The sequence below is a fragment of the Lontra canadensis genome, unplaced genomic scaffold, assembly GCF_010015895.1.
Source record: "Lontra canadensis isolate GAN:19392208 unplaced genomic scaffold, GSC_riverotter_1.0 scaffold3, whole genome shotgun sequence".
NCBI lineage: Eukaryota > Metazoa > Chordata > Mammalia > Carnivora > Mustelidae > Lontra > Lontra canadensis.
The window spans coordinates 37041330-37112125 of NW_022630997.1; the positions used below are offsets into that span (position 1 = coordinate 37041330).

The 70796-nt window shown below is 51.3% G+C and overlaps 1 protein-coding gene across 2 annotated transcripts; it reads right to left on the minus strand.

Annotated features, from left to right (window-relative positions):
• Positions 1-9240: 9240 nt before the first annotated feature.
• ANXA11 (annexin A11) lies at positions 9241-46277 on the minus strand. Of its 2 annotated transcripts, XM_032838849.1 has the most exons (16): positions 46085-46277; positions 44909-45003; positions 26187-26252; positions 24253-24365; positions 22930-23325; positions 21556-21643; positions 21219-21313; positions 20378-20491; positions 18311-18401; positions 17839-17918; positions 17663-17719; positions 15246-15339; positions 13315-13410; positions 12293-12351; positions 11973-12095; positions 9241-10073 (listed from the first exon to the last, which is right to left on the minus strand). In XM_032838849.1, the coding sequence occupies exons 3-16, from the start codon at positions 26239-26241 to the stop codon at positions 10014-10016; spliced, it is 1521 nt and encodes a 506-aa protein (XP_032694740.1). In that variant the 5' UTR covers positions 26242-26252; positions 44909-45003; positions 46085-46277; the 3' UTR covers positions 9241-10013. The 2 variants fall into 2 exon arrangements, with proteins under 2 accessions (XP_032694740.1, XP_032694731.1); XM_032838840.1 differs by lacking the exon at positions 44909-45003 and having other exon boundaries at positions 26187-26249.
• Positions 46278-70796: the final 24519 nt, after the last annotated feature.

Below are 70796 nucleotides of genomic sequence, written 5' to 3' on the forward strand. Positions count from 1 at the left end.
GCTGGGTATCTTTCATTTCAGCTTGAAGGACTTTCTTTATTTAGTGTTTCTTATAGGGCAGATCTACTAGTAGCAAACCATTTACCTTTTTTATCCAGGAATGTCCTCATGTCTCCTTCATCTTTCAAGAATATTTTTCCAGATGTAGGATTCTGGTTGACACTATTTTTTTTCTTTCAGCAAAATGAATATGTCATCCCACTGCCTTCTGTCCTGTGTGGTTTCTGACAAGAAGTCAGAATGTTAATTTTATTGAAGAATCTTTATATGTGACAAGTTAGTTCTCTATTGCTTTTAGAATTCTTTGTCTTTTGACAATTGATTCATGGATGTGTAGGTTAATTTCTTCCATCAAATTTTAAGTTTTCAGCCACTGTTCCTTCTGATATTTCTGCTTTCTCTCTTCTGACTCCCATTACATGCATGTTGGCATACTTACTGGTGTCTCACGGGTCTCTTAAGTTCTGTTAATTGTGCTTCATTGTTTTTCTTTTGCTTCTCAGATTGGGAAATCTCAACTGGTCTATCTTGAACTTTGTTGATGTTTTCTGCCTTCTCCAATTTCCTCTTAAACCCCTCTAGTGAATTTTTCATTTTACTTTTCAACTCCAGAATTTTCTATCTGGTTCTTTTTTTACAGTAACAGAAATTTTATCTCTTCTGTTCTTATAGATTTCTTTTGTGGAATTACAAAAAGGAGCTAAATGGAAATTTGCATTTTAAACACAGTTAATTTAAAAAGTCTTCATTTGGTAAGCCCAATATCTGGGTTTTCCTGTTTCTATTCATAGATATTTTTTTGTGTTCCTGTGTATGAGTCATACTTTCTTGTTTGCATGCCTCATAATTTTTTTTTGAAGTCTGCTCTGAGCTCTTTTTTTTTTTTAATTTTTAAAAATTTTTATTAACATATAATGTAGTATTAGCCCCAGGGGACAGGTCTGTGGGTTGCCAGGTTTACACACTTCACAGCACTCACCATAGCACATACTCTCCCCAATGTCCATAACTCCACCACCCTCTCCCTACTGCCCTCCCCCCAGCAACCCTCAGTTTGTTTTGTGAGATTAAGAGTCTCTTATGTTTTGTCTCCCTCCCTATCCCATCTTGTTTCATTTATTCTTTTCCTACCCCGAAACCCCCCACTTTGCATCTCCCCCTCCTCATATCAGGGAGATCATATGATAGTTGTGTTTCTCTGATTGACTTATTTCATTAAGCATAATACCCTCTAGTTCCATCCACGTTGTCGCAAATGGCAAGATTTCATTTCTTTTGATGGCTGCATAGTATTCCATTGTGTATATATACCACATCTTCTTTATCCATTCATCTGTTGATGGACATCTTGGTTCTTTCCATAGTTTGGCTATTGTCGACATTGCTGCTATAAACATTCGGGTGCACGTGCCCCTTCAGATCACTACATTTGTATCTTTAGGGTAAATGCCCAGTAGTGCAATTGCTGGGTTGTAGGATAACTCTATTTTCAACTGAGCAGATTTGGAGTGGAGTCTTTTGGTTTTTCCACATATAGTATCATATCATCTGCAAAGAGTGATAGTTTGACTTCTTCTTTGAGGATACGGATGCCTTTAATTTCTTTTTGTTGTCTGATTGCTGATGCTAGGACTGCCTTTGCTGTGTCCCATAGATTTTGAACTGTTGTGTTTTCATTATCATTTGTTTCCATGAATTTTTTTCATTTCTTCTTTAATTTCCTGGTTGACCCATTCATTCTTTAGAAGGATGCTCTTTAGTCTCCATGTATTTGGGTTCTTTTCATATTTCCTCTTGTGACTGAATTCTAGCTTCAGAGCATTGTGATCTGAAAATATGCAGGGAATGATCCCAATCTTTTGATACCAGTTGAGACCTGATTTATGACTCAGGGTGTGGTCTATTCTGGAGAATGTTCCATGTGCACTAGAGAAGAATGTGTATTCTGTTGCTTTGGGATGAATGTTCTGAATATATCTGTGATATATCCATCTGGTCCAGTGTGTCATTTAAGGCCTTTATTTCCTTGTTAATCTTTTGCTTGGATGATCTGTCCATTTCAGTGAGGGGAGTGTTAATGTCCCCTACTATTATTGTATTATTGTGGGTTAGTTTTCTTGATTTTGTTATTAATAGATTCATATAGTTGACTGCTCCCATTTTAGGGGCATAGATATTTAAAATTGTTAGATCTTCTTATTGGACAGACGCCTTGAGTATGATATAGTGTCCTTCCCCATCTCTTATTATAGTCTTTGGCTTAAAATCCAATTGATCTGATAGAAGGATTGCCACTCCAGCTTTCTTTTGATGTCTATTAGCATGGTAAATTGTTTTCCACCCCCCCCCCCTTTAAATCTGAAGGTGTCTTTAGGTCTAAAATGAGTTTCTTGTAGACAGCATATTGATGGGTTTTGGTTTTTTATCCTTTCTGGTACCCTGTGCCTTTTGATTGGGGCATTTAGCTCATTTACATTCAGGGTAACTATTGAAAGATATGAATTTAATGCCATTATATTGCCAGTAAGGTGACTGTTACTGTATATTGTCTCTGTCCCTTTCTGATCTACTACTTTAAGGCACTCTCTTTGCTTAGAGGACCCCTTTCAATATTTCCTGTAGAGCTGGTTTGGTGTTTACAAATTCTTTTAGTTTTTGTTTGTCCTGGAAGCTTTTTATCTCTCCTTCTATTTTCAATGATAGCCTAGCTGGATATAGTATTCTTGGCTGCATGTTTTTCTCATTTAGTGCTCTGAATGTATCATGCCAGTTCTTTCTGGCCTGCCAGGTCTCTGTGGGTAATTCTGGTGCCAGTCTAATATTTTTACCATTGTATGTTACAGACTTCTTGTCCCGGGATGCTTTCAGGATTTTGTCATTGAGACTTGTAAATTTTACTATTAGATGATGGGTGTGGACCTATTGTTACTGATTTTGATTGGGGGGGGGGTTCTCTGTGCCTCCTGGATTTTGATGCTTGTTCCCTTTGCCATATCAGGGCAATTCTCTACAATAATTCTCTCCAATATACCTTCTGCCCCCCTCTCTCTTTCTTCTTCTGGAATCCCAATTATTCTAATGTTGTTTCCTTTTATGGTATCACTTATCTCTCAAATTCTCCCCTCATGATCCAGTAGTTGTTTGTCTCTCCTTTGCTCAGCTTCTTTATTCTCTGTCATTTGTTCTTCTATATCACTAATTCTCTCTTCTGCTTCATTTATCCTAGCAGTAAGAGCCTCCATTTTTTATTGCACCACATTAATAGCTTTTTAAATTTCAATTTGGTTAGATTTTAGTTATTTCTCCCAAAAGGGCTTTTATTTCTCCAGACAGGGTTTCTCTAATATCTTCCATGCCCTTTTCGAGCCTGGCTAGCACCTTGAGGATTGTCATTCTGAACTCTAGATCTGACATATTACCAATGTCCATTATTGATGAAGTCCCTAGCCTTTGGTACTGTCTCTTGTCCTTTTTATTGTGGCAGGTTTTGCCGCCTTGTCATTTTATCCACATAAGAATATATGAAGGAGTGAATAAAATACTAAAAGGGTGGCAAAGACCCCAGGAGAATGTGCTTTAACCACATCAGAAGAGACCACAAATCATGGGGGAAAGAAAGGGAGTAAAAAGAAGTTCAGAAAAAAATTAAAAAAAAAAAAGAAAAAGAAAAATATAAATATTAGACTGGGGAATAGAACAGGTCACCCACTTAGTTTTGGGAGTATTTTGGTCTCTTAGAAGAAACTACCTCCCAAAATTTTAAAGAATGAAAAACATACATAAGGGTAAACACAATGAAGGGATGAAATATGACTATGAAGATGAAAAAAAAATTTTTAATTTCTAAAAAAGGAGTTGTTAAGTTGGTTGGGAGAATAAAGAAAAAGAAAGTGGATTGAATTTGCTCAGGCTGGAGACTAAAACAAAGCCCTGTGCTAGAGCCAGGGTATATTTTGATCTATTAAAAGAAGTTGTATCCCAAATTTTTTTAGTTGTATCCCAAAACCTACATGTATACAAAAAGTAAAGTTAGATACAATGAAGGATAAAATATGACTATGATAATGAAGGTTCAAAAAAGATTTTTTTTTTAATGAAAGGTATTGTTAAGATAAACTAGTTAAAAAACATTAAAACAGGAAAGGTTAAAAGTAAAAAAAAAATTTAAAAAAAATTTAGCAGAAGACAAAAATAAAATAAAAAAAAATTAACTTTGCAAGACCAGAGAATCATGGGGAGAAAGCCATGAAGTCCATGCTTTGCTTTCTCCTCCTCTGGAATTCCGCTGTTCTCCTTGGTACATGAACTTGGTCTTGGTTGGATTTCTTGCTGATCTTCTCGGGGAGGGGGGGCCTGTTGTAGTGATTTTCAAGTGTCTTTGCCCGAGGCAAAATTGCACCGCCCTTGCCAGGGGACGGGCTAAGTAGTCCGCTTGGGATGCTTTCAGGAGCTTTTGTTCCCTGAACGCTTTCCATAGAGTTCGGGAGGATGGGAATGAAAATGGCGGCCTCCCAGTCTCGGCCCGGAGGAGCCAAGAGTTCAGGGCCCCACTTCTCAGTGTGCCCTCAGAGAAAAGCACTCAGTCACTCCCATCTCCCTGGCTTCTGGCTGCGCTCCGAGCTCACCCAGCCTGTGACCAAGTGTCTCTGTCTCTGGCACACAGCCCTGCCTAGAGTCTCCAAACCTCACACATCCCTGTGCAATTCCAGGGGAGTCCCCCAGATCTTGTGGGGTCTCTGCTCACAGAGCAGTAGCCTGTGCCACGGATCACAATTTAAGATAACCCCAAGTTGAGCGCTCACTCCTCGGCTCCATATCTGTACCCAGCTTCCCCGCTCTAATACTTGTGAGCTCTGTGACTCTCAGACACCCCTGATCCTTCTGTGACCCCGCGGGACCTGAGACCATGCTGTCCCCGCGTGGGCTTCACCCCAGCTTAGCCTCTGGAGTGATGTCCCTCAGTGGAGCAGACTTTTAAAAGTTCTGATTTTGTGCTGGGTTGCTCTGCTGCTTGCCGGGAGCCGGCCCCTCCCCCTACAGTCTATCTTCCCATCGCTTTGGATTCACTTCTCCACCGGTCCTACCTTTCCAAACGTGGTCGATTTTCTGTTTCTAGAATTGCTGCTCTTCTTCTCTTTGAACTCCTGTTGGATTTGTAGGTGTTCAGAATGGTTTGATAAGCTATCTAGCTAATCTCCTGCTGCCCGATGTCTCTCAGCTGCTACTTCTCTGCCATCTTGACTCCTCCCCACATGCCTCATAATTCTTGTTGAAAACTGGCCACTTTGTACATTATAAATGTGACAATTCTGGAAACCAGAGTCTTCTCCTTCCTCGGAATTTATTGTTGCTGCTTGCTGTATTAGTTGTACTTTAGTGAGTTTTCTAAGTTTTATTTTTTTTTAATTATTATTTTTTGGATTAGTTTTTTGAAGTTTATAGTCTTTGTGAGGTGTGGCCATTGAAGTCTCTATGTTCAGTTAGCTTAGTGGTCACTAGTGATTCAACAAATTTCCTTAAGAACCTGGAACCAACTCCCCCCCCACCCCAAAATCTCCAGCCTTTGCTGATGTGTTGTGTGTGTGTTGGAGCCAAGCAGTCTCTGACTCTGCCTTAGCCTTCACTTCCCAGTCATGTGGAGCCAGAAGGTCAGCCAGAGGTGAGCACTCAGAGCCTTCTCAGGTTTTTTCTAAGCATGCACTCAACCCTGGACATGCGTGTGGTGGCCTTCTAGATCGCCAGGATTTGTGGGACCTCTCCAAAACCATTATTCCCCAAAGTATCTTATTGCCAGCCTCTCTTCCCTAAACTTTTCAATTTATCTCCGGCTTGCTCCAACTGTTATCCCCTTCTCCAGGCATCAGTGGCTAATGTATTTGCCTTCAAATGTCCACCAAGGCTGCGACCTCCATCTGAGCAGAGTTCCAAATTTGGTGAAATGAATGCAAGTCATCTGAGCCAGTCTTTTGGGGAGCTACCAGACGGATCAAAATATCCAAAGTTCTTGAGAACAAGATCCATTTTATTCCCTCCAGTGCTAAGAACCCATGCAGGGACTGTGGGATGTTCATGAGGCTGCTGCTGAGCTGGGGGGATAAGGGGGATGGGGCTGGGGTGTGCGAAAAAGCAACAAAACCCTCTCACGGATACTTTTTTTCTCAAGCATTTGTCTGGTTGCTGCAGACTTTCCATTAGTTTTTGGAGTTTGGATAAAGTTGATTCTGACAGTTCTCGCCATCTTTGTTGTTGCTTTTGTGTAGGAGGTACACTTTTGGAGGTCCCTACTCCACCATTTTTGCTGACTACATTCAAGTTCAAGAAGCTCTGATCTAGTCTTTTCATTTTTCAAAGGGACAACAAAGGCCCAAAGAGGGGACACTTTCAGGATCACAGAGCACACCAGTGGCTGACCTGAGATCAGGACAGGAGCTTGACTCCCAGACTAGTGCTCTTTCTGCTTCAGGACAATGTCAACTCTTACTGTTGGAAGGAACCAGGTTCAGAGTGGGTACCAGAGTTGGGCCAAGGAGAGCTTTCCAAGGAGGGCGGGCTGAGGGCAGGAGTCCCTTGTAGAGCTGAGGGCTTTGCTGACTCCATCTTTAACTGAGAGGGTCTCTGTAAGGGGCCAGGTAGAGGACTGAGTAATGACGTCCCGGTCTCTTAGAGGAACACAGCCAGAGAGAGCTCTCAGGTTCGACGGGGTGAAAATATAAGCTATTATTGGGCTGGGAAAGACATCTGTGATGATTTAGCTTGGTTTCTGTTCCCAAGTCCGACTCCCACTTCCATCAGCCAGAGCAGGAAGGAACTGGCAGCAAACAGAAGGGGCTATGTCCTAAGCTAGAGCTCTAACTCTTTACCAAAGCGAGAGGAGGGACGTGGCAGGGTCACCCAGCTGTTGCTCTGACCATGGGCATTTGCAGAGGTTCAGCTTTCAAATCCCTCTCTCCAAGCCGGGAGCAGACTTGTCCCATCTTCCACCAACTGACCAAATTCCAGGCACAGCCTGCCTCCACCTCACCTGCTGCCCTTCGTGTGAATGAACACCCCTATCTCAGAAGTCCTGTGTCAGCCCAGGAGCACAGAGATCAGCATCAGAATGACCAGGCAAGCAGGCCGCAGAAGCAGTTTCCCGGCCCTCAGGCCTGCTCTGCCCTGGGCAGCTGGGGCCCAGGGACCTGCATCGTAATAAGCTCCCCCGACAAGCCTCATGCACATGAGGGTCTGTGACCCACTACCTGAGGACCACTTTCCCACCCACAATGTAAGCACCCCATACAGCCCAATATTCAGCGAGGATGGTTTCTTTAATTTTGTACCCAAGACAAGTGACTCATCTGCCTCATCCTAGTCCCGGTCCTGCCCCCAACACACTGTTCCATCCAATGCCCCACAGCTGCTGAGAATTCACTCAGGGCTGAATTCCCCTGGTATCTCATCCTCTAGTTCTTCTGGAAGTGATATTAGATGTGTAGCAAGAACTGGTCTTGACTAACACCCCAGGACGTAAAACAGTTAACACCACCACCACCACCACCCAGTGCAGTCCTCTCCCAGAAAGATGTCCTGTAAGGCTGAAGGTCTCCCTCCCCATCTTTTTCGTCCTGAGCATAACCAACAGAGTTAATAACCTCCCATTGACCTTAGAAGGCAGTAAATGCCTTTGGCCCTGGAGAGAACTCAGACTTCATGCTGTCCTCTAGCCTATCCTTATTATGGGTTGGGTCCCATGGGCATGACCAAGAGGGTAGACTGGGGGACAGGAAGGTAAAGAGAAAGCAAGACCTGGGCCAGGGTGAGCACAGATGGTCCCCAGGTGTGTGGGCCGGGGTCTTCAACTCCAAGCCCTACTGGGGCCAAAGAGCTAACACGCAACAGGGACTGGCGGGGCCTGTGGCAAAACAGAACATATGCTTCAAGGGGGCAGCTGCGACCTGGCTCCAGCAGCTCCTGGTCTGCAGGGTTGCCAGAATTTAGTTTTTAAAGAAAAGCCAGAATTTCAGATTTAAAAAAAAAAAAAAAAATGTAACATCTCTCAATACCTACATGTTGGCAATAAATTGAAATGCCTGAAAAGACTCTTTGGCGACCAAAGTAAATGCACAGTCAGAAACTGCCTGCTGGACACCAGGGTGCAACCTCTGGTAAGACGAGGTGAAGGAATGCCACAGAACATCTCCCTGGAGGGGGGCTGAATGTAGGCCCCGGCATAGCTCGGGAGGCAGCCGGGGTCCGCCCGAGTTTGTGGCAAGTTGTGTCACGCCAATCGGTTCGTGCCACCAGGCACCCAAGAGCAAGAGGCCTGCCCTAGGGGAGGAGCACCTCAGCCAAGTACGCTGGGTGTTGTTTGAGAGGCTGCAGGCATGGAGGCAGGGGGACCTGAAGTGAAGAGCAGGGCCTACCACTGAATCCGGTGCTCATGGCAACTTCTCTGGCTCAGGCAGGTGGGTCTAGGTGGGGCAGGCTAGGGTCTAGCTCCCGGCTGCCCTGTGCTCCTTGGGCCATCCTCTCCTCTCACTATGACCAGGGGAGAGTGAGGGGGGCACTGCAGGCAGACACCTACTCTGGGGACAGGCCATTCCTTGGGGCCCCTGCCAGGGCCCAGCTGGCTCAATCTCCCACCTCGGTCCCTGAATTCTCTTCTTTCTAAACTCCCAACAAAGGAGGTCAGAAAGGGAGTGAGTGGAGAACCCTGGCCAGCGAGGCAAGCTCCAGGCTTCTGGACAGAACAATGATGTCTGGAAATTCTGCCCCTTGTGGACTCATCCTCTCCTACCCACCACCAACCAAGGGGCCAAAGGCCCACCAGGACCACAGTCAGGAGCACCTTTTGAGACCAAAGGGTCCCTGAGGGGAGGCACCAGTCTTGTGCTTCTCTGGGTTGTCCCCACCCTCCTCTCCAGCACCCAGCCAAGAGGTCTAGCCCAGGAGTCATGCGTGTGCCCTCCTGCCCGTGCCTCTCTAGGACCCGGATGAGGGACCGCACTCTTCCTACCTTGTCCTCGGTGGATTACACCGCACCCACGTCTGACCAAAATCCACACACCCCTAGCATCTGGGCCCCGAGCAGGGATTTCAGTAACCTCCCTTCTCATTACTTACAACCCGGGCCTCCGTAAATTACCTATGCTCACAGTTTCCTGAGCACAAGTTTCTACTTAAAGTCGTATAAATTTTCACTGGCTATTAAGGCCAGAACTCTGAGCTACAGGCAGAATCATGAGGCAGAAGACGACAAGCTGGCACCAGGGAAACATTTCCAAAATGTTCCAGAGCTGGCTGACTTTAATTTAGAAAGTTTTTGGCTATTAACATTCAGGTTTAAGGCACATTCCAAATTACAAGAAACCCTGTCACTGGCCGGGAACTGGCTTTGTTCTCCTGGTTTTGCATGGAAGGAGGAACAGATGACTTTCTGGCCTTTTTCTTCTTCTTTTTTTCTCTTTCCTAAGAAAACTCTAAGGAGTGAGTTTGGCAATAACAAAGCTGGTGACACATTCTCACCAGACGCTAAAATTACTGTTAAAGGTCTTCCCTTTTACTCCTTGCTGTGGACACAGCACTCCCCGCAGACTTTCACCCAAAATGTGTATGCAGCAGAGACTTGTATGCATCTGTCTGGCAAGGACTATTAAAAAAAAAAAGGTGTCTCCAAATAAAAACATAAAATTACATGACTAATAGAAAGCCGAGAGTCTCAGCCACAAGCCAAAGGACTGACTGCGCGGGTCAAGAAATAAAACGTCTACTTTCGCAGCAAGCGGCCGTGAGGGCTGGGGAGGAAAAGGCGCCCTGAGAGAGGGACCCAGGTCCTACAGCACGAGCATGATACAAGGAGCAGGAGAGGAGGGCAGAGGTGGAGGACGGGCCAAGGATCTAACGATGGACGGGCTGCCCTGGGACACCTGGGGGGCTCTTTTGTGGATTTGTTAGAAACAGATGGACATTCTTTTGACCTTTTCCTGGCATCGCTATCGCTGGAGGTGGACAGAGTGGGAGCCACTGGTTACAGCTCAGTCATTGCCTCCACAGATCTTCAGCAGAATCTTCTGGTAATCCCCCGAAGTGTCCCCCTGGTCACAGAAACAAGGACAACATTCGCGAGCTGTGGCCAGTTCTGGCCTCCTAGCTCCTGATTTTCTTCTGCCCCAAGTGCTGCTGCAGGGACTCCCCCTGCCCCCTCGCCCACACACACCCCGCCCGCGGCCTGTGCTGGGCTCAGGGTGGGAGCGGCCTTGCGGCTGCCTAAACCTAGCGCAGAGCACAGGATTTGGCCTCCCCAAGTGCCTGCTGAGAAGACAGGTGCACTCACCCCGATGATCCAAGTCAGAATTTGAAAAATAAACATGCAAACTTTAAAACAGCCCACCCAAACCCCTCACTCGGGGCTAACTCATGGTGACCTTTTCCCAGCATCTTCACTGCACTGGACTGAGGCTGTATGTGACGCGGCACTTACTACATGTGCCCTGGAGCGTGATGTAGTGCACACCACTGTCCCCTGGGCGTCCCAGCTCCTACCGACCTCTCTTCCACCTCACACTGCTGCACTCCCATTAGAAGAGCGCAGAACGCACTTAGCTAACCTCTTTTCAAAAAATTATTTTAAATATTAATTTTATTCATTTTTTTATTTACTTATATCCAGCCCCCAGGACAGTGAGAAAATGAGCATCTGTCGCGTAAGTCACTCGGTCTGTGGTACTCTGTTTCAGCTACCCGAGAAAACACACACAGGCATGCGGCGAGGAAGCCTCCTGGTCTTATGAGGCCCCCACCTCTCCCCTCAGCTTGCAGTACCCCAGGTGGCCCCACTGACCGGCCCCCCCGCCAGCTCTCAAGTCAGACAGGCTCTTCACCCCATGACGCGCACGCACCCCACTCCTGTCAGCTCCTGGCTCACCTGAGTCATCCCTTACCACCCCATGAGCACCCCTCCACACACACCGACAGTAAGAAAGTAAGCTCCGTGCCCAACATGGGGCTTATACTCATGACCCTAAGATCAAGAGTTACACACTCTACTGACTGGGCCAGCCAGGCACCCCGCACTTGGCTATCGTCTGATCATTTCCTTCCATCACATCCCTCCCCAGAGGCGAGGCCTCTGGCTCCTTCCAGGAGCCCACGGGCTCACGGGAGCCACTTTGTGCATAATTAAGGATCCTCTGCTTTCCAAAGCAGCAGGTTATAGACAGAAAAAGGGAGATGAGCTGTTCTCGGTGACAGGCCCAACATCAGATCTGAGGGAGCCTGAAGTCACAAGCTGGTTGTGGTGGCTCTGGATTCAAGAACTTAATGGTCAGAAGGAATTTACTGTCAGGCTGGCCCCGGCGCATGGTTACAAAAGCGTTAACACATGTCACACCAGGTGCCTCACAGTGCCGCCTCATTCAGACTCCCTGAACTGCTATTCCTGTCTTGGGGATGATGGAATTAGGGTTCGGGAAGGATGGTCAGGTCACACAGCAAGTGAGAAGAGCCAGACTGGACCCCATGCCGCATGACCCCAGAGCCCTAGCGCTCTCATGCTCCCAGGGCTGTCTCTGCTGTGTGACCAGGTGACAGAAGGACTTGTCGCCTCGGGATGGGAGTCCTCACCAATGGGTCCCAGACTCAGGGTGACCGAGTACCAATGTGGGGAGGCCCGGCATTTTCTCCAAGGCTGGTGTAGGGACTCCCCCTCCCTTCCATTTACTGAGCAGCAGGGGTGGGGGTGCTGGGGAGGTAGGGCAGGGGCGCCAGTGGGGTTAACACCCAGCCTGCCCTCAGGAGCTTCTAAGAGTCTCGGGGCAACTGGATAAACCAGGAGAGTTTGAACAGAGGAAGCGCAAAGCCCAAAGGCAGGATGCCTGCGCACACCAGGGGCCAAGGCGGGCGGCCAGGGTTCCGAGCAGGCAGGTACATGGGGACAAGGGGGAGGCCAGGGAGGTCCCCAGGAGGCAGCCCGCTCGTCCCCACGAGGGCCATACCGAGATGTCGTGGTACAGCGACTTGCCGTACAGCCGCTTATACTCCATTCTGATGTCCAGGAGGTCGATCTCACTGCGAGACACCATGATGCGAATCAGGGTCCGGTCCTTTGTTCCCACTCCCTGAAGAGAGTCCACCAAGGGCATAAGCAATGAGCCTCCTTATGTCCCACCTTCCTGCCCGTGGGCCCTCTGTCCTCTTGGCTGAGGGGTGGCTCTCCTCGTGCCTTCTGCCCCGAGCAAGGTCCTGGTCATGGAGACGGGGTGAGACACCCCCCTCCTTTCCTCTGCCCAGACCCCTGCACGTGGGAGACACGTACCCTCATGGCCTTGTTGAGCCTTTCAGCAAAGAAGGCTGGAGTATTCTTGAGACATTTCACTAGAACAGAGAAACAGAACGTCACTCCATCTGCAGAAACTCTCCATCCAAGGCGCCAGGGAGAGAACGAGTGTCCTTGTGTGAGGCCGCGGGGGACACCTTCACCTTCCGCTCCTCGTTCTCCTCCAGGCTCAGTTGTCTGTGCTCCTGGTTCTGGCTCTTTGGAATAGAAACATAGAGCCCAGACCCGAACCTCTACCTCCTTCCAGGCAACAGTGTGGTGAAAGGAGCCATGTAGGGATACTGGCATGTGAGGCAACCTAGGGGCTGGGACCCTCACGGAGGAAGGAGGGCTGAATGGCACAAATGTCTCCGGCCACGATCCCTGTGTCACAGGGGACACACAAGGAAATGGGGAGGACTCGCCATCTGCCCCGGCCAGAAGGCTCCAAGGAAAGCACAGCTAAAGATGGGCAGATTGTGGCCGCCCCACAGGGCCTGGAGAGGCTGCGAGGCCTGGGCAGGTGGGAGGCCATGGAGCGGGTTGGACCCCGCGGCACCGGGCGTGGGCACGGCAAGGGGCACTCCGCGGTTCCGGGAGCCAAGCCAGCTTTCCTGAGCCAGTGCCTGTTCTGCTGTTGCAAGTAGAAATCTTTCCACGTGTTTCCATCACAAACATCTGACAACTGCCTGCAGGGATGTATTTTTAGAGGCAACTTGGCAGGATGTGAGTCATCTTCCTCCGGGAGAGCAGCTGGCTGCCATCCCACTGGTGCCCACACGGCAGCTCCCTTCCCCAGAGCTGCGCCTGAAATATAAACAGGACCGTCCGGGGCCGCGGGAGGTACCGCCATGCCGGGAGCCGGGAAGCAGGCTGCTTTCCCACCGCTTCGGCCCAGGATTGAGCAATTGTGGATCATGTGCTCGCTCGCCTTGCAGCCAGAGAAGGGGGGAGCGCCCTGCAACAGACAACGCACACCAGCCCCAGGGGGGCCGGCGGCAAGGCAGGCCCGGGACACCTACCCACGGCCAGCATGCCCTGCTCCAGGTCCCCAGACATCTCCCGACAGATGCTCTTCTCGATGTCTCGGCCAGTCATCCGCTGATACTCATTGAAGACTAGTGCAAAGAGAGAAGGGACGAGTTACAGACTGAATTCTGTCCCCACAAAGTCATGGGGTGACGTCCTAACCCCCACACTACAACTCAGAATGTACCTACAGCCTTTAAAGAGGTGGTTAAGTTAAAATGAGGCCCTTAGCATGGGCCCTAATCCAATCTGACCAGTGTCCTTAGAAGAAGAGACCTGGACACACAAGGAAACATCAGGGATGCAAACACGGGGGAGAGCGCGTTTCAGAACACGGCAAGATGCCAGCCATCTGCAGGCCAAGGAGAGGCCTCAGAAGAAACCAACCCCCCCTCCCAACACCTTGGTCTTGGATTTCCAGCCCCCAGGACAGTAGAAAATGAGCATCTCTCGCATAAGTCACTCAGTCTGTGGTACTTTGTTTCGGCTATCCAAGAACACACACACAGGCATGCGGTGAGGAAGCCTCCTGGCCTTATGAGACCCACCTCTCCCCTCAGCTTGCAGTACCCCAGGTGGCCCCACTGACCGGCCCCCCCGCCAGCTCTCAATTCAGACAGGCTCTTCACCCCATGACACGCACGCACCCCACTCCTGTCAGTTCCTGGCTCACCTGAGTCATCCCTTACCAACCCATGAGCACCCCTCCACACACACCGACAGAAATTTCGCTCTCTTCTCAAATCCCTTCACTTCCCGTCCATGCCCACATGCCTTCCCCATCATTCCATGTATCTGTTTTAGCTCTCAGTCGGACTATGAGCTAACACCCGTCTGGCCCCCAGAGACTACCCAAGGACAAGTTAAGCACCCATGGCAGTGGGACTCCAGGCTCCTAAAGAGGCAGGTATGGCCCAGTGGAGACCCGTGTGCTAACTCTAGCTCTGGCCTTAGTCTGTGCACAGAACAGGGGGCTGGGTGTTCACTTGGGCCCCCACCAGGCTATGTGTGGCTGTCATTCTCAGTCCCACCACCCCTGCCCCAGGGCCTCTGCACATGCGGCTCTGTCATGTTTTTAACTCAAATGTCATGACTTCAGCAAGGACCACCCCAAGCACCACCCCTGACCCCCACACCACTCCCTATCTCTGTTTCCAACTTTATTGTCTGTCACTGAAGGATTTACCAGCTGGCACAGATTCTACTTCCTTTTTGTCTCCTGCCTGTCTCCCAGAACAAGAATGTCAGCCTGAGGACAGCAGCGATTCCAGAATATGGTTCCCTGCTGCTTCCCCACACCCACTCTAGGACCTGGCCTGTGGCAAGAGCTTGGTTTATAGGTTCCAAACGAATGAGTAAACAATGTACTTTTGTACAATGCACGATCAATTGTTATGCTGATTTCTGTATGCCACGCTTTGGAAAGCGTTGCATCAGGTGCCCTTAAAGACTCTTCTCAACTCTATTTTCCACATTCTGGTATATAAAGACACCAGCCAGCAGGAGACTGCACTTCTCTCACCTCTTCCTCTGCTTCCCTCCAGAACCAAAAGTGCATGGAAGTCTGGAAACCCACTGATAAGACCTTTCATGTCACCACCAGGGGGCTCTTTTTTAACTAAGATTTTTTATTTACATCTGACAGAGAGAGAGAGGAACACAAGCAGGGAGAATGGGAGAGGGAGAAGCAGGCCTTCCGCCAAGCAGGGAGCCCGATGCAGGACTCGATCCCAGGACCCTGGGGTCATGACCTGAGCCAAAGGCAGCAGCTTAATGACTGAGCCACCCAGCGCCCACCAGGGGGCTCTTTTAAGGAGGAGTAAGCCCCATGCAGTGGGCCTGCCAAGTGTTCCCGCTAGCTGTTTCCCCTTTATACCTTGTCTGCCCTCATCTATCTGGCCCTTGGGACCTGGGACTGCCTTACCTGCCACCAGGTGGGCCCGGCTCCGGGAGCACAGAATTGCATTGAACTTGGACTCATCTGTTCCCAGGCGGTTCTCCCCGGCTGCATACAGTTCCTGCACAGAGGGAAAGGCAGGCAGGCATGCAATGCAGGCCTCACCCCAGAGACCAGGCCCAGGTTACCTAGGGCAGCCGTGCAGGCCCACCAGGGAAGGAAATGGATGCAGGGCTCTGGCTGTGCTCCATGCAAGGTGCAGAACTAGACCCCATTCACACATCATCTCGCCAGGCAACACAGGCTTCTGAGGTGGGAGTTGGGGGGAGGACACTCAGGACCAGGAGAACCGAGGCTGGCTGAGGCCGGGACAGGCAAGGGACAGCTTTAACCCCCAGCAAAGGAGCAGCAACACAAGAGGGACAACAGAACGAGGGCTGGGCTGGAGTCCTAGCTCTGCTGCCGACTTGCTGGGGGGCTCTGGTGTGCCAGCAACCCTCCTGGAGCCTCACTTTCTCACCTCTGAAATGCAAAGGTCAGATTAGATTCAGGATCACGAACTTGAAAGCCCAAACGTTGTCTGGGTAACTTAAATGAGGGAAACAGGCCAGTTGTAAGGCCAGTGGGTGGGGTGGGGACGAAGGCTAAGCATGCAGAAGGCTGATTGTTTCCTAGCACCTGCTGGAGACTTTTTTTGTTGTTAAGAATGTATTTGTTTATTTATTTGACAGACAGAGATCACAAGTAGGCAGAGAGGCAGGCAGAGATTAAGAGAGAGAGAGAGAGGAGGAAGCAGGCTCTGAGCAGAAAGCCCGATGTGGTACTCGATCCCAGGACCCTGAGATCATGACCTGAGCCAAAGGCAGAGGCTTTAACCTGCTGAGCCACTGAGGCGCTTCTGCTGGAGACTTTATTATAATAGAGAAGCACATACCCACAGTTGCCAGAAATCCAGATTTCTATACAAAATTCCCAATCTTTATAAGAAGTTTCCCTATCTATAAGAGGAACAATGAATAATATGACAATGAATAGAATGCAATTGTGGGTGTGGGTCTGCATGTGGCAGCCACTTTCCCTGTGTGTCCCTGTGTGTCCCTGTGTGTCCCTGGGTGTCCCTGTGTATACCATAATGTTTGCAAACGGGCAGAATCTGCACTTGCCTGTTACATTTTTGCAAGTTTGCACCCCAAATATTTGTCAATTCACAACCCCTCATGCCAGATGGGCCAGAAGTGCTCTAGAGGCCTCAGGTAGTGGCTCTGGGAACTCAAGGCACCAATGGCCAGGGGAGGAGGGGCTCAGAGATCCCACAAGTCAAGGTGAGGCAGGAAAAGGTCCGTAACTAAGAAGACAGAGAAGTGGGCACAAAACCTTGAAAGTGAGGCAGCTTCTGTGTTGGCCAAGGAATGGCCAGGCCTATCTAGCAGACAGGAAAGCAGAAAGAGGAAAATTCCCACTGGGGCAAGGGCTAGAGCTGAGAGCCTGGAGATGCCCAGCCCTGAGTCCAGATATGTGAGCGCATGTCTCAAGCTAGGGGAGATATTAAGGCAGACCCTGAAGGAGGGCATCTGGGGTGAGGCCAGGACACATGGAACAAGCCAGGAATCTGGGCCCTTGTCCAGTCCCTGCTTCCAGGTTCCTCCAGGCACAAGGGTCAGCCTCTCTGAGCCTCGGTTTCCCCATGTGGAAAGGAAATGGGCCAGACTGGAGAGCAGCTGTTTTCCAGCCCTAAAAAGAGAGCCCTCCACAAAGGTCCTCTTCAGCCTGACAGACAGCAGAGATAAGGAGACCACTGGCAACTCCTGGTGAATGCTGGGCTGGGGTTGGCAAGGGTGACAAAGGGGGAGAGAGGGCTGGCCAGCTCCATCCCACCAGAAGCTGTGACTCTCCTCTAGCCACAGCTGCTGCGGTCCGATTCATCAGTGGGAAACCCAAGCTCCTCTAGAGAGACACTCACACGACCTGACAGAGGGGACGGGAGAGACCTTTGCCTTTAAGCTGCGGTCATGACCAGCTGCAGACACTGGCAGAATTCTAAGGCTGCACAACTAATGAGACAGCTGGTTCCTAGGCTCTGACCTTCCAAAGCATAAGAGGCAAGTGTAAAGTCTGCCCGTCTGCAAACACGATGACGTGCAACCGAACATAGGAAGAGGACCAGGTCACAGGAAACCCCCCACGCCCACCATGACCTCCCAACTCCTGTCACAGCTGTCTCCCAGGTTCACGCTGAGGTGGGTCTCAGAAGCCAGCGGAGGCTAGGGGACACCCAAGGTCTCACGGGTGATATGCAGCGGAGCCCACCTGAGACTCACAGCGTCTGGGACCTGCTCCTGATCAGCTGCTCTTTCCACCCCAGAGCCCCTCCCTCGGGGAGCAAGAAAGCAGGGGTGCGCCCTGATGCCGGGAGGCCAGCTGGGGCACCAGGCCATGACACCCACCTGGGCATCTCTCTGGACCACCGTCATGTCCACGTTGGTGCTTTCATCCCGGTTTCCCTGAAAGGAAGCAGGAGGCATGGTCAAGGCTTCTCCTTGCAGTTGCGTGCCTCCCCCGTCCCTGAGCCTTTTCCGCCTCTCTCTGCTCTGAGCCCCAAGCTCTGTCGTGGGAAAGGCACCTGAGACAGAGAGATGAGGAGCCGCTGGAAGTGCCCGGACGTGTCGCTTCGGATGGCCTCCTCCAGGGTCTTTTTGAATTCTGAAAGGGAGACACAGGGAAGGCACGCCCTGCAGCCAATCAGCAGCAGACTCTGGCAAGAGGAGGGCCCAGGAGTCCTGGGTGCGATGAGGTCCACACCACCCTCCAAGGGACAAGGGGACTGTGACCTCCAGGCTGACCCCGCCTCTGTCCGGCTCAGCCCAAACCACACCCAAAAGGTTCTCCCACTAGCCCTCTGTTACCTTAGCTACCTGCCCCCTGTGCAAACAGCAGGCAGGGCTGGGTCTCGGATCAAAGCCCCACGTGTTGGGGGTGGCAGAAGATGAGGTGATAAGAAGGCCAGGAAGGTCTAAGAGGCCGAGGGAGAGGGTGTAGCCAAGGCCCAGAAAGCAGGAGTCTGTGGAGGACTGAGGGGCGGGCACCAGCCTAACCTGTTTTGTAGGCTCTGCTTAATTCCCGGATGTGCTCGTTGCTGCGGGAGGCGAAGATCTCAATCAGGCAGGCTTCATCAGTGCCAGCCCCCTGAGGTGGCAGAGACACAAACCACAAGCTTGTTCGAGCTCCCTCACTGGCATGCGGGGAAGACAGCAGGTGCCCTATGCCCCACAGCACAAACCCCAACAGCCACTGCCACCAGCACCGGCCCACACCCCCGGTGGGGCTGCTGCTGCTGTCGGGCCTGAGGCAGCCAAGCTCCCCGCCACTGCCCCAGACCCACAAAAATACCAGAGTATGACAGGGACATGGTGATGCCCAGAGGTCACGTGAAGGACCACGCTCATTCCCCCCACAAGGAAACGGAGTATCAGAAAGGTGGAGTGACTTATCCAAAGCCACACGATAAATGGTGGGTTGAAATGTGGACCCAGATCTGTCTGATTCCAAGTTCAGCTCATGAATGAGACAAGAAAGAAGTGAAAAATGGGTATAAAGCCAGAGCAGACGCGTGGACAGAGGAGAGTCCTGGACTGGACTGTGGAGCATCTGAAGACAGCTAGAAGAGGCAGCCCCAACGAGGCCGAGAGAGAGGAGCACGTAAGGAGTGGGGAGAAGGCAGAGGACATAGGAAGCCTGGCTGCTGGGCGGGCTTGGATAATAAGCCTGCGGCTCATTAGCTGTGTGACGTTGGGCGCCTTTCACCACCTCTCTGTGCCTTAGGTTCCTTGTGCATTAAATGGGAGCAGCTAACACCTACCTCCTGCCGAGCTCTGAGGATTAAATGTTAGGCATGAGAAGCACTTAGAACAGTGCCAGTCACGTAGGAAGCAGAGTACGGGGGCAGCTATTTTCAGGATGAGCACAACTGTTCCATGCCTCAGAGCTTGCAAAGAGCTTCTGCTGGCCGCCGTGCTCAGCGCTCACCACACGCCGCAAGAGTGAGCGTCTGCAGTCCCATTTTACACATGCTTAAGGGCACACCGCTCATCAGTGACAGGTGACCCCAGCCCTGTGTGGTTTCCCATACTCCACAACTACCACCACCCCATGAAGCCAGCTAGAGGCGGTGGCTGGGCCCAGCACAGGTCTGGGGGCCGCTCCCTGGGTGCTGTCCCCACCTGCCTCCTGACCCCTCCCTAGAAGAGGGCATGTCTGAGGATCTCAGCAGGCGCCTCCCCCCCTGCCACTCCCCCCCGCCAGGCTCCATACTGAATTCTCTGCCTCTCCTCTGGGAGGCAGGAAGAGTCATGGTACCTATCAAGCCTCTGAAAAATGATGGATTCCTTCAGGAACACCTGCTCAGTTCACAGGGATTTGCCCCTCCTGTGGGAGTTGCCCCTGCCCCATCCACAGGATACCTGCTGTGGGGCTTAGGAGCCACAGGACTGTATGGCCACAAGGGACTGGCCTGGGGGGCAGACAGTAAACCCTAAGCAGGCCCGTCAGAGTCGGCCTCTAGTGGAATTTGGACTGAGGGATAGCTTGTTGTTTCTGTGGCTGAATCAGAAAGATTCAGAGAGTTAAACAGAGTGGGGTCCCTAGGGATCCTCTGCCCCCAGCAGATGGAAGAACGAAGCAGGCAGGAAGCAGCAGAGACAAGAGAAATCCTGCTTGGGTCCCTGCCCTTGCTCAAGCTGCCCTTACCTCTATCCTCATAACCAATTCTGTACCTCCGTCTCCCTTAAACCCCTCGAGAGTGTCTCTGCTGTTTGCTAAGGCAGAGTCCTAAATGAAGGAGGATGGTCCTACCTACGGCCTCATATGCCTGCTCCCATCTCTGTGTCACCACCAGCTCGACCACCCAGCTGCTACTGTGCTTCTGAGATGGGCAGACACAGATGCTCCCTGATGATGAATGACACCTGTGTTGCCTCTTAGGGAAGTCACCGGAAGTCACTCTTTCTACAGCACTTGGATTCCAACCTGAGAGGCTCCAGGAACCTCACCGACAACAGCAGTTAATAAACGGGCTCAGCCCCACTGTGCAGTCCAGGCCTTTCCCTGGCCTGTGTGTCCACGTAAGCAAATAAACACACACATAAACACAAACATGTACATACCTTGATGGCTTCCTTTATCTCATAGACATCGAAGAGAACCGGGGTCTTCATGAGAGCCAGGATTGTCTTCTCAAAGTTTCCTGACAGTTCAGACTTCAGATCTTTGATCAAATCCTGATCGAATATTCAAAGAGACAAACAAACGTATTTTGAAGAATCCACAGGCAGTGACTAATAGGGACAGTATCGCAGATCTGAGGCCCAGCAGCGCCTGCCTCAGCCAGGGCCTAGCAGAACAGCCCAGCCTCAGCCAGCCCGGACCTGCAGAGCTGGAGCCTGCAATTCAATCCGCTTCCCCGGGGACTCATTCAGGCTGGAGAAACACTGGGCTAGATAGAACACCAGACCCAGTGTTTACCTAAGGTTCAAAAGCCCAGAAGTTCAAAATATGTTCCCATGCATTTGTGCTGAACTGCAAGCCTTTTCCTTCAAAGCTCCCCTCCCAGTTACACCTCCCAGGGTAGTCATGAAGAGGACTGGGATTAGCAGCCTGGTCCCCAGGAGGAAAATCCAGCCCAGTGGGAACCGAAGGGAAATACTGTCCATGGTCTCCATGAGTCATGGCAGAGCCAGGGCCAGAACCCAGATCTCTCTCATCAAACCTCAGTGCCCTGTGGACTTCTGGATTTCCCTCAGAGCATTCTTCTGTTTTACAAAGATGCCATAACCCGAGAGGGCCCTGCTAGGTGGGAAGCAGAAAATGCCCTAATGGGCCTTACTGCCCACCCAGTGGACCTAGGCTCACCTGGGACCTAAGAAAAGCAGGGGTGAGTGGGGCTGTGCTAAAGGATATGCCTCAGTTCAGTGGGGACCTGCCCCCCAATGCCTTCTCCCTACTCACCTTCCCATAAGCGGTCTTGAAGGACAGGAGGATCTGCTGGCGCTGTTTGTTGGAGCGACTTCCCAGGCAGTCGATGATGGCCTGCTCATCGGTCCCTAGGACAAGAAGAGGCGGATGTGGGCAGGGCCGGGGTCGTGGGCATGCTCTGCAGCTGGAAGCATCCCTGGCCAAGGCCCTCCCGTTCTCCTGGGCATCCCCACCACACCCCCACATCGACCTCCTCTTCCACCACCACCACTGGGACTGGGTTAGCGCCTCCCAGCATCCCCACATTACCCCAGAGCCACCTGGCGAGTCAGGGGGGCCGTCAGGACCCGAGCCACCCGGGGTCACTCACCAAAGCCTTTCATAGCTTTCCGCAGGACCTCAGCATCTCGCAAGGGGTCAAAGCCGGGAGCATCTGTGATGATGCCTCGGTTCCCAAACTGCTCGGACAAACAGACTCACAGAAGATGTTGTATCCCCCAAATGCAAGACTTCCCTGCCCAGACTCTGAAAGTGACCTTTCTGGGTACCTGAAGGAGCCTGCAGTCAGTCACTAAGGGAGCCTCCTGTGACCATTAGATACCCTCCGGTTTGGGGACTGAGACTTCCGCCTGGCTCCCGTGCTAGAGGCCCGTCTCTAGCCGAGTCCTGATGCTGAATATCTGCCCTATGCCCAGGTCCTCTGGCTTCCCAATGGGGCAGGTGGTGCCTGCGAACCTCCCTGCCACAGCACATGGGAGCACATTTCAGGGCCCTCCTGCCATGGTCTGGGTAGGCCACGGAGCAGCTCGGTGCAAATAGGGAAAAGGTATTCCCTCCAGAAACGCCGGCGTCTGGCCTTTACCACGGTACCCGCCGCCTCACTACGTCCTGGACTCTGCTGTTCCGGGCGCTGTTCTCCAGGCTCTCAGCCCCGCTTGCCTGCCGGACTCCTTCCTGACACTGACGGCTGCCCTCCCCAGCAAACACATTCTCCTGCCTAAGTGGTCTCCTGGTGGCTTGCCTTCTGGGCCTAGTGCACCACTGGTTTTAACAGGTTAAAAAGAGAAGCTTGGAGAAGGGATGAGGGGGAGGGCAGAGGAAGATGGAGAGCAGGGCAGGGGTAGGGGGGTGGGGGCAGGGAGGAGAGGGACCCTCTGTCTAATAATAGTAGTCGAGCACATACCACTAGCCCCGTGCTTGGCTGGTTTGGCCATGTAACCATGACAATGAATTCTAGGCACTGCAAACACGAAATGCTCTCCAAAATGAGCCCAGAGCAAGCCCTGAGAACTGCCAGCAAGCTTCCCCAGCCAAAGGAGGTTTTAAGAACCCTCTGAGACCAGCCTGAGAGGCACCTCGGGAGACTGAAGACTAAGCCCCACTGGGCACATGGCTTGAGGCCCGGGGCCCAGGCAGTTCCTACAAAGCACTGAGCCCAGGCAGTAAATGACACAGGAGGAATGATGAGTACCCTGGGACGTTCAGCTCCAACTCGCACATGGAACATCTAACCAAACTTCGAGAAATAGGGCAGCTCCCTAAGGTCTTTAAGAATATAAACTGGTGGTGGGGGGAGGTGTGAGAAAGCAATAGTCTGGTAAAACAAGAAGTTATAGATGGAGGACAGAGCCCTTCTCCATGGGCTGTGCCCTCCCTGGCCCTGCTGTTAGAAGACACTGGGCCACAAGTTTCAGGCCTCTGGGGCCCAAGCCTGGACAAAGGGTGACCCAGGGCGGGCACTCACCTGGGACGGAGGCACAGCGGGGGTGACCATGCTCCCAGACCCCAGGTATCCTGGGTAGCTTGGCACTGGCTGCTGCTGCTGCCCAGAAGGTGGCATGGGCGGCTGCCCAGGGTAGGTCATCGGCGGCTGTCCGGGGTAGGGCCCCGGGGGCTGCTGGCCAGGGGGCGGCATGGGCTGGCCTGGCACAGGGGCCCCTGGGTAGGGCGGATAGGAAGGCATCCCGGAGGGCGGGTTTCCTCCAGGGGGCGGATACATTCCATACGGAGGAACAGCCTGCTGGGCGGAAGGTGGCTGCCCAAAACCCCCCGGGGGGATGGGAGGATAACCACCCCCAGGGGCCCCAGGGTACAGGTTTGGCACGTTGGCTCCTCCGAATGTCCCAGACATGTTGGATGCCTGAAAGTCCACAAAGCAAGCCTAAGATGAACGCCCCCACCCCATGGCCCCGCCGCTCACCCAGGAGCATGGCCACAGCCTGTCCATCCGTCCTTCCCTGATCTGAGCCCTCCAACACTGAGAGCTCAGAGGCCAACACCCCTGGCTTCTCGGCAAGGCCCAGCCTGACCACCCAGCTTGAAAACTACTGCCCCCTTCCCCTGTACCTGTACTCCTGAGCCCTGCATCTGCTCTTATGCCCAAGGCACCCGTATCTGCTCTAACGCCCCACAGTTTACTTATGGCGACTGGCTGTCTCCCCAAGAGCTTCAGGGCTCAGATTTTTGTTTGTTGTATCCACATACTCCTGGTGCCTAGAGTAAGCCAGGCACAAATGAGACTTGCACACGGGCTGTATGGTTGACACTGAGCAAGCATTTGTTTTTAGATTATAAAAATATATTTTTATAAGCCAATTAACAAATAAAAGTAGCCTATGCTACCAGGCACCCGGGCCTGAGCAGAACATTTATCCACATGTAGACACACACACATGCGCGCGCACATGCACGTGTACACTGGCACACGCATACCTACGCTCTCCTCCCTCCTGACCCTACACAGTGCTCCTACAAAAGTGTTCCATACATACTCTGTGAAGGCACTGCCCCATCCACTTCAGGGAGGAAAGAGACCCAAGAGACCAGGCAACCCAGTGCAGGCCCCTTCCCCCCAGTTTACAGATGGGACATCGTGAGCAGGGAGAGGCCCGACGAAAACCCTTCGTTCTAAGATGCAATCCAATACTTGGTGCCCACAGGCAGGCACACACACAGACACCTCTGAAGGCACACAAGCCAGCAGCCTTTTTCCCTCTGGCCATGCAGGTATTACCCCCTCCCCCGCCCCACATCCCAGGGGCAGCCCCAGCAGGAGGGCTGGACTCACCATTCCCGAGAGGTAGTCCTGGTTGAACTGCCCTGCGTAGTTGGCCATGTTATCCAGCCCGATCGGGGGCATGCTGGGCGGGGGGTAGCCAGCACCTCCCCAGGCACCGCCACCTGGAAGCAACACCAAGCCCTTCAGCAGCCTGGCAGCACCCCCAGCAGGGAAAGGCAGGGCAGCAAGCTCTCCAGTCGTCAGAAGGGGAGGCCAAAGCAAGGCCTCTAGGACAGCACTACAGACCCCACAGAAAACACTCAAGCAAGAAAGCGGAATGAAGCCCGCCGCCAGAAGAAAAGAAAAGAGGGAACATGCCCCTCCTTCCAGGGAGGAAGGTCGGGATCAGCAAACCCTCCCAAGACCTCTATGGGACTAAAAAGGTAGGAGGACCAAGGACAGAACTGCCCTCCTGGGCTCACCATCACGGAAAGGGAATACAGACATAAAAACAGGTCATTTGGGGTCACTGTGCTCAGCCCGTGACAGCGGTGAGCTCAGCGAGCACCGAGAACCCACGATGAAGGGAAAGCATGGCAGGGAAGGGTGGGTGTCCTGCCGACTGGGTTGCTGGCAGTGACAAGTCTGTGAAAGAAGGGAGAGCAGGACGACAGGGTGGAAGCAGACAGGGCTGGGTCACACAACAGACACCATCCTTACAAGGAGGGGTGGGCAGTTGGGGAATAGCAGTAAAAAGTCCTGAACCCAGAGGGACCCAGTGTGTGCCTTGGGGCGAGGCGCTCAGCCCCTCTAGCTCAGCTTCCTCAGCTGACACGCAGGGATGATAATTAGTTTGCCTCAAACTGCCCAGATGAGGATGGAGACCTGATGCTTGTGCGGGGCTCCCATGCCACGGCCGGCCATTGTCGTGTGGCTCCCTGGCTTGTTAGATGCCTTACTGACCACGGCAGTGAACAGGCCCCGAGGGCCTCGAGTTCAGCTTTTCTAGGGCTCCAGGCCCCTGAGGATGGAGCCTGCCAGGAATCCCCGGCCTGCCCTCTCTTCGCCACTCGGCGTGGCGGGGGTGGCGGCATAGGACACCACGGCAGCATCGCTAGTGGCCGAGGACCAAACTTGAGGCCAGCGCCGGCACCCTTGGGCCGTGCCTTGTTCAGAGGGAAACGGCCCTGCTCAACCCAGTACGCCACGTGATGGTGGCCACGCCACCTCCCCGCTCCAGACTTGTTCTCCGCCTGCTGAAAGGGCAGAGTGGGCACAGATGGCCGGCAGGGTCATGGGTGCTCGGACTCCAGGGCCTCTGCTCTGGGGTAATGAACCTGCCCGCTGGTGTTGTGGGGTGAGGGCAGCTCAGGTTACCAGCCTGGAACGATGCCCTCATCTCCTCCCCTACCACGGGGACCCAGTGTCATTTCAGGAGGAACCTGGGAGGGGCCAGGGCCAGAGGAGCTGATTTTTGAGTATGAAGAGACATGCTTTGGTGGGGCCGGGCTCTGGCGGCCTGACGGCGGGTGCAGCCCCAGTGCAATCCGCCCGTAGCTTCTGGGGCTGCAGCACAGACAGCTGACCCATAGCAACAGCCTCCACTTCCTCCCCTGGCCAAAGGACCCTGCGGTTGATCACAGGGTGCCAGGGGCTTTACCTGTCTCACTAGTCTCAGGTGCAATCCAGGGAGAGAGAGATACGTGAAACCATTTGCGAAGGAGAGAAAAAGGGTTCTAGAGAGAAGCAGAGATCTGCCTTTTGCTACCAGCTGATAAAGCAAGAAACTGGGTCTTGGCCTCGTCCTGGCTTTCCAGAAGTGTTTCAAGTCCAGGCCTTTCTGGGTCCTTGGGTCCAGGATTTTCTCCACCCCCTCCCCATCCTGGCTGCGCCCTTGGGTTAGAAAGGAGATGACTGGAAAGCACTGTTCCCCTCTCCCTGTCCGCTCCTGCACACTGAGCAGAGAGGGCATTCCCTCCCCTGCCCGCCCCAGACCTTCCTACCTGGTGCAGCTGGGGGGTAGCCGCCCGTGGGCGGGGGATAACCTGGGTAGCTCATGGTTCAATCTGCAATGCAAGAGGGAAGCATGTTCAGGTTCTGTGGGGAGCTCCCACCAGTCTTGCCGAATCCCCCAACAGCCACAGGCCAGGCCCCTGCATGAGCAGGCCAGCCCAATGTACCTTCCACTGCTGGGCACCCAGCTAGAAACGGCGACTAGGGGCAGACTCGCGCCCGTGCCCACACGCAGCACCGCAGGGCTGGCTCACCACACGTGAGTGGCTGCGATTCCACAGACCCCTTTCCCGCCACGCTTCACTCCCAGCTCTGCTGACCTGCGTGTGGAGCTGCTCTCTAACCCCAGAGACGAGCACACACTGTCTCATTCTCAGGGGCCTGCTCTATTGGTCTTTATTTTCCTGTCTCTTCATCACCATCCAGTCAGAGCCCTGTCCCCTGGGCCCGGCCTAGAGACCCCAAGCTGTCCACGGTGGCCTCCAACGTGGATCTGCCCCAAGCTACAGTTCCTCCCTCTCTGACCTCTGGTTCATCAGGCACGGGAGTGTGGCAGCTCATTCCTAGAGACAAGAGACCTCAGGAGGGCACATGTGATCCGTATCTGGAACGAGGGCAAGTGAGGCAGTGGGAGCTCAGAAAGGTAAGTCACTTGCAGATCAGGAGTAGGGAAGGAGAAAGTCCTGGAACCCAGGGCTCTTGCCTGCTAGTGCTGGGTGGGACAGCTGCTCTCACAAAGTCCCTCTGTATATGGATCCCTCTGCCATGCCCCATGCCAGCTAAACTGCCCAGGAGGGGCACAGCCACTCAGACTGTCATGCAATCTACTTCCTGTTGCTGGTCAGTGGTTCAGTGGCTGCTGCAGTCCACAGCGGTGTCCAGGGATGGGTAAGGGTGTCAGGGGACCTGCAGGCCCCCTCAACCATTACTCCTGCTGACCCCAGGTGACCTGCTCCCCCCTGAACACTGGGCCCCAACCTAGCTCTCAAACTGCAATGTATGCATCAGAACCACCCCAAAGGGCTTGTTAAACACACACAGCTGGGCTCCACTGCAATTTGAGTCTGCAGAACCAGAACCTGCATTTCGAACTAATTCCCAGGTGATGCTGCTGGTGCGGGGACCCCACTTTGAGAACCACTGCTCTAGACACCATCACTCACCTACAGGATTCTGTGTGCCTTTCACAGCTACACTGGAGATCTGCACATGGTGTTTGCAAGGAGGCTGAAGGGCTTCCTTAGGTGCCACTGGTCCCCACAGGGCCCACAGGGATGATGGGCGTGGGGATGTTTTGGTCAGTGTGCCTAGAGGTGACTGTACCAAAAGTCTTTGGGTATCAAAGACCCCTTGCCACCCTTCTCCTCTACTCCCAGAGGAATGAAGCCAAAAAGCCCCACCCATAGCCGGGCGGGGGGGGAGTGGGGGGGGGGAGACAAGCCAAAAGCTGGGTACCACCCTGTTCCATACACCAAAACTAATCTCAGCCAGACCAGAGATTTAAATGTAAGAAGTGGCCCCGAACCCCAAAGATATAAAATTAAAGTTCTGCACAATAGGAAACAAATAAGGAAACCAACAGAAAGACAAGAGAAATAACAAACTTAAAAATGTTTTGCAATTATAACAAAACAAAACCAAAAAACCCAGTTACCAGTAGAGAAACACAAATGATGTAAACAGGCAATTCCAGAAAAGGATCAGAAGGCTTTATGCACACTAAGATGCTAGAACCGCCCATTACAAACACAGAGATGTCAACATGTAAAATGACCTGGTCTGAACCAGAAACTCCCCTTCTAGAAACGTATTTCCCGGGCACACTTACACATGTGTGAAGTGACAGGGACAGGGAGTGTGCTGGGGCTTCTGGGATAACAGCCCCCTAGCTAGCCATCGGCAGAGGCTGGTGCCGGGAATCAGAACAGATCCGCACAACGAACACTCGTAGCTATTTTACAGTTAGCCGGTTCTGTAACTGGGCATATGAAATGATCGCCATTCCTGATCAAGGTGTAAGCCGTGTGTTTACTAAGCTAACATTTTGTAAAAAAAAGATGTAAAACAGACACACTCGGTGGTTGTGAGCGTGCGCGTGCGCACACACACACACACACACACCCATCCCTGGAACGATAAACAAGAAGCTTGGTGACACTGGCTGCCTTTGGAAGGGAAAACTGGGGACAGACATGAAGGTTACTGTTCATATTTGCATTTTTTGGGCTACATGCGTGTACTGCCTATTAAAAAAACAACTTGAAAAAAAAGGCCCCATTCAGGTGGCGATTTCTGAGCTCCCTTGAGGCCACGGCTGTTCTTCCAAGATCCGAATACCTCACACAGGCTCTATTCAGGCCCAGGCCGCCCAGCTCAGCCGCTGAGGTTAGCAGCCCTACATAAACGCACCCTGGGACCCAGACCCAGAGGGTCCACCCATGTTTCTCCGCCTGGGACAGGACCACAGGGCAGGCCGCTCCCAGGGTAATGGCATGCATTCCCAGGAGGGCTTCCCAGACTTCCCAGCAAGAGTTAAAAGCTGTTCTTCCGCAGTAAGTCAGGTCTGACCCCACATCCAAGCAGCAAGCCTTCATCCCTGGGTCTTCCCCTCCTCCAGAGACCACTTCCAGACTGGCCCTCCTCCGAGAGCAGCTTCATCTCCACACCATCTCCTGTGTGCAGTACCATTCCCTTCCCTGTCTCGGAGCTCTCTTCAGAACCCAAGGCCCCAGCTATGGTCCCTGAAGCGCACAGGGCAGGACTGGACCATCGCCTCCCTCCTCCCTGGGTTGGGACACAGAGTGTTCTGGCCAAGGAGCCTTGATGCAGATCCTGTCCAACTCCTCCCGTGCCTTCTGCACACTGCTCAGCCTGCGGAGGTGACCGGACATTCCAGCGTCAAACATCTTCGTGCTCAGCTTTGTTCGGTAAGCATGACGTTTGCTTTCTTCCAAGTAACTGGTAGGAAAGGGGCCAAGGACAACACTCCAGAACTGTCAAGGCCAACCACGCCCCAGTCCGAGAGCAGCAGGTGCCGCGCCACACAGGCAGCACTCCGGTCTCTAACTCTTACCACGATGATGTTACACATTTCCCCACAACTTCATGATGGTGTAAAGAAGGCCCGTGTCCGATGAGGATTCGAACACACGGCCCATGCCCAGAGCCCCCGGGGTTTACCTGCCTGATAACCCCCAGGAGAACAGCCACGGCAGCTGGATGACCTGCGGCACCCTCAGGGTGCACGTCCCTGCCTGCCCCCAGTGCCTACCCAACCCGGGGGCTGTGGGGATTCAGCTCTCCGACTCACAATGTCTACCTGCTTTCCCCTTCCTCAACATGAAGAAATCCTCTCATCCTCCAGTCATTGGGGAACTTCCGCCACCAGCAGGGCCCGCTGTGCCACGTGAAATCGTTCCCGGCACTGTCCCCACTCGCAGGTGAGCTCAAGTGGGGCTTCTAAGAGGGGCTCCGCACCTTGCTCTCCCTGCGCCTGCCTGTCCAGCACTCGTTCTCCAACACAGAGAACACAGTTGAGTTACAATCCAGTAGATCGGCTCTCTCTTCGGTGTCCACAGGTTATCATCACACCTTCTGCACTGACCAAGGCTCTCCTCCTCCTGACCATCAGCAGCTCTGGCAGGCTGGGCAGATGCCCCATTATGCGGTGGCTCTGGTCTCCGGTCAGGACACTGACACGAGGACTCACTGGAGGGAGCGTGTGCCACACGGCAGGCAGCTGGCCTGACTTCCAGCACATAAAAGGGAAGGAGGGGTGGGTGGTGGCAGTGTTATGGCACCAGGATACAAAAGTGTCCTCCCCAGAAGGCCGGCGAGGGACCTGGGCGGGGACAGAGTGTGCAGCAGGCTGAGGCCTGGAAGCACCATGCGAGACCTCCCGACCCTCTGTGCCCAGCAGCAAACCAAGCAGGCCCAGGACTAGGGTGGTGGAGGCTGTTGTGGGATGGCCCCTCCACTGGCCTTCCCCGGCCTGGGGGCTGGAGCAGTCGTCTGTATATTCATCTTATAATATGAAATCCTCAATCTGTTTTGATACAACAATTTAAATATAGAGTTTAAGTCATGCAGCTCAGATGATTCTCTGCTGATACTTTTTTAAAAATAAAAGAAGCCAAACCACCAACTGGGAGAAAAAGTTTACAAAAGACACATCTGATCGAGGACTGTTATCCAAAACATAGAAAAGAACTCTCAAAAACTCAACAGTAAGAAAACAATCTAATTTAAAAAATGGGCAAAAGACCTGGACACCTCCCCGAAGAAGACACATGGATGGCTTCCGAGCACGTGAAAAGACGCTCACCATCAGACATCGTTAGGGGAACTGCAAATAAATAACGAGAGACCACCGCACACTCGTCAGAACGTTCAAAGTCCCAACCAGTGACAACACCAAATGCTGATGAGGGCGCGGAGCAACCAGAACTCTCGCTCACTGCTGCAGGGGATGCAACATGGGACCGGCCCTCTGAACAGAGTCTGATGGCTTCTTACAAGCCTAAACACATTCTTACCATATGGTCCAGCAGTCCTCGGTATTAACCTCAGTGAGCTGAAAACTGTCCATGCAAAACATGCACACAGATGTGTATGCGAAAGCAACTAAGAAGTCCTTAAGCAGGTGAATGGACAAATGCCAAGACGATGAGCTATTACTCAGCATTAGAAAGAAGTGCGCTGTCAATCCATGAAAAGACATGCGGGGAGCTGGAGTGCAAATGAGAAAAGACTGCGCACTGCCTGCTTCCAACTCTCAACAGTCTGGAACAGGTAAAACCGGTGGTAAAAAGATCAGCGGTTTCCAGGAATTATGGAGGAGGGAGGGACGAATGGGCAAAGCACACAGGATTTTTTTTTTTAGGCCAGTGAAACTATTCTGTATGATATTAAAATGGTGGGTACATTAGTCAAAACCCATGGAACACACTACACCAGACATGAACCTAAGGTGAACTATGGACTCTGGATGTGTCCGCACAGGTTCATCAATCACAACACACACACACCCCTACGGTAGGGGTGTTGACAATGGATACTGATGGTGTTGATAGTAATGTACTTTCCATACCATTTTGCTGTGACCCTAAAACTGCTCTAAAAAAATAAAAAAATAAAATTAAAGAATAAAATAAAAACATGAGAACACACTGCAGGGAAATTCACACACAACCAGAAAGGCACCAGAAAGTGAAAGCAAAGGTCCAACCCTCTACCCAAAGGTCATTACTGGCAGTTTCTAATGTGTAATTCAAGACCCCGCCCCACCAAAACACACACACAAATGCACGTGCATGTGTGTATATATATGGTTTATATTTGTGCATGTGTGTATACAACTGTTTTAAAGCAAGAGATTTATTTGCTTATCTGCAAACTCTCCTCGCTCCAGTACCAGGCTAGGTTTGGGCAGACTGGGGGTCATTAATGGGACACATCACTACCCTGCATTGCTCGCCCTCAGCCAGTCTGAGCAGCTCCTGGCCTCCATACACCGCCCTGGGAGTGCTGGGCATTCCTCCCCGGGTCACTGGGCTGGACAAAAGGAGGCAATGACCCAGACGGGGTGTGAATGAGGCCCAAAGCAGGACAGAAACGTCTACTTAAAGTAATCCAATTCCTTGGGGCACCTAGGTTAAACGTCCAACTCTTGATTTCAGCTCAGGTCAGGACCTCAGGGTCATGAGATGGAGCTCCGAGTCTGCCTCCACACTGGGCACCAGCCTGCTTAAGATTCTCTCCCCCTCTGCCCCTCCTCCACCTCTCATGCATCTTTTCTCTCTCTCTCTCTCTCTCAAAAAAAGCAATCCTCTTCTAAGAATCTCACGTGGAAAAGGATCCCAAACCAATGACCCAGTGCTGGGTCCAGTTCTCCACAGACCTTGCTATCCCATGGGTGTGAAGGGAGGGTTTGCCAGGGGGGTGGGGGTGGGGGTTCCTCCTCTCAGGGCTTGTCCTTCCTTTTCTATTTTAGGACTCTGAAAGGGGACACCCCTTTAGGTTTTTACCCCAATCTCAGGTTTACAGACTACCCAAATGTTCCCATTGGAAGGGACCTCGAAAGCTGTCTAATTTCCACCCCCCTTAGTTTTGCAGCTAAAATACACCAGGGACACAGTTTACTCAAATATACACACACTAGGGAGAGCATTCATGGTAGAACTCTACTCGATGCCTGCTTTCTCCTAACAGAGCCACGCTGCAACACCTGGGGCCGCTTCCATCTGAGCTAGGCTGGCTTATCTGGTGGTCCCAGACAGTCATGCCACAGGGGACCTACTGTAGGACCCCTCCTCCCAGGGCAGAAGTGAGTGCAGTAAATACACTTTGAACTAGGGTTTGCCAAGGCCATTCCTCATGGCCAGGAGGTTCCAGAGATCCTCAGGTGTCTAGGCTCACACCTGTTCCCTCGCCAGACACAGACAGAACTCTGCCACATACAGTCACTCAGAGCTGGCTCAGCAATAACCTGGGCCCCCAGCCCCAGCTTAGCACAAACGGGCAGCTTGATTTACAGCTCAGTGCTTCCTGAACTATATTCTTGGACACCAGCTTACTATCTTCCAAGTTGAGAACTCAGAGGGATGCAACTTAAAAGGAGAGAGAGATTAGTTGTCCAAAACTTTGGAAAATGCTGCCTACTGCATCTCCTCCCCAAAGTGCCCATTAATAACAGCATGGTAAAAGGCTCTGAGAAGTCCTGTAACAAAGGAGACTGCTTAACTTTATCCCCAGATTTCTCCAGCTAATTAGGAGATCGTAACAGTTAACATTTACTGACTAATATGTGCTAGGCACTCTGTTAAGTGTTTTACATGGAATTCAACTTTACAACAACTCTACAAAACAAACACTGAGATTATGATCCCCTATTAAGAGATAAGGAAACTGAGGTATGGAGAGATTATAGAACTCGCAGGTTACAGGTAGTAAATGACTGAGCCAAGACTCACACCCAGGCAACCCCGCTCCAAAGCCCGGGACTTTTACCCCCACGCTATACTCTACTTCCTCCTGGAGCTCACCCGCCCCAGAAACCAGTATCTCAGAAACTGAAAATCACCAGCTGATGGACTAGCCTGAGATTAGGAATCAGGATCTCAGGCCTCACTGGGACCCCAGGTACTTCATCAACAGCAGGATAGGTTGGTAGGAAGAACACGAACTCGGAAGCCAGACCGCACAGGTTCAAATCCCTGTCCTGCTCTTTACTAGGTGTGTGACCTTGGGCAGGTTACCTAAGCTTTCTGGGCCTCGGTTTCCCACATGTGTAAAATGGGGATAGCAACAGTTTAATATCAAATATATTCTCCTAATTTCACTTAACCTTTCATGATACCAGTTTCTCCAGTATAAAAGAGCAAACAGGAGGACTAGAAGCCCATTTGATAATACTCGGGATGAGAAACTGGGAGGCAGTGTGGGGAGAGGCTGGAGAACTGGGGAGTAATGCTAGCGGTGGGGGCAGAGGACGTGACAAGTAGAATCCTGCTGGCCAGTTCCTTCTCCCACACCAAACCCAGCTCTGGAAGAGCAGGTCCTGGGAATGGCTGTGTTGGATATTCCCCTCTCCCCAAGGGGGAATTCACCAACAGGAAACTGGCAAAGCTTTCTTTCTTTCCCTTCTGCGTGCCTGGGTGCCCAGTCCATGCCCCAGGAGTGGCAGGGGCCAGAGAAGCAGCGGCAAGAAGCAGACAGGGCAGGGGGAGGCCAGGTACGGGGAGAGAAGCGCCTCTGAAAAGGCCTCTTGGAGAAGATTCTGCCTGTGAGGAGGGACCCAGGGAAGCAGCTCCTGCGCCCCTGCACCTGCTGTCAGTACTTTGACCCCAGGTCCTCACCCTGATGGAAATCATGTTCCTTCCTCCCAGCTGCCTTTCTAGACCAGGTCCTTGGTGTTGAGAAGGGGAGCGGCGAGGCAGTGGTGACCACTTTCACACACCAGCTCGTGGTCTCCCTCCCACCCCTCCACAGCACAGCTCTCTCACAAACCTGGCTCCTTCCTGTTCATGGGAGCTTCCCTCTGACACCACACCAAATGGGCTTCCGGAAGGGTCGATGCTTAGTCACAGGCCAATCCCAATTTAGGATCTCTGAACAATGGAAAATGAAGGTGAACCCATACATGGTGTCAACACCGGTTCACACCCAATGCCAGAACGTGAGGAGGCCTTGGGGCTCGGTCCTGGCAGATGCCAAGGTTCTTGTGACAGACAGAGTGGCAGTGATAAGTCCAAGTTGTGGTCAGGTCCTAAGGAAACAACCCCCCACCCACCCAAAAAAGGGGAAACTGTGGTTGTGTTTCCAAGGGCAGTGCAGGCTGAGGAGAGACAGGTCTGCGTCTGCGCTTTACCACCTCCGCCTGGGGGTGACGGCTCCCGGCAACACCACCCGCACAGAGCGGCTGCTCCCAGGACGGCCCAGAAGCCAAGCAGGAGGATGTCAACCAGGCGCCGGGGGTGCCTGAGCCCAGCTGGCCGCCCAAAGGAACGATAAAGAAAATGCAGTGTAGAACACAGAACAGAATACTATTCAGCCTTAAAAAGGAAGGAGATTGCAACAGGTGCTTCGGCAGGGCTGAACGCAGGATGTTACGCTGAGAATTCAGCCCATCACGGACAAAAAAAACACCGTGTGAGTCCACTGCTGGGAGGTGCCTGGAGCAGCCCAATGAGGACAGAGAGGACTGTAGTGGTCAGGGGCGGGGAGGAGGGGGGTCTGGGGAGCTTCTGTTGGCCACACAACAGTGTCAACATCCTTAGTGCCTTGGAACTACACATTTTTTTAACAAAATGCTAAAATGGTAAATTTTATGTTATGTGTATTTTTAAAAAGATTTTATTTATTTATTTATTTATCAGAGAGAGAGCGCAGCAGCAGGGGAGCAGCAGGCAGAGGAAGAACTGGACTCTCTGCTGAGCAGAGAGCCGGATGTGGGGCTGGATCCCAGGACCCCAGGATCATGACCTGAGCCGAAGACAGACGCTTAACCGGCTGAGCCACCCGGGCGTCCCACGTTATGTGTTATTTTACCACCAAAATAAGTTGTATGATTCTAAGCCACTAAGTCTGTGGTGATTTGTTATGGCAACAATACAAAACTAACACAGACAGCAATCTCCTTCTTTCCAGACCTTTCTATGGTGTTCTCTTTGAAAAAGCCTCTGCTCTCCTTGTGTAAAAAGATCCAGGCACAAGTCTATGCAACTCAGGAGGCTTTCCCTGACAAGGGAAGGAATAAATCGGCTATTCCAACTGAGAAGGAAGGACCAGGTGCTCACCTTTTCTGCAGGTCTGGGAATAAAACTTCCATAAAGCTTTGCTCCCTGGTATTTTATCAGTCAACAAGAATCACCACGGCGAGGCTCAGGGCTGTGAGTGCTTCTGTGTGGCCCGGCCAGACACACCCCGCCAGCAATGCAAATGCTCTGGGGAGGGAAAAGGGTGGCAGTGTGCTCCACCCAGGCGGGACCAGCACACCCCGACCCGCCAGGACGGCGCAGCTGGGGCCCCAGAGCTCGCTCAGCCCTAGCCATGACTCAGTTCCTTCCTACCCACGCCACCTCGGCTCTCATTTCACAGATGGGGAAACTGACAACCAGAGAGGAGGAAGTGACATGCCCAGGTGACAGAGCAAGATCCTAAGAGGGCTGGCCCAGGACCCCGGCCTCCTGCCCCCCACCCCCAAATAAGAGGTCACTGTCCAAAAGACAGGATGCCAGCCAGTCACCGCATCTACAGGGGTCAGTCCCGGTTTTGTGGGGTCTGAACCTCATACGATTCTGGGGGTCTTCTTTCAGAAAATGAATACACATCATTGCTGGGACCCCTCCCTGGCAAGTAAGGTAGGGGGGAGGGGAGGGGAGGGTCTCCTGAAGTGGAAGCTTACATTCCATTATCTTCACAGTAATTCCACTTCTGGGCTCAGAGAGGAACCCAGGGCTGGGCTGGGCTAGGCTACCTGGGGAAAGAGGAAGAAAAAAACAAAGTCCTGGCCTGCCCCAGGCTTTCTTTCTGCCTGGGGACATAAACACAATAGAGCAGTTGCAGGAAGTTACCCACAAGGGGTTTAAGAGCCATTCCTAGGAAGAATGGAGATTATGGCAGAGAATCAGGAAATGCACCCTCTGGGAGAGGAAGGAGGGAGAAGAGTGTAGAGAACCAGCTTCTCTGATGGGTCTTGACCAACCTAAGGCTCTTCTGGGCGTCTTTCTCCCTCACTTATTAAATGGGTGAGCCTATGAGGGGTGTGTGGTTCTAGACTTGTGCTGCCCAGACCCTGGGGCTCCATAACATTTATTTCCTGGGGTGGGGGGAAGGCGAGTGGCTATAAAAGAGCTGGGCCTGACTTTTAAAAAAAGTTTTTTTAAAGGAAAAATAGGAGATCTGGCAACACAGGTCCTCTATTTCCTTGCGGTAGCACACAGCTAGGGAGGCAGCGACCATCCCTTCAGCCAGGTGTGCCTACTGCAGCAGCCCACCGTCCCAAGCTGCGCTATCCCTGCAGGCACCTGTACGTGTAGTCAAAGGGACAGGTGATGTCACCCAGGGCCCTGCCAGTCAAGAGGCAATGAGCCATATGAAAGCCAACAGCCCATCACAGATCCTCTCACAGTGAACTGGGGGAAGGGGGTGGCAGGGAGGGCTAGAACGGAAGGCAGCAGGGAGCGCCTGTTCAAACGGCTTTGGAGAAGCTCAGTCCCTTCGAACCCAGATACACGAGAGGCCCCCGGCCTCACCTAGAAGCCCCAAGAAACCTCTTCTTCAAATAACACTTACCAGCACCTTCCCGTCTAAGGGTGACAAAGTTCCCAGCCAACCTTGTGCTGCTGAAGTGGAAAGAGATCCCCATCAGAGCCTACAGTTCACAGTACAGAAGATTCTCTTTCGGATCTCGATCTCGGGCATGGGCTGACCCCCTGGGGGGATCCTAGGTTCTGCCACAGGGCCCTGGGCCAAGAGTTACACTGGGCCACGGCAAGCTGACAGCAGGTTCCCAGATAGGACTGCGGTTCACAGCCAGGATGTTATCCTGGCACTTTCTATCTTCAGGACTTTTGCTCAGTTGGTTCCTTCTAACCGGTCTGCTCTCCTTGGCTCCTTTACGCCTTCCTTAAGCCTATGTCAATTTTGGCCTTCCTTTAGCCAAGACAGAGCCCCACCTCCTTCAGGAAGCCCACCCTGATCTCTCTACCCCTAATGACTGCTCTTCCTGGAACTTATCAGCACTTGGCCTAATATCCTCTAGTAAATAAATGTTACTCCCCTCTTCCCAGTACCTATGGTCGAGACACGTATTACCTCATTATATATTGCCTCATTCATCTTCACAATGTTCCTACAAGATAGATAAGATCACCTCCAAGGGAACAGGGCTCAGAGATGATTCTTGGCAAGCCAGGGTCACACCAACTGACGCCAGAGCCAGAATTACTATTTCTTAGGCCTCTCAGTGCAAGAGGCAGAGCCTAAGCTGTAGGACAGGTCTCTCCTCCACCTGCCACTGGCTAGCAGAGGGCTGGGCACCACGACATGACACGACACGACATGACAGTGGACCTGATTCATCTCTTCCACATCCTGGGTGGTACATGTTCTGATGGCCTCTTTGGTCAGACCTTCGGGTGCACAGGCTCCAGGAATTCCGGGGGCAGAGAGGAGTCGTCATCAAGGACATTCTCTCCTCTCCCTCCCACACCAAGGCAGGACTGCAAGTGTTTCGAGGGTGTACAAACATCCCTAACTCTGCAAGGTAAGTGGCCTTACTCTCTGCAGGGACGCAGAGTCCCAGTGTCCCACCCTCATGGGGATCTGCCTCTCTCGGGAACAGTGCCATAAAGCCACAGAAACAAGCCAGAGAGCCCCAGGCAGACCCCCACCAATCCTGACTGTATTTTCCCTCGCACTGAACAAAAAGCCTGCACAAGGTGCTGTTAAACATTGAACTCCCCACCCACAGGCCGTGAACGAAGGCTTGCTGGAGCCTAAGTCAATCATTAGCCAGCCTGTGCCTCAGACTGTCCTCAGAGGGCTGGCACTGGGGCTAAGCAGTCAGGAGATGCTCCGAACAAGGCAGGCTGGGCAAGTAGCAACGGGGTAGCGTTTAAGCCTTACTGGAGGGCTGAACTTGAGCAAGCCAGTTCTGAAAGACACGTCCTAGAAATAAAAAGTCAATTCCCAGTGCCCTGGCATTGGATTACACAGGAATCCTAGAATACTGGACCTGGCAGTGGCCTTCGTGAAATCATCGGCTTCGACCAGCCTATTTTACTACGGTGGGGAGTGGAGGCCCAGAGAGCAGAAAGAATCTGCCTGACGTCCCAGGACGGGCTGGAGGCAGGACACAGACCAGAAGCATGTCTCTCGGCTTCTGGGCTGATGTACTCACAGCCCACACCAGCTCCCCTCCACTCAGCTCCCTTCTGGGTGCCAACCCCCTTTCCCCCAGGGCTGGATGGAGCTGGGGAAATGTTAAGACAAAATGAGGAAGGGACCCGACTCCTGGGGGCAGCCTAGAAGGAGCGAGAATCCTCAGTGCATCAGCGAGTGGTGGCAGCAGCTGCTGGCCTTCTGTGCACCAGCCACGGGGTCGGAGGTGGCCGTGCCCTGCACTGCCTGTGGGTTCACCATCGTCACCATCGCGACATACCATTCTGATCATGACAGACCATTCCCGCTTCCTAACCGAGGAGTACCAGCTTGGCCGATGGCAAGACTGGAGTTTCAAATTAAACACAGCAGTGGGTGGTGTCCCAGGAACTTCTGGTTGTCCCCTACGACCATCTGCCCCCTCTTACTTGTGGCACAGAACAACAACTGTTGCCTGGCACACGGTAGCCTCCAATAAGGACTAGTTTTCAAGCCTCCCTGGCAACCAGGCAGGGCATGGCCCTGCAAGCCAGCTGCCCTGAGCCACGCAGGTTAAGGGAAGGCCCTGGAGCAGTGCTATCTGGGACGGTCCCCACGCGGACGCAACAGCAAGGGTTGGCTGTCAAAAATGAAGATGCCCAGGCCTCATCCCAGACCTCCTAAATCAGAGCCGTTAAGGGCGAAGGGGTCACAAATCTGGGTTTTAACAAACCTTCCCAGTTAGTCTTAGATATGCTTATATTCGGAAACCGCAGCCCTAGAGAGTGCTGGGGGCAACTCCACACCAGGAGCCTGGTGCCAGGACGACCTCACAGAGCAGACATGGACCCCGGCCTCCAATTTCTGAAGAGAGAGGGGGGCTCCTCTCCTAATCCACAGCCAAAGCTGAATCGTAATGCAGGCAGGCGAGGGAAGAGGGATGATGAGAAACCTCCCCAAGTCAGCAGAAATCAGGACAGAAATAACACCCAGGTATAGTAAATAATAAACAGGAAACAAGATCCAAGGAATAAAATCAAGACTATCTGGTATGTGAATAGTCTGAATTTGGTATCAAAGACAGAAACCCCCAAATTCGGTTTGTTGTTACCACTGCCTTCTGCCATCCTCCCACACCCTGGTCATGTGCTGAGCACAAAAGACACTTTTTTTTTTTTTTTAAGGATTTATTTATTTGAGAGAGAGTGAGCACGGGGCAGGGGAGAGGGAGAGAGAGAATCTCAAGCAGGCTCCACGCTCACACTCAGCGTGGAGCCTGACGTGGGGCTCGATCCCATGACCCTGAGATCATGACCTGAGCCGAAATCAAGAGTCGGATGCTCAACCAACTGAGCTACCCAGGCCGTGGCCTAAGTCTTCATATTTGACATTTGGCCTTGGGACTTTTCTGTGTACCGACTGTTTTGTCATATCCCTTGTGGAATAGAGAAAGGCCGTGTGCTGTCACAAACCAGGAAGGAACAATGTAACTGCCAGTCAGAGCTGTCCCTGTCTTTGGACACAAAGGAAGGGACAAGAACCACAAAAGAAGAGAGGCAGTGCGGGGCCTGTCCCTGGAGCTTGCAGGCAAATCTTATTTTACCCATCCCTCCTAAGAAGCTGGCTATCCTAGTGACCACGGGGACCGGATTATTTCACGACAAGTGGGGTGCTAAGAAGCAGGTCCGGGAAACCAGAGGACCACATACTGTGCATAAGCCTGAACTGAAACAGGCCCTGGTGTAAAGCCCCGGGCCAATGCCTGCCTCTACGTTTCTGAGCCTTTCATTTACTGTCTTACAAAATGCACTTTTTATTTATTTTCGGTCTCTGAAGAAGAAAGGATTCTCCCAGACCTTTGGCAATATGGTCTCCTAAAACACATAACGTGGCAATGAAGGCCAAAGGCCAAAAGCATTAAAGTAAGCAACAAATGATGCAAAGTACAATCTGCACAGATCAGCTTCATAAACCTGTACACATCAAGCATGGACGTCTGGTCCCTGCATCGAGAATGAAGGTAAGTACTGCCTGACTTAACTGGAGATTATAGCGAGAATTTTGGGGACCTCTTGCAGAATTTGACAGACCAATATGCAAGGAAAGGCAAGCAAGCTCAAGTTAACAGATACATCTACAGTCTGTGACCCACCGGGAATACGTAACCTTTCCTGTCCATGAGAGCTTCAGGTATGGATCACGTCCTTGCCACAGAGAAAATCTGGATACGGCCCAGCGAGAAGAAATTGTGCTGATCACATTCACTAAACATAACCCAATAAAACCAGCAGTCGACCTTAAAATGTAATCATACTCCCCACAAAACCGGTTACTGGCTAAATACAGGATCCTGTCTTCTAAAACATCCTTGGATCAAGACAGATCTACACGACAGGGCAGCTGGCTGGAAGAGCGTGAGACTGTTGACCTCAGGATCATGAGTCTGAGCCCTATGTTGGGTGCAGAGACTGCTTAAATAAATAAATAAACGTAAAGAAATAAAAAAATCCCTGATCTATGTGGCGGCCATAAAGGAATGGAAAGGTGAGCCTTTCGAAGGCCAAGCAGCTAGGGTTGTACACACAAATATTGAACTTTATATGCTTTCTAAAGTTAAAAAACTAAAAAAATAAATGAACTAATTTAGAGATTAAAAGTTGAGCAACAAAATAAGCCAAAAGTAAGAAGGAATGAATAATGATAAAGGCTGAAATTAATGGCCAAGAACAGGAAAAAAAATGGAAAGGATACAAAAAATTATTATCCGTTTAGCAAATCCAGTTAGAATCCCATTCATAATATCTACTAAAGATGTATTACAAGGCCTGTAATTTGTCCCTGATTTGCAAAAGTTAGTATCATAAAAATGTCAACTCTTCCTTATGAATGAATACATTCGATGACATCCCAATCAGGGCCCTTCTGGTTGCTCATTCCAGCACTAGTTCAAATTCTAAAAATAGTCAATGGTCCCCATACCCATCAATTAAGGGGAGACTGTATAAACCACAGTCCCCCTGCACTATAGAACATTCCACAGTGGCTACTGACCCAGAACACGGCTCACCCAGGATTACTGCCCCTGATAAACTAATCAAAACCACCAGCTGAGGAATAAGGGCTGCAGCATTAAACCATTCTGTGAGAGAAGCCAACCTTTGCAGGGGCACCCGCGGGGCTCAGTTGGTTAAGTGTCTACCTTTGGCTCAGGTCATGATCCCAGGGTCCTGGGACGGATGGAGTCCCACATCAGGCTTCTTGCTCAACAAAGAGCCTACTTCTCCCTCTTCCTCTGCCCCCTCCCCGATCGCTCGCTCTCTGAAATGCATAAATAAGATCCTTAAAAAAGCAGCAGCAGCAGCAGCAGACCTTTACAGTGCCTGTGTCCATACGACACAGAAGAATTGGGGGGGGGGCCTGGACGGACGGCCACCCACACTGCTAATTTCTCAGGGTGGAATGGGAGGATGAGCTGAGAAACAGAAACGAACACCCCCTCGCTGCCGGCCTCCTCCAGCACCACCCAATGCCTCTCCTGCCTTTCAAAGCTCGTCTATACTCAGCACAGCCGAGCCAGACTCCTGCAACTCCTCTGCCCATTCATTCCCATCTGCCAGACTCGCAGCAAAACAGCCACAGCTAACGTGCTGCATATCCTCCTTATCACTTCCCACAGCAACAGCGGACACCCGTGGTCACTACCTCCAACTGAAGTGGACTCACCCTGGCTTCTATGATCTGACACTGTCCTGCTTTTCCTCTCCCCTCATGGACTGCTCTTTTTCTAGCTCCTTCCTGGGCTCAGGTTCCTTTACTCAGCTATTCAAGGTGAGTTCCTCAATCCCATCATGCCCTTTACAGCAGATAAATCTCGACAAAAATGTCTCTCCAGCCCAGAGTCCTCCTAAGCCCCAGACACACCGGCCTCCTCGGTACCCCAAAGGCACTTCAAGATGCTCCACGTCCGAAACTGAATTCAGGATCATGATCTTGGCCACCTTCCAGACCTGGTTCTCATCCAGTATGCCATGTCTCTGGGGAATCCAGGCAGACAACCTAGGGTGGGTTGGGTGGACTGTGCTTTTATGCACACAGCACAGGGCTGGGCAAACGGTAGGTACTCACAAAGTTGGTTCAACAGAAACATGCCTTGTCACCCACTTCCTAAAAATAGCTGTGACCTTTTAGGTAGCCACGGCAAGCTCACATCTGCTACTGCCAGCTGACCCCCCCCAACATAAACATATTTTTCCCCCTAGAGATGCCAGTCCCAGGCTTAATCTGCCACATGCTCCCCCCCCCCCACCAAGCCCCCCAGCTAACCCCCTCTGGGTTTCTCCTTTCCACCTTCATTCACATTCCTCTCAGCTCATGGTCCTCCCAGCCAGCCTACCCCCAAGCTCCAGGTGACAAAGGCTGGGGACACCAGACTTCCCTTGCAATTTCAGGAACAATTCTTCCCTTCTTTTCTGCTGAGTCTGTGGGACTTTCAGGAGCACAGCCCCTGGAAGACCAGACACTAAGGGATCACAGAGTCAGGCGCCAACCGTCTGCACACTCCATCCTGTCTCAAGTGTCCTTGCAGTAAAGCACCCAAGAGATCAACACCATCATGATCAAGCCCTGGCTGATCTTAAACCCCCTCCGCAAACATCTTCTCACCAGAATCTGCAAACAACCATATGAGGCAGGCATTTTACCATCTAGAACACTGGGACCTTGTGTGGCTCCACAACTTGTCCCAGTGACACAAAACGGAGAACTCTGTCTCCTGACTCCTCCACTGTTGCCCTCACCCACTACTTTCTTCTAACACCGTACTGGAGCCTCTGTTTGGGCCCTATGTACTGTTAGGATCCTCCAGAATACAAGCCACCAGGTGACATCAGACCTCTATTTTATTGGGTGGGGAGGGCGGGTAGGGAGGTGGGAGGGGGTCAGCGGGCCTACTGTGCTGTAGTTTCAGCATTATTAGAAAGCTTCACTGAATTTCAACAACTCCTTTTAAAAATGCAAATTCCCAACAAAGAAACTTCAGTTTCTTCACCTTTACAGGTGCCTAAGGGCTTTCCTATCTAGGATCACTCAAATTCCTGAGGCACCAGGGGGCAACGGCATCAGAATGTGCTGTAGAGAGAAGTCCAGAAAGACCTGAGTTGGCCTGCTTGGCTGTGACTGTGAAGCACACCAGCACACAAGACTCTTCCCTGAGTGCCCTACCACAGGATCAAGCACCAGGCACTGCCTCAGGCTTAGGGAGAGAGGAAAGGAGGAGGTGAATCCAAGAGGAGGGAAGGTGAACTCCAAAAAGGCTCTGGGTCCTCGGCACAGGTCCCCAGCACTCGACACAGATTTCCTTTCTACATTCACCTCCTGCCTACACCGGCTTTGCCTCTCTGTTCTGCAATGAATTCCCAAGAGCCCACACTAACCTATTCTGGCTGGATTCTTACTCCCGTCACTCCAAAGAACCCATCCTCCACGGAATCTTGGCCTTCTAGGTATAGCAATCCAAGACAGGTATCTGTCAGCCTTGCCCTAGCTCCATCTCAGGCTCTCTTTTGTTGCCTACCCAAACCGAGCCTTCAAGGTCTAAGATCAAGGAAAACCTTATTTCCCTGGCCTGCCTCTCACACTCGGCGAAATTCTGCTGAGCACATATATTAGGCAGAGCCCATCCTGGGTGCTGTGCAACCAAGGCACAAGTAAGAAACATGAGTAAGCCCCGCCCTCCAAAGACAAAGGATGGGGCAGGGATAAGACACGGGGCCACACAAATACTAAGCAAGGCGAATATGGAGAAGGGATGCCAAAGGAGTGGAGGAGGAGGGCAGCGTGGGCTCAGAGTATGTCTTGTCCCTTCCAGCTAGGAGTAGGCTCCTGGATGGTTCCCAGAAGGGTGGGGAATCATGGGCAGAGATGGGGAAGGAGGACATTCCAGGAGGGCAGAACAACATGAACTAAAACAGGAACTGACAGGAGAGCAATTCGATTTGAATGGACCTCCAGCTGCATGAAAGAAACAACAGCTATTATTACTGCATTATTATTGCTGACACTTGTGTCCTAGGCCCTGCCGTAAGCTTTACCCCATGTAGGTGACATTCACCTAGAGCACACAGGTATGGTCTAACAGTCACCAGCTCAGCGCTGCGCCTGGGCTGTACGGTTGTCACGTATTAACTCATTTAACCCTTACAATGCCCCCGTGAGGTAGGTATTATCACCCCACTTTACAGATGGGGAAACCAAGGCACAGAGACTTGTAAGAGACAAGACGGAGGGATGCAGGACCCGGAGGTACTGAGCACCCCATGCCAGGGAAACAGATTTCCCTAGCACCTCACCGGTGGGTCTTGCCAGGGACCACCTAGAAGCACAGGAGGGTGCCTTGATGGAAGGAGCACTGTTAATCCTCCTGGAATCCCCGACAATGGACTGAAGCTAGAAGGAATGAAGGAACATAATGAGGGCCATTTAGGAGTGAAGAAAGAGAACACACCCTGCTCGTCCACCTCCTGGACTCAGCCCTGCCCCCCCCTGCAAGCTTTTGTTCCGGTTGTGGGAGCTGCGAAGAAGCGCACCACTCCACGCTCAGGTCAAGGCAGCCAGAAGCAAAACGTGGGGTCGGGAGAGAGAGTAGCGTCGCTGGCTACCTTGGATACCCACAGCAAAGCAAGGTCACTGATGGGGGAAGCGGAGAGAAATGTCGCGGGGGGGGGGGGGGAGGGGCGGCAACTGTAACCTGCTTGGGCTAGAACTGGCCAGCTTAACTTCGCTCCTCGGAAGGGGAACTTCGCAACTGTCCTTTAAACCAATAAAGGGGGTTTCTGCCATTTTAAGCCTTCCACAGGCTACGTAGAGCTCAAGGGGAAAGGCAGGAAGGGTAAACACACAGGTGAACACAGCGCCGGGGTAGTTCCGCATTCTCTCAAAGGGGCCTTAACAAACAATCTCCAACACCAGCAGCTCCCAGGATTTGCATCTTCCCAGTTCAGGAGGAAAGTTCCTGAAGCCAGCCTCCTAGACGAGCCCTCCTTAGCACAAGCCGGAAGGGCACCTACACTCTCGAGAACTCCGCTGGGTCAGAGGGGCCCGGACCACGGGCCATCCCCATACCAGTTAGTCGCCTTCTGGTCGCAGGTTTATCTGGTCCCAAGTTCACCCAGTCGTCCCACGCCCACCCAGGAGCGGGTGAGGCCCCGGCCCCGGCCGCGCAGCACAGTCACGTGTCCCTGGGCACAGGGGCCGGCCTGCGCACCGCCCACCTCAAAGAGGGCAGCCCCTCTCGGCAGATCGAGCCAGGCAGCCTAGCCGACGACCCGTCGGGGGCCAGCCGACAACCCGACACCAACCCCCCCAACCGCCGTGCTGAGCAACCAGGAAGCCGCAGGGCAGGACCGGGACGGGAGCGGGCGCAGGGCAGTCTGGGGCTCACCGGCCCGGCCGCGGCGCTCTGCCACCATCCCGTCCCTTGCCGCCGCCCGGCCCCGTGCCTCCGGAGGGCCGGGGAGCCCTCACTTACCCGGCCGCTGGCCACTGATCACAAGGTTGGGGGCCGCGAGGGGCCCCGGGCAGCGGCAGCTGTCTCCGCGGGCGTCCCGGCCGCGGCGCCTCTGTTGGCCTGGAGCTCTGTCCCACTCCGGCTTTCGGGGCACTCGGGGCACTCCGGGCACTCGGGCACTCGGGAACCGCAACCGTCAGGGCGGGGTCGGAGGAGGAGCGCGCGGGGCGGAAAACCCTGCGGTGGCCCAGCGCGCCCGGGGCGGAGCAGCTCGCGCAGGGGACGGGGCGGGGTAAGGGGTGGGGTCGGAGCGCGGCCCCGCCCCCAGGTGATAGCCGGGAGGGCTAACGGGCGGAGAGCTGTCTTCTGGGGCGGGAGGGGGGGAAAATCGCCGGCCTTCTGGCTCTTTTGGGCTGGCAGGGGATTCTGCCAGCGCCGGGAGTTGGTGAGGAGCTTCCCCGCTCCGCCCGCCTCCTCCGTCGGTCGTGCCCGAGCCACGATCTCGGGGACGGCGTTCTCCAAGCCCCCTCCAGCCCTATGTACTTTTGTTAGCGACTCTCCTTCAGGTAAAGAACACTTTTCACGTTAAAAAGGTCACCCAACAGTATGGAAATAGAGGTGGGGGTGGGAAAGTAGCTTTACAGTGGAGAAACCCGACAAACTACCTTACCTTAGTCAGGTGATCAAGGTCAACATGGAGAGAGAGAAATCTTCAGTGATAGCATGTGCCCATGTGGTCTTCCTCCCAAGAATACAGCCACGAAAAGCCTAAGGAGATATGAAAATAATGTAGTGTGGCATCCTGGAGGGGATCCTGGTAAAAGGACATTAGGAAAAAATTAAGGAAATTTAAATAAACTATGGACGTCAGTTAATAATAAAGTACTGGCTCATTCATTGTAGCAAAAGCTCCATGCTAATAGGAAATGCTAGTAATAGGAAAAAACAAGTGTTAACTTCTCATTTTTTCTGTACATATAAAACTACTCTAAAAGATCTTATTTTTGAAAAAAAAATGTTCTCACAGGTAATAAATGAATATATGACCATTTAAAAGCAATTTTTAGAAACTGAGATTCACTCTTTACTCCTCCAGCCCACTTTTAGGTGTGTCCTTCCAGATCTTTCTCTCTGCAACCTCTATGTGTATATATATTCACCTAAATGCACTGTTTAAGACGGTGTTGCCGTGTTTTTTTTGCGACATGCATTTTTACTCACTACATCTTGCCGGGTCTTTCCATGCAAGCACACTTTGATCTCCTCGGTTCTTCCCAAGGACCCAAGGGGTGCGCCAACGTGCGTGTCACCTAGGTTTTTAGGGAAAGACAATTAGGTTGCTGCCGGTTTGGGGCTGTTGCAAACAGCGCTGCTGGTCCTATTTCCATTTTCAGAGCGCAAAGTGGGCGGGACCGGGCGCTGTAGGTTGAAGGCGAGACTCTGGCCTCTGACTGCCGGGTAGGGTCGCGGGTGCGGTGCGGAAGCCGCGCCCTAGGACAAGCAGCCGCGCCCGACTACAAGCCCCGCGGACCCAGTCGTTTTACGCGGCTTCTGCAACACCCCTTACCCCGCAAAGGCGCGGCCTTTTTTCGGGGCTGAACTGCATTTTTTAGCGATGAGAAGCGGGTGAGAGTGAAACTTAGGCCAAAGGCTCCAGTGCGACTCGGAGGAAACGCCCCGCCCCCACCCTCAGCAGAAGAACAGCGGAGGGTCAGTGGCACCAGAAGGCTCCGCCAGCCCCGGATATTACCGCGGTGGGGGTGCCTGCGGCGACACAGAAGCGCGCGTCGGGGCGAAGCCCCCACGGAGCCCGCGGCCTTCCGAGGGAGCGTCTGTCGCCTGGAGTGCCCTCGGCTGGGGACTTCATCGGGGAAGGTCACACCTGGCGCTCACCCAAGCCTCCGGCTGGACGGCCTGCGTCGGCGCCGCGCTTGCCCCGGCTCCCGGCGGCCTCAAAGGCAAGCTTCTTTGAATGGCTCACTTTTTTCGTAGATGAGCTACTGCTTCCTTAAATACCATCTTTAAAAAAATAAATCAGAGCGGAATTCCTTCTGCGTGTAGCGCACACTTTGCTACGTCGGGTCTGAGCTCTTCAAGGCCAGGGTGGTGAATAGCTACCCCTGTGGTCACCCTTCTGTGACTTTGAACCATTTATTTTTAACAAACGTCGTGTTGGGCTCGGACAACCGTGGGGACACTTGTGTCGGGGAAAAGACTCTGGGTTTGGTGTGCCAACACCTGGGGCCTGTCGCTTTGGAAGTGATCTGTTCTTTGAGCCTCGGTGTTCTCACTTAGAAAATCTTCAAAATGGTCTATGAAAATCTACAAAGTAACCCCTGGTTCATCGCGGCTAGGGTCTGACACAGACATGAGCTGAGCTAAGGGGGAGTGAATCACTTGTAAACCGGTCAGGTGCTGCCCGGCTCTGAGTAGAGCAGGAGCCTTGAGTCATTGCACAGACAGGGTTTGAGTACAGCCAAGGTATGCCACACAAAGAGGGACTATAGAACACTCTACTGCTGTAAACACAGCTCTTCTCCAGTGGGGAAACAAATCTCACAGACCTCACAAAACGCAGGCTTGTAAAGAGGATCCTTAGGGTCAAGGACGGGAGAGGAAAGTGTAGAGGATGGGATCTGGAAAGGCTGCTTCTGATCAGTCTGGCCAGACTTTACAATCCCCTTTTAATTTAAAAAAATATATTTTTTAAAAGATTTAATGTATTTGTCAGAGAGAGAAAGAGAGCACAAGCAGGGGGAGAAGCAGAGAGAGGGAGAAACAGGCCCCTGCTGAGCAGGGATCTCCACAAGGGACTCCATCCCAGGACTCCAGGATCATGACCTGAGTTGAAGGCAGACACTTAACCGACTGAGCCACCCAGGCATCCCTAATTTTTTTTTTATAAATTATATTCATTCTTTTTAAATAATACCTACTGCTTTCATTTCATTTTATCTTTGTAGTTCCATTCCTTCTTTCCTTGGATCTGCCCTGGTGATCTTTTTCTGGTTTCTAGAGTTGAACATTTGGGTCAGTTATTTTCCAAATCTCTCTCTTGTTGTTCTCTGATAAATGTATCTAAGATGATAAATCTCCCTGTACATCCTGCTTAACTACGTATCACAAGTTTTAACATGCCATGCTTTTGTTATCTCTCAGTTCTAAATATTTTGTTGTTTTTTTTTTAATTAGGATTTTATCCTTAATTCATGTATTATTTAGAAGCGTGTTTCTGTAGCTTTTTAAAAAACATTTTGGGGGTGCCTGGGTGGCTCAGTGGGTTAAAGCCTCTGCCTTCAGCTCTGGTCATGATCTCAGGGTCCTGGAATCAAGCCACTCAGGCTCTCTGCTCAGCAGGGAGCCTGCTTCCTCCTCTCTCTGCCTGCTTCTCTGCCTACTTGTGATCTCTGTCAAATAAACAAATAAAATCTTAAAAAAAAATTTTGTCATAGATTTCTAATTTTAATGCTTAGAGATGAGAAAAGGTGCTCTTTTTGGAATTTGTGACTTCTCTGTGGCCTGACAGACTTTTCTTTTTTTTAATGTCCCAGTTTTTGTGAATGCACAAGCTTCTTTCTATGTGTTTTTCCCTCCAGTGTGCTAGTTACTCAGATTGTTTATACCCCAGGTTTTTTCTGTTCCAGCCGTTGATTTCCAAGAAGGCTGAATTAACGTTTCCTACCTTTATTATACTTTCCAATTTCCCCCTATAATTTGTTCTCATTTTGCCTTATAATTTTGAGAACAAATTATTAGGTTCACACAAGTTCATAATTGGTTTATCTTTTGGTGACTTACCTTCTTTTATCATTTTTCTCCTTAAAAAATTATTAGGCCTGCTTTCAGTATTGCTAAGATAGTATTTGTCTGGTATGTTTTTCCTGTCTTGTTTTCCGGCTTTCCTGTTCTTTAGGTTCATCTCCTGGAAATAACGCCTTTTTTTTAAAACAAATTTTTAAAAATCCAGTTGGGTATCTGCCTTTAATTGATGAGTTTAGTTTATATTAATAATGATTACAGAAATATTTGGACTTATTTCTGCCCCTTTTTTGGAGATGCACACACACGTACTCAGGGCTGATATTCACCTAAAACACATTGGTAAATGCTGTAAATTGTAAAAAGTCAAAGTTCTTTCATCCTGCTTGGTAAATAGCTGTTGCCTTGAGACCTCATAGTACCTCCACCCTTGATTTTCCCCTGATCTAGCAACAAAAAGGGGCAATGCTTATCCCAGGGCCATCCAGCACCTTTTCCAAGTCTCTAATTGGTTAGGAAAGGGGCCAGGTAGGTGGATTCATATTTTGAATATCATGTGAAATACGCTTTCTCTTTGTATCTTTTTTTCTCTTTTCCTACTTCCCTTTGCAATGTTTGAATTTTCTTTATTTAATAGGGAGGTGCTGTTAGAATTAAAAACATATGAATAAATAGCTGCTTCCTAGACACCTTTACCAGAATATCCCTCCTAAAACCCAACTTTATAATGTCAAAAAGTGAACTAATTATCTTTCCTGCTCAACCTGCTTTTTCTCTTGGCTTCTGTATCTCAACTGAGGTAGCACTATCGAGCGCCTCACCTCCGAGCTCCTCATGGGAGAGGCTTAGCAAACCTTTCTGTGGTCCAATGTTTTTTGTAGAGTTTGCGGAAATAAGCTATTTTAAATACAAGCAATTAAGACATCTGGTTCTTTCTACCCTGAGTTCTCCAAAAACCCCTCACATCAGAAGAGCCATAGGCATTTTTGGGATTTAGCTAAAAAAAGGCAAGCTGAAGATTCGCTTAGTTAGGGTTTAATAAGATATGTTCGTGCCATTTCCAGTCACTTCTGTGTGTGGTTACATTACTGCTCATCTTTCAGTGTGGGAATGGTTTCTAGGAACACGGCTCTGATTCAGCCAGGAGAGCCAGAGACGGTTCAATAATGAACATGTCCTCTCGTACCTGTTTTCAGAAAAATGTAGGCCGTGAAGGAGAAACAAGATTTGATACGTTTGGAACCAGAAATTAGTCTATGGAAAACTCTTCCGAACATTGTATGTATGAAGTTTTAAGCATGTAAGTTTATCCTCATCCATGCCCATTTATTTTTTATTTTTTAGAGATTTTATTTATTTATTTGAGAGAGAGAGAGTATGCAAGTGGGAGGACGAGCAGAGGGAGAGGGAGAAGCAGATTCTGTGCTGAGCGTGGAGCCCGAAGTGAGGCTCTGTCTCATGACCCTGAGGTCATGACGTGAGCCGTGAAATCAGGAGTGCATAGCTTAACTGACTGAGCCCCCCGGGGCACTCCTCATCCACACCCATTTAAAATGGAAGTTCTCTTGTAGGAAATATACTTGATAAGGCAACATATGCAATGACTACATATAAACATATAGAAATAGATTTTTTTCCCTTTTTTTTTTTAATTTCAGCGCAACAGTATTCATTGTTTTTGCACCACACCCAGTGCTCCATGCAATATGTGCCCTCTCCAATACCCACCATCTGGTTCCCCCAACCTCCCACCCCCCACCCCTTCAAAACCCTCAGGTTGTTTTTCAGGGTCCGTAGTCTCTCATGGTTCACCTCCCCTTACAATTTCCCCCAACTCCCTTCTCCTCTCCATCTCCCCATGTCCTCCGTGTTATTTGTTATGCTCCACAAGTAAGTGAAACCATATGATAATTGACTCTCTCTGCTTGACTTATTTCACTCAGCATAATCTCTTCCAGTCCCATCCATGTTGCTACAAAAGTTGGGTATTCATCCTTTCTGATGGAGGCATAATACTCCATAGTGTATATGGACCACATCTTCCTTATCCATTCGTCTGTTGAAAGGCATCTTGGTTCTTTCCACAGTTTGGCGACCGTGGCCATTGCTGTTATAAACATTGGGGTACAGATGGCCCTTCTTTTCACTACATCTGTATCTTTGGGGTAAATAACCAGTAGTGCAATTGCAAGGTCATAGGGAAGCTCTATTTTTAATTTCTTAAGAAATCTCCACACTGTTCTCCTAAGTGGCTGCACCAACTTGCATTCCCACCAACAGTGTAAGAGGGTCTTCTGCCCATTTTTTGTTTTTTTTTTAATTTTTTATAAACATATATTTTTATCCCCAGGGGTACAGGTCTGTGAATCACCAGGTTTATACACCTCACAGCACTCACCATAGCACATACCCTCCCCAATGTCCATAACCCCACCCCCCTTCTCCCAACCCCCCTCCCCCCAGCAACCCTCAATTTGTTTTGTGAGATTAAGAGTCACTTGTGGTTTGTCTCCCTCCCAATCCCATCTTGTTTCATTTATTCTTCTTCTACCCCCTTAACCCCCCCCATGTTGCATCTCCACTTCCTCATATCAGGGAGATTATATGATAGTTGTCTTTCTCCGATTGACTTATTTCGCTAAGCATGATACCCGCTAGTTCCATCCACGTCGTGGCAAATGGCAAGATTTCATTTTTTGATGGCTGCATAGTATTCCATTGTGTATATATACCACATCTTCTTTATCCATTCGTCTGTTGATGGACATCTAGGTTCTTTCCATAGTTTGGCTATTGTAGACATTGCTGCTATAAACATTCAGGTGCACGTGCCCCTTCGGATCACTACGTTTGTATCTTTAGGGTAAATACCCAGCAGTGCAATTGCTGGGTCATAGGGTAGTTCTATTTTCAACATTTTGAGGAACCTCCATGCTGTTTTCCAGAGTGGTTGCACCAGCTTGCATTCCCACCAACAGTGTAGGAGGGTTCCCCTTTCTCCGCATCCTCGCCAGCATCTGTCATTTCCTGACTTGTTCATTTTAGCCATTCTGACTGGTGTGAGGTGGTATCTCATTGTGGTTTTGATTAGAAATAGATATTTTTAAAAACAATTTCAGGAAATGTATTTTGCTGAAACTCTGTGTAATAAGGCTCTCGGACTTCCTCCTTCACGATAGTGGACAGAGCAGGTGCTGTAGTCTATCTCTTCAGCCCCAAACTCCAGAAATGTCAGGAAAGGAAAAAACTGGTATTTTTTTTAAAAAGCTGACAAGTAATGTTCAGGGAATTAGAAGCACTGAAGAATTTCTGGGAAATCTGATTTGGATATCATGGACTCGGGATGGTCTTTTTTTTTTTTTTTTTAAGTTTTATTTATTTATTTTAGAGAGAGAGCACAAGTGGGAGGGACAGAGAGAGAATCTCAGGCGGACTCCATGCTCAGCGCAGCGGAGCCCAACAGGGGGCTCAGTCCCCACAGCGAGATCAGGATCTGAGCAGAAACCGAGAATCGGATGCTTAACGGACTGCGCCCCCCCCCCCCGGCACCCCCAGAATGGTCTTAATAGGCAATCACTACTACTCTCTTATTACCTCCAGAAACAAGGGCTACCAATTCTGGATCCCCAACAATCATTTTAAGAGCTATCCTCCAACTTTAGGGGATTTGGAAAACAGTTATGCGCAGAAAAGCTACCTTGTTTAGTTAGTTAGGGAGTGCATTTCACAGCTGGTTTGACTAGAAGGGATAGCTGTTCGGCATGAGCGGGGCTGCAGGTATCTGCTTGTGTGTTCAGATAGGATCTGTGCTTCCACACCTGCTGTCCTGTTTCCTCAGGATGACTTTCATTGACATTGCACGGTCCCAGGTGGAACCGTGGGGCCTCAGTTACCCCCCTGTGATGTTCTTAGAGAACTCTGGAAGTTTCTCCTAAAGCAATTCTTGGCTCCACCAGCAGGGGCTCTCTTGACGCACGTTGGAGGGGATGTGTGTTGGCCTTTGCTTTAGGAACATGCGCTTGCTGGCGCCCCAATTTTCCTCAGAGGACTGCACTGAAGTCCCAGATCAGTTTAATATTATGCGTATGGCTCCTTTCATAAATGGCAACGGAAAGTACCAGCATTCCGAGTCGAATCTCAGCCTCAGAGCCACAATGTACTGTTTAAAAGTTTGGCTGAAAGAAATGCTGTTTGTGGACAAGTACCTAAGAAGTATGTATTTTATTCAATCCCTAGACACATATTCTTTTTTACAGATTTTATTTATTTATTTGACAGAGAGAGATCACAAGTAGGCAGGGAGGCAGGGAGAGAGACAGGGGGAAACAGGCTCCCTGCTGAGCAGAGAGCCCAATGCAGGACTTGATCCCAGGACCCTGAGATCATGACCTGAGCCGAAGGCAAAGGCTTAACCCACTGAGCCACCCAGGCACCCCTAGACTCATATTCTTAAATACATATAATACCAGTTCATCTGGAGCCGCAGAGTTCAGCGCCTGAGTGCCTCCTGTGGCTTTTTAAAGATTAACTTTTAGTGGATTGTGTTTTGATTGGTTGTCCTCAATCTATCCTGAGTGACAAGATGCAAAAGACAGCTTTGAACATGGATCCCTCTTCTGTTGCAGGGATGTCGTAGAGCACAGGGCTTGTTATGTCCACAGTGACCTCTCCAAGAGGACAACTTGTAGAAATGAATGTGTTACTTGGCCTCACTCTCTAGAATCTGCAAATACTCTTAGATCTTACAATAGGTGCTATTTCCCTCTCTGTATCTGCTGCTAGGGTCTTAGGGCTAAGCTGATAAAGAAGCATGAAACTGTACAAAGGGAACTAATCACTCAGGTTGGCACCATTGGTGAAATGGAATCAGACCTGGGTGTTGGCAAGGTGCTTGAGGGGCTGTGCCATCCGTCTTGCGTGTCGGACAATCCCCTCCCTAGAAGAGGGCTGGAAACCAACATAGGTCTGTTTCCAAACCAGTCTTATAGAAATGCCTGCAGATGATCCCTCTCGCATAGAGCTGGGGTTAGGACAGTTATAGTAGGGCGATGACACAGGGAGAGAAGCCTATCGACTCTTCTATCCTTCTCTCTCCCTAGCTTTTCATCTTTGATGCCACATGGCATGGTTGGAAATGCATGGACACCATATATGAAGTCAAGTGCCATGTCAAGTGTTTCCCAATGCTTCACCCAGCACGCTCTCCAGATCTACGTACATCCTGCCCCCAACGTTCACTTCCGTTACGGGAGTCAGGGAAGCAGCCATACTCTATTAAACGCGTAGCTCTGGAGCCAGAGGGCCCATCTCTAATCCTGCCTCCGTGCTCACTAGCTGAGTGGCCTTGGGTAAGAAATGTAGTCTCTTGATTTGTGTGACAGGAACCAAAACACTGCATGCCAAACCCAGTTGTTATGGAGACACATTATGTAACCTCTGTGAATCATCTAGCACAGGGCCGGACACAGCAATAGATCTTGGCCACGAAGAAATTCATCATGGTGGTTAAGCCTCTGGGCTCTGGGATAGGCTATACGGGGTTCACATTCCAGCTCTGCCTGGGCCAGCTGTGAAATGTTGGGCAACATTCTAACTTCTTGAGTCCTTGGCTTTTTTTTTTTTTTTTTGTCTGCAAATGGGACGAATAATACACACAAAACTCTTGACCCACCGCTTCCTATAGGGGGTGTGCTCCACAAATGATAGATCTACCTTCTCCTTACGTTCCTGCCACCCCAGGGGAGATGCAGCTCAAGCTAAACAGGTAAGAGGAAGTGCCTGAGGTAGATTCTCCGGAGCCCCCAACCCTTTGGTAGCAGGGGAAGTGACCTCTACCTCAAACACAGAGTAGTACCAGAGCCACTTAGGTTTATTGTTTTCTGTGTGCTGAGCAATGAGCTGAGAGTTTTCTATTTTTGTTTCACCTGAGACTAGCTATGATAGATCCTCAGTTCTCTGTCTAGGTTCAGTCAGGAACAGGAGACAGAAACAATGGGAGTTGTAAGCAGTTAAGCAATGGGAGTTTACTCTAAAGAAAATTATGCTGTGATAAAAGAGTAACTGTAGGATGTAAAGAGAGCCCTAGAAGGCTACTCTCCCTACAGCTGAGAAAGGGAACCCAAGGAGGGGGTACAGCCTCAGAAGGGGGCCATCTCTCAAGGCTGTGGACCAGACCTTGTTGGAGAAGGCATCATGGCAGCCCCTTGGATGGTGGAGGAATTTGCGTGTGTCTTGGCCAGAGCTGGCCTTCTGTGGCTAGACAAGGATGAAGCAATCTGCCTGAGTGCAGGTGAGTGACAACCTGGTGGTGGGGTCTGTGGGCATCTAGAAGGAGTCAGACGGCAGTGTAGGTGGGCAGCAAGGAACACACAGTGTCCATTTGGGGAGGGTTGTGGGAAGGTGATCACCAGGCTGGACAAGACGCTTAGGTCTCTGGGGGACCTCCCGGACTCATGGGTGGGACAGAGCACCACAGGATGTCCTGTATCTGTCAAAACCAACAGCAGAAGTCCCGTCCTCCTGTGGAGTTCTCCCGGCACACTCTGCTAGAAGACTTAACAGCACACTCACTATAAAGGCAAGATGCTTGTGGGGATCCTGACCATTAGCACACAGCAGCTATTTGTGGGTGAACTTGGAGCTGAAAAGTCATAAACTGATAACGAGCATAGACATGATAGGGGCATTTGAAGAAAGCTGGATGCGCACAGGTGTACATCCATATAGTCAGGCAGGGACTCACATGTATACTAATCCCCCCTGCTTGAGAGGGTACACTACTCCTAGAATGCTTGCAGAGCCCAAGTGAAGAACATGCTTCATGGTTCCCTGCCGGCCACAAGAAAGCCTCCATAAAGCACTGAACCCTCGGGGGGAGGTGGGGCAAGGTGGCATGAAAGAACTGGCCATGAGACTTCTAAAATTCTTCCTCCTTTCTACTCCCTTCCACATTGTTCATGCACCCAAGGGAGACCTGAACCCTAGCAGAGCAAGCCCATTTCCTTTTTTTAAAAAAATTAATTTTATTTATTTACTTGAGAGAGAGAGAGAGAATGTGAGCCAGGGGAGGAGCAGAAGGAGAGGGACAAGCCGACTCCATGCTGAACACAAAGCCCAACACGGGGCTCGATCCAAAGACCTTGAGATCATGACCTGAGCCAAATTCAAGAGTTGTATGCTAACTGACTGAGCCACCCAGGCGCCCCAAGTCCATCTTATTTCTGCATGTTTATTTCCCCTGAAGCCTAGCTAATCTGTCTGTGAGCTTGGGCACACAGAGGGCACTGCGCTCAAACAACAGGCTTCCTGGCTTCCTATTGAACAGACTCCTGGAAAGTCATTTTCCTCCACCAACTAAACACCAAGCAACTTGTCGATAGTGACCAGCACGTTTCCATGCTTTCCACTGTCCATGGCATGGAGTTCCTCCCAGTGCCCTGCTGGAAGTGAGGGCCCAGAGGCTGAAAATTCACCTCCCACCCTGCTCCAGCCCCATCCATGGGGCGGTGGTCAGAGACCCCTGAAGAATGAAATCGATTCCGTTAGGTGCTCATATATTGTATGAGGCATACACGGAACCCTGCCTCCATACCGCACTGGCCAGCATCCAAGGGTGCCCAGGAGCCTGTGTATTCTGGAAAGACCGCCTTTTCTGCAGCCACATCACCTTCGGCAGAGCGAAGAAGGCCTCCGGAATCCCTCATACTTTGGCAGCCCTGCTCTTTCCTCCGTACACGGACTCCTCACCACCATTATTTGCCTTGAGGCCATCAGGATCCTCCTCCTTAGGGTTTTATCTCCATGTGCCTCAGTCACTCCAGAAAGCTTGGGTGCCCAGGCTATCCCTTATCTCCCAGGCCTGAAAACCCATACAGCTCTCTCCAGCCTTTACTTTTCCCCCACAGCACCTGACGTATGGCACACTTGTTAGACTCCCCTGACTGAGGACGGGGTGTCTTGCCTCTTTTGTTAATAGCTATACTCCCAGCATCTAGAAGGTATCTGGCATACAGTAGGTGCTTAATAAATATATGTCAAAGGAATGCACGATCAAACAAAGCACCTCTGATGCCCCCTGTTCTCTGGGACTCGGTGTCCACTGAAGCCCCGTTAGTATCATTACTACCTTCCCATCAAGGGCCTAAACTGCAGCCCTTCTCCCTCACTGGCTTACACAACACTCTAGCAGTCTCAGAGCCTAGGCGTGGGAGGCACACAGGCATGGGCGTGCATCCTGGCTCTGCCACGGAAAGGTTTTTAGCACCTCTGAGCCTCAGTTTCACTTATTTGTAAACCTGAGATTTTGTTGTCAAGTGGATTGAATGGCAGGTGTGTGTAAAGGACTCAGCATGGCTTCTGGCCCCCTAGGGAGTGAGCAGTAAAGGGCAGCAAGCGAGCAGGGAGGCCGCAGAGCAGGCCCGGGAGGAGCAAGCAGCCTTCATCTGCTGGGCCACCTGTGATGGGCTGGAAGGGGATGCCCCGAGCCCTGTGCTAGAACGGATCCTGGGCAGGCCCAGTGCTCAGGGGGAAAGAGTCCAACAATCGATTAATGATGTCTGCCATGGGCCTGGGTGCTGGATGGAGGGTGCAGAAGAATAAAGAAAGTTGCAGACCCAGGTCACACATTTGCCATCCTGATCTACAGTTTCCACCAAGGCTCCTTGTCTTTTGTACATCTTGACTTTCAAGGGTGAGAGCTCCTCTCTTTCTAGGAGCTCTTCCCTGACCTCACAGGTCTTCACACACACACACACACCCTGAAAATGGTAAGGTCTGCTCCTCTGAGCCCCCACTTCCTTCCTATGCTGTTCCCTTAATATTCACCAAATAGCATTTTGAATTGTGTTTTAGCTTTCAGATCTCCTGTCTGCATATATAGGCTGAAAAATGCCCTCAGGGTAGGTTTTACCTTTGAAAATGAACTTGACAAAACTCACAGGGTGCCCTGGATTGGGAGTCAGAAAATCTGACCTTGCTATGTGACTCTGAGCACATTGCCCTACCTCTCTGAGCCTGTTTCCCTGAAGGAAAATGGGAACCTTAAGCAAGCTGCCTTCTCTGGCCACTGTACTCCAGTGGGGGGGAATCAGTATTTCATAAGGCTTCGTTCATGTGCTTGCTGCATATCCCCGTGCTCTCCTTCTTCAGTGTCTAACACTGGAGTTTCTGCAGGTGCGAAGTAGGCTTTTCCCAGCAAAGGAATAAGCAGATGCATGCTTTGAATGGGAGCAATAGGCCCTTGGGATATACTGACATCCGAGTTTGGAGAACAGAAGGGAAAAGCCAATTTTCCTCCCTTTACACTTGCAATTGGGAAGAGATAGGAGCCAGGAAAGAGAAATGCTACCATCTGCTGGTCATTTCCTGTGTAGCAGCATCAAAATAAGAGTTGTAAAGCTCTTGTTCAAACTTAGCTAAGGACCCAAGAGGGGAAGGGCTGCATTAGCTGAGCACTTCCTGTTTATAGGGACTATCTTTGAGGATGCTATACAGTGGAGATATGAATTAGCCTTGGATGCTGCCAGTAAAGACGCCGCTGACTCACTCCAGAGAGCTCGAGCCGCCTCCCCGTGCCTGTGTGCCTTGAGGACGTCCTTCAGCCTCTCTGAACTTTGGGCTTCTCACTGGGTGCATGGGCTAGGATGGTCTCCAAGCATCTGGAGGGAAGACCTTGAAAGATGAAGAGAATGTTACAGATGGGTACTGAGACGGAAAGGAGGACGGATCAAGAGAAGCCCTTGGAAAACCTGACACATATCTTCTTCCTTTGTCTCCTTGTTTGTGACGCCATGGGTTAGGCTCCGGATCTCTAAACACCTGTCCTCCTCTGACTTCTTTCTGCTCAGGGGAAGGGACAGAGGAGTTGGAAAGACTTCCTGAAGGAACAATGGAACCAACACCTGTGTAGTCTCCACCAATTTTAAGAAATGGAATCATACTATTGCCTCTGAAGTCATCTATTATATGAATAGATTTTAATTTATTTATACATGCTACTGTGAATGGCATTTGAAATCTTTCCTATTGTTTCCGGATTTTTGCTGCCTTGAACATCCATGTGTGTATATTTCTGTCAAGTACATACCTAGGGGGTGTAATTGTTGGGTTATAGATCATGTGCATTTTCAACTTTAGAGATAATTACATTTCATTATCCCATGAGGTTGCGCCAATGGAAACTCACTTAGGAGTGTGTGCAGGTTCCCATTACTCCATACTCACTGCAACTATTTGATGCTGTCAGATTTTTTACAATTTTGCTAATTTGGTGAGGGTGAAATGGTGTTTTACTGGGCTTTCATTTATTTTTCCCCAATTAATAATGAGCATGTTTTCATACATTCATTATTTTGCCTTCCTTCTGAGAAATGCCTGTTTATTTCCTTGTCTGGTTTTCTCTTGTTTTGTCTCCCCCCTCCCCCATTAATCTGTAGGCGTTATAAACTATATTTGAGATACAACTCTTTTATCATCTATGTATATTGATAAACTGTTATCTCTTCTACCTTCTATGTCTTCTGAAGACTTGAAGTTATTAATGATAATGTAGTTGTAGTAAGCAGAATGCTAAGATGACCGCCATGACATAATGTCCAGCACCAGAGTTTAGACAAAACCTGCAAATATGACAGGTATCATTGGTGATTGTGTCATATTATATGGCAAAAGGAATTTTGCAGATGTGACTGTGGTAACTAACCAGTTGCATGTGAGTTCAAGTAGGAGATTAACCAGGTTGGCCTGACCAAGTCCCAATGTCCTTTTAAACCTGTAGAGATCAGAAACAGAAAGTCAGAGATTCAAAGCATGAAAGATGTGACATACATGGCTTTGAAGATGGAGGGGGCCTCTGTGGCAATACAGATGATCTCTAGGAGCTGAGAACAGATCCTGATTGACAGTCAGCGAGGACCCAAGGACCTCATGCCTACAACCTCAAGGAGTTAAATTTGCCACAACCCCATGAGCTTGGAAGAGGACCCAGAATTCTAACCAACTGAGCCACCCAGGCGTCCCGAGGACCCAGAATTCTAGATGAGATCACAGCCCAGCCAACTCCTCGGCGTTGGCCTGTAGGACCCTGAGCCCACCTGCCACGCCATGCATGGGCTTCTGGGTTGCTCATCGGTGAACCAACAAATGGTTCCTCTTTTTAACTCTGGTGAATTTGTTATGCAGCAGTAGAAGACAAATACAGTAGTGGTACTTATCAACATTTTTCTGTATTTTTTTCACTTCCCGAGTTTAGAAACTAGAATGAGTGAGCCTGTCCCCAGAGCTGCAAGGCTGCTGCCTCAGCTCCAGAAGGTGCCATTAGGATTGCCACATGAGAGAGACCCAAACTAAGTAGCAGTGGCTCAGAGTTGCCAACCTGGGCCCCCAGATAAACTATTACAACGTTTTGTGGATTTTGAGAAGGACAAAGTCCCCATTTTCCAGGAAGCTTTAGGAGCTTACTGTAGTTTTTTACAATGTACCCCAGGACCTAGTCATGTTCTTGCCTAAGACCCCCAGCCCTGCGACCGCTCAGAGCAACTATAACCTTGCACAGAGAAGCTCTCTTGCAGTCCAGGCGGCCTTCCAGTGCTTTCTGCAAAGTGAGCTGGCATCAGCCCTGATCAAGGAAGGCAAGCTAGGCCTGGTGACGCTGTAGCTCTCTGTCTCTCCTCCCCAGCTAGGCTCTCTGTCCTGCCTTGTTGTTCTCCCCATCCCTAGCTTCTCAGCCCTGGACACCCCACCGGAGGATAGTTGTTGGCAAAAAGCACTTTCTGCTGGGTCCTGGGATGAGAAGAGGTGGCCCGCGGTGGAGCACCAGCTCCATGTCCACGTGACTCCTTCAAGGCTCCTCCTGGAAGCAGCAGGGAGACAGAGGACAAGAAGACATGCTCTCCATCCACCCACCCGTGCTTCCTGCCTGGTTAAGCAACAAAGCCTATACAATTCGTCCAAATTACTGGTGATCCCGTTTCGTATTGACATAACTTCAAGGTTGCAAAGCCATTTCACATGGAGTTTCACCCCTGCTGAGAAGTTTGGAAAATGCGGTTTCCATTCCCATTTTGTGGATAAAGAAACTAAGGTTTCGAGGAGCAAAGTGTCTTTGCCCAGTGACATGCATGTAACCGGTAGCCAACAGGCCAGGAGTAAAACCTGGCTTCTGACATTTATGCTGGAGGATCTTCCCCTTGTCCCAGAGAGCTCCACGTGACGGAAGAAAAAGTCCCTTCCTTGCTGGGCATTTTATGAAGCGACACAGAGACAATTCTGACCTTCTCACTCCGAGCTGCCCTGGAACAGAGATAGTCAGGTAGGGGTAGTCAGGCAGGGGGCACCTGGGCAGCTCCGTCGGAGAAGCCCCTAACTCTTGGTTTCCGCTCAGGTCATGATCTCAGGGTCTTGAGATCGGACTCGAGTGGCATCGACGGGCTCCCGCTCAGTCTGCTTGAGATTCTCTCTCTCTGCCTCTTCCCCCTCTCACTCTGCCTCCTTTTCTTAACCAAAGAACTAACTCACTAACTAAATCTTAAAGTGGTTGTCAGACAGATACCTTGTAGGGACCCGGTCAAGGAGTCAGAACTCACCCAGCTACGTAAGCGACATGGACAGTTTCAAGAGCTGGTGTAGCTGCGTCAGGCCTACTCCTTAAGGGCGACAAAGTGCGGGGGCGTGCGGCATGCGTGTGCGTATGTGGTGGTGGGTGGACATATGATGTGCATCTGTGAGGGCACGTGTGCACGCGTGCGTGTGAGATGGTCTGGGGCATGCTGTGTATGTGCGTGGGGGGTGTGTATATGTGTTGTGGGTCTATACCACGTGGGGATCCGTCTGTGTGAGCGTGCGTTGGGGGGGTCCTTCTGAGTCGGGTGCTGTGGTAGGTGTGTGTGTGTATGTGTGGCGGCTACGTTCTCATCATGGGGATGGATGTGTGATGAACAGTATGTGTGAGTGTGTGCGGTGCTGTGTGTGTGAGTGTGTGGGAGCACGTCCAGGGCTGGGACAAACACTCTGGGCTGTAGTGGCACTCGCGTCCTGGCTCACAGACCCCAGGCACTGCGGGGCCCCGGGCCAGCTAGGTCAGCACACCCCGACGAGTCCTGTCTGCAGGGTGTCCACCGGAGTGTCTTTTGTTTTAAATAAGGCCCAAATGCTTGGCACGGATGGGGATTTCACTCTGGCCTGATCCCTACCGCAGGTCTTCCTGAGGCACACCAGCTGCCTTGAGCTCCAGGGGCGACTTCTAACCCCAGAAGAGCCTCCCCACTGATCAGGACACAGAGAAGCTGTCCCCGAGCCTGACCCAGAATAGCCCTGCCAAACACTCTATGTCCTCCCACCCCTGAGAAAAGGCAAAACGAATGCCAGATTCCAGCAATCGAAAACCTTAAGTCCCTCGGCTGGGGGAGGTCGGAGGCCTTGGCTGCCATCGTCCCCAGGAAGCCTGTCCAGACCTCCCTCTTTCAAACTGCAATGCCTCCTTGTCCCCCTCCACCCCACTGGCTCTCCTGGCCCCTTCACAGAGGGGTCTTTCTTCTCTGTTTCCAGAGCAGCACTAGCCACCTTGTAACAGTGCTTAATTTACCCAGGAGGTCCCCTTTTTGAGCCCCTGGTGGGAATGTAAGCTCCTTGAGGGCAGGGACCCATTTTACCTGTAGGAGAGGGCACAACATTTAGAAGGGGCTGGAAAAGTATGTGTGGAAGCAAGAGGGGAAGGCTGGGGGGGGCGGGTACTTTGCCCCAACATGCCACCTGGGCTTTGGCCTATGGTGAGGGTCTGGGGGCAACTCCCTTCCCCATGATGTCCCCCCACTCACTCACCACCCAGGAACAGCCAGGGGTCAGAGGGCAGCCCCTGGGGCTGTGGATGGGGCGCCTATCAACTCTGTAGCCACCGCCCTGATGGAAGGAAGGCGCAGCTGCAGGCGGGAGGGCTCGGGAGGAAGACTGTATTCAGTTTATAGGGAAAGAACTATGGCTTGGGATACACTTAATTTAGCCCATGTCTGGGGAGGTGGGCAGATGAAATCACCTTGTGTGTAGTTCTTTCCAAGGGCTGGGGGCCAGGCTTTGGTTCAACTGTCTTCCTGGCCCACAGAGCCTGAGGCCGACCCCAGAGCGGGGTGAGGTAAGTACACACTGGATCCAGTCCTTCCTCCAGCAGGACAGGACAGCCTGACCTCACCTTCCCCGGGGGCCCCGGTGCTCCAGAGACATTAGCAAGCTCGCCTTCCCTCGGGTTAGGGCTTTACAGCCTGCAACCCCCTTTCCCAGGTATGCTCTCATTTGACCCCACAACTACCTGCCAGAGAACTAAAGTTCTCCATTTTGCAGAGGGAGAGGGAAGCTGCTAGGGCAGAAAAGGCTTGTGGGAGCCTTGGGGGGGGCAGCTGGAACCAGCACTGGTTCGTCCATCCCCACCCCACTGTATGGAAGGGGACTGGCCTCCTTGTTTCCTTCCATAGCTATGGGACGCGCCCACGGGGGAGGTAGGAAAGCCCCTGCAGGCCTGCACCCAGACCCCACACTGATGTCTAGAAGGCAAATCAAGCCCAAACTGAGAGTCAGAAGATCCAGTTTCGATTCCTGGCTTGGCTATCGACTGGGCAAGCCTCTGCTGCTTCCTGGGACTCAGTTTCCCCACCTGGACAGCCCACGCCCTATCCAGCTGATCACGTTCAGGAGGGTGCCGGTAAGACTCAGGCCCACCCAATGAGGCTTTGTACACCATGGACTCCACCCACTGGCCAGAAGCCTCGGAGGCTTCTTCGGGAGCTCATCCTCATCCTTTCCCTCCCTCCCACCTTCCGGTCTCTTCCCATCCTCTTTTCCTTCAGCCCTGGGCCACAGGATCTGAATAAAGGCCAAAGCAAGTCAAGCTCTTCAGGACATACTGCCCAGCAGCTGCCCCAGCAAGCCCCCACGGCAGTCATAATGCTGTCCGGGCAGGACGGTACCTGACGGGCTTGCTCACGCTCACTGTCCCCAGGCACTTTATGGGGATGACTCTGGCTGGGGCTTTGCTCACCCCAAGTGATGACAACAGGACTTTTGGTCTACAAGGCTGGGTGCTCTCTGTCTTTCTTCACTTAGCCTACTACCCTCTAGATCCATCCACGTTGTTCCAAGTGGCAAGATTTCATTATTTTTTATGGCTGAGTAATATTCATATATATATATATATATATATACACACACACACATATATATGAAGATATACATATAGATAGATATTTATATCTTATAAATAACATTACAAAAAATATAGGGGAGCATATATCTTTTTAAATGAGTATTTTTATATTCGTTGGGTAAATACCCACTAATGGATCATATAGTATTTCTATTTTAATTTTTTTATTTCAATTTTTGAAGGAAGCTCCATACTGTTTTCCGGAGTGGCCGCACCAGTTTTGCATTCCCACCAGCAGTGCAGGAGGGTTCCTTTTTCTCCACATGCTCACCAACACTTGGTGCTGCTTGTCATTTTGGTTCTGGCCATTCTGACAAGTGTGAGGTGACAGCTCATGGTGGTTTTGATTTGCATTTCCCTGACGATGAGTGATGTCACGCTTCCTTTCATGTGTCCGCTGGCATCTGGATGTCTTCTTTGGAGAAATGTCTATGCAGGTCCTCTGCTCATTTTTTCATCAGATTGTTTGGGGTATTTTGGTGTTGAGTTGTATGTAAGGACTTGATTTTTAGCTTGGCTCATGATAAACACCCAACACGTGGTCACTGCTGGAATTATTGTTATTATTTTAGGCGCTCTTTCAAAATGTCAAAGCTAAGGCTCGGAGAGTTGAGGTGACCTGTCCAAGGTCACCAGCTGGTGTTGAAGGGCAACGGGGCCCATGACTATTTCAAGCCCAAATGTAGACTTTTGAAACAGAGGGAAAAAGACAGGGGGCAATTCTTCAGGGAATAGGGGCACCTAGTTGATTATGGTGGGTGGGGGGTGTCCTGAGAGGACCTGACCCTGAGGCTTTGCAGAGGGGCAGGCCTGGGAGGACAGTGCCAGTACATGGGAGCTTCACAACAGAGGGACAGAGGGAGGATGGATGTATTGGAAAGGAGATGGGTGGGGGAAGGCCCTATTGGCAACAGGTGTCTCTCTCACCTGGAAAATGAGGCGATGATACCATCTCTGGAAGCAGATCTAGAAGCCATCCCTGAACCAGAAGCAACCACCAGAAGTGGGCAGAGTCTGCTGGAAGCCTCAATCAAGATATAACAAGTCTTAGAGTCCGTGCTGCTCCCTGGGCTAGGGTTTGGAGCCCTCCCCATTCCAGATGCAGTCCCCAAGGGCCCCCAGTGCCTCAGCAGGATTACTTGTCCAACAACCTCATCTAACAGTTGCGGAACATGGGGCCCATATGGATCGTAAGTGACCCGCCCGGGGTCCCCTTGCAGAGCCACGTTGGAGCCGAGATCCCATTCTCTGTCCAGCAGTGTGCCTTGCCCCACACTGAAAACCTAGATCGGGAAGGGCAACAGGGAACTCCAGGGACCTCAAAGGGAGACCAAGTTCCCTGGAAGCCCCAGGTCTCTAGTCTTTCCCCAGATTTATCTCCAGTCCTGGGATCTCATCATCAGAGGCAATTTCCCTGCAAGTAAGGGACAACTGTTCATGCTTGGGCTTAGTTTGTAATCACAGGCAGAAACCACGTAGCATCAAAGTCACCCTTCAAAATATCTCAGGAGACACCTGGTGGACCCCTCCACGTGATCCTTCAACAATCCCATGAGGGCAGGTGTGCCCCCTGCCTTGGCTCAAACCTGATTTCTTTGGTGGATGCTGGCTTGTATTTAAGGTCACTCATGAGAAGTACCCTTAAGTTCACCTGGAATTACTCCCAACCTGAAAAGGAACAGTCCAGGGGCAGAGACTGGGGACCCAGCCGAGGGCAACAGATTCTGCTGTCCCATCCCATACTTCACCCCAGCACACTGGGATGGTGGGGATCTCCCTCCGCCCCCCTCCCCCGCCCGGCTAAATCAGGCTGTCCTCAGTGTCACTCCTGAGACACATTCAGCTACAGAGGCACCTACGTCTGTGGCTCAGGTGGGGCTCTATATCGAGTGGGGGTAAATCACATAGCTGTCCCACATGCTCCCGCGCAGAAGACTAGTCCTTACCAGCCTCCATGGTGGGCTGGAGAGGGGACATGGGTGCAGAAGTCATCAGAGCATCAAAACTGGGGTCATATCCTGGCTTTGTCATTTCCTATTTCTGTGAACAAGTCAAGATTCTCACTCTCTCTTTTTGTCTATTTCCGTGTTTGTCAAAGAGAAAAAGCAAGAACGTAGAGGATAGAATAACACAAGCTTTTCCTGTAACAAACATTCAGAAAATGGTAGTGAGTACACACCCACGGGCACGTGCGCACACACGCACCTCCCTCTGCGGGGGTGGTGCACAATGGCGACATGGGAAGGGAGGCAGTTAGGAGAGGCGGGTAGAGACCTGGGTGGGGAGGGAGGAGGCTGGGGAGGCTTGTGGGTGAGGTTGCTGCTGAGCCCCACCCCAGGTCCAGTCCTGCCCCACCGCACTGGTTAGAGGGTATCTTGAAAATTGCGGCCAGCCAGGGAGCAGAGGGGCAGGCAAAAGTGCAAGCATCAAAGCTGGACCTGAGGCTTTCTGCCAAAAGAAGAGCAGCAGGAAACGTGTCTCCAAGTTGAAAGACCGAAGAAACCCCATGGCTCTGAGCTCCTTGAAGCTTCGGAGAACTGGTTTGCGTGGCTGGGAGACGCCTGGATTCCGTCCAGACCCTGGGTTAGCACTGCTCCCCTGTCCGTTTAACTCATGTGGGGGGAAGAGAGGAGAGAGATCAGAGGCAGGGAGGGGCAGCCACGCAGCTGTTCCCGAGCTGGGGGCCTCGGGAATTCGAGCCGAGCCACAGGCAGCCGGCAGGCAGGAGAGGGCCTCTTGGAAGCCTACTTCTGAGACTCTGGCCCAGCCTTGCCAGCAGCCCCGGGATTAGCCTAGCAGCCTTCTCTGAGCACTGAACATCTGCAGCCCGGAGTCCACTTCCCTCTTCCCCACCCCCATGGGACAGCCCCCCTGGAATGGGGGATGGGGGGGGCAGACAGCTGCGACTTGCAAGGGAGGGCAGGAGGGCCCTCCCCAACTGGTCTAAGACTAGGCTTAGGGCCCAGCAACAGTACAAGAGTTGCCTGGGGCCTCATTCCAGAAATGCCCTCCCCCTTCCGCATCTTGGGAGCCTGAAGGAGATGGAGTGGGGGGACAGGAAGGGAAGTAGCATCTGCACAGAGCTACTGGCCCTTAGGGAGCAGCTGGATGCTTCACCTGACACGGACCATTATCTCAAGGTTGGTCTTATTATATCCATCCTTCATTTGAGAATAAGACTCAGAGAGGTTAAGTAACTTGCCCACAGTGACCCAGTTAAGTTAGTAGTAGAGACAAGATAAAAACCCAGGTCAGTCCAATTCTAAATCCTGAGTCCTCTCTTTATCCAGGGCCCAAAGAATTAGAGCCAGGCCGGTTAGAATGGAATCTTGGGGATGGGATGGAGCTGGCCTTGCCATCCTGGTGAAGGCCAGTGAAATCATGGGCTGCATCCCTAGGGTAGGGCACGGAGGAGGAGGGAAGAGGCAACAGGCTTTGCCGAGTGTTGTGTCCAGTTCTCACGTTGTAATGTATCCCGAAGAGAAGAGCAGGGAAGAAGTCAGCTAACCAAGTCATGGGAAGCTTGGCTAAAAAATTGGGACTAGGTAGCTTAGAGGAGATTTGAGGGGAGGGTGGATTGTTGCTGGCCCTGAGCAGACTGGCTTGCTCTGTGGCCCATTTAGCCAGGCGAGGCTCGGTATTGCTGCAGTAACATACGATCCCCAAATCTCAGTGGCTTACCCAGCCAAGCCTTACTTCCTGCTCACATCACCGCACAGATCAGGAGGGAGGCTCCGCTCGTCCTCGTCACTCAGGAATCCACACCGAGGGGGGTTTCCTCCAGACGTGAGCCTACCAAACACTGTAGCATCAGAAGCAGGGAACTGGACAATGGCCTATAAAGTGTCTGTTCTCACTTCCTTGGCCAGAGGAAGGCATGTGGGAATACCTAAATCCTGGCGGCCAGGAAGTAGAATCCTCCCCAGTGCCCAGGAGCAGGCGCTAATGTTTGCTGGGCAACACTGACTCAGGGCCCAGAGGGGTGACTGAGTGTGGGTGCGTGTATTCAGAAATCAACTTTAAGTTCATTTAAGCACCACCCTCCTGGGAAAAAACATGAGTACCCGCCAACAGGGGTGTGCAAACCAAGGCAGGATGGGTGCATTGCAGGAAGGTGGGGGAGGAGACTCCACTGTCATTGGGACGATGGGAGATGGCCCTTGTGGCACTGAAGAGCAGTGCTGGTGAAGGCCAGGGCTCTGGAGCCAGAGGTGCCCGTGTTCGAATCCCATCCTCTCTTACCAGCTGTGTTACTTTGTGCAGATTACCTAACATCTCTGGGCTCTGGTCCCTTCCTCTGTTACATGGGGTGTAGTAATAACTCCATAAGATTGTCGTGAGGATTAAATGAGATAATACCTGTGAAGCCCAACGCATACCATACCCGGCACAGGGGAAGCTCTAATCAGTTGCTCTTACTGTTGATCTCATTTCCTACCCCAGATGCTGTGACCTGCTGTGCATGGAATCCTTGGCAGTGTACTTTCTGGGCCTCTCGCATCCCAGTGACATTCATCAGTGGCCAGGGCAGGGCGGGGAGGGCTCTGTGTGCTGCCTGAGCAGGCTGATCTTTCTCCACTACTGCCACGTGGTTTCTGGAGGTAGGGTGTGCTCTGGGACCTTCTCTAACCCGCCCCTGCTCTGCCGTGTGGTTCCCCCTCCTCCTGCCTTCAAGCATGATTGCAAAGCAATTGTCGTCTTCAGCTCATCCCCAGATCTTCCCTGATAACCACGGAGCTAATTTATGTCTCCGCGATTTTGCCTTTTCCACAGTGTTATATAGATGAGGCTGACAGTGGGTAGCCTTTCCGCTATCTCTTGATTGATCTACTTTATTGAATTTGGATCCTATTGGAAGGGAGATTTCTCTTTCTCCCCTCCCCTTTCTCCCTTCAGCTATATCCCTGGCATTTGCTCCTTGGTTGCTATCTTTGTAACTCTAATTAATATCCATAGACCTTCAGCTGTCAACAGTATCCCTAAGGCTCCCCACTTAATGAGATAAAACTATCAGTGTTTGCATAAGGTTGAAAATGACTGTTTTAGAGACGTCAGGGGGAGGTGTAGCAAAGTGAGGTGGTGTGTTTCAGAGATGAGCTCTGCAGGAGCAGAGAGATGTGGAGGAAGTTTGGAGAGGTTTCCTGGAAGAAGCAAGGTTTGAGCTGAGCCTTGTCCCCTTTCCCTGGGGCAGCAGCTGGTCAGCCTGCCCTCTGGGTCTGTGAGTTCTGACCTGCAGTACCTGACCTCAGACGCCAGGGGGAAGACAAGTGGCTTTGCTGGGCCCTTCTCTGCCCCATAGCGGGATAGGCAGCTTGGCTCTCCCCACCCCCATTCCCTACAGCAGGGGGGCTGACCAGAGGCTCTGGGCTCTCAGGCCTTTACCCCCACAGAGGCTTGAATCTGTGACTGCCTTCTGAAGCGTAGTTTCCAGGCCTTTCGACGGTTGATACTGTCTCCTGGTTCTCAAAGCGCAGTGGCTAGAACCCTTGCATGGGCACCAGCTTGCTAGGCGCAATGATTCCTTGGCACTGCTCCAGAGCTCTTATTGTGGGGGGAGGTGAGTAGGGGGGATGGGGCCCAGGAATCTGCACGGTTAGTACTCAGCCCGCAGTCCTCTCCTGCACAGGGTGAGAACGTCAGTCAGTCTTGCCATGATCTTAGTGGGGCAAGCTTCTTCATGCTTTTCTCCCTACTTTCCCGAGCAGTTTCCGAGGAAAGGGTGCATAACCGGGAACGTGCAACACTTGCTTTCTGGAGATTTGCAGGTCACACCACCCTGTTAAAAGC

Excerpts from the sequence above, each read along its gene's own strand:
- ANXA11 (XM_032838840.1), bottom strand. The coding sequence starts at position 26,241 with ATGAGCTACCCAGGTTATCCCCCGCCCACGGGCGGCTACCCCCCAGCT. Across the intron at positions 17,919-18,310 it reads AAGCAGAGCCTACAAAACAG|AATTCAAAAAGACCCTGGAG; the intron begins GTTAGGCTGGTG and ends TCTCCCTTTCAG. Across the intron at positions 15,340-17,662 it reads TGGTCCAGAGAGATGCCCAG|GAACTGTATGCAGCCGGGGA; the intron begins GTGGGTGTCATG and ends CCCTCTGTGCAG.